The following is a 72089-nucleotide window of genomic DNA, read 5'->3' as shown; positions in this document are numbered from 1 at the left end:
GGTCTGGCCTACTGAGGCCAGCAAAGCTATGGGCCATTAACCCTATCTGGGAATCTGGTTCTTTCACTCCCTATGGAGCTATGGCCAATTCACACCAGCTGGAGGCTGGCTCATTCACTCCAGTGGAGCTACGGACGGTTCACACCAGCTAGAATCCAAACAAAGTGAAGCGGATAGAAAGGACCATAATAAGGATATGAAAAATGCAAGGAGAAAATTAGCAGGATGGCACAGGGTGGGCTGGTCTTTGAAGGGAGATGGTCTCTGCCCCCCACCTCTGCCTTGTCCTCTGAGCCCAGCCAATGAGTTTAGATTTGGGTGACACGATGGTAGCTCAGGGATGGGGCTTCCTAAAAGAGGGAGGCAGCCGAGCTCCCCTGCTCAGAGAGATGTGGGGAGCTGTCAGAGAGCTGGGCCTGACACCCAGGGAAAGAGGACAGGGCTGTAGGGGGACCCAGAGTCAGAGAGGAGTGGGAAAGGAACTCTCCCTAGCAGCAGTGAGGGGTAGGAGCAAACTCTCGAGAGGGAATGAGAGGACCAGGAGGGGTTTACTGGGAGATTCTCGCTCTGAGTGAAACTCTTATTTCAGGTTAAGAAAGAAGACCTCAGAACAGGGGGTGGGGGGTAATTCAATGTCACCAACAGTGGAAGTTGGTTTGACGGAGGGCTGGGGGAAAATGGAGGCAGTGTCAGTGTCTGATAAGAGAAAAGGTTCGACTACCAGAGGGAATTTGAAGTATATGTGCTCTGAGTTAAAAGCAAGCAGCAAACTCTTTCAGTTTATCTGAATAGGGAACTGCAAGACTCTGTTGATCCTCTGAACTCTCCGGGAATAAAGATAAGGACTAGAATTGGTCGTCAGAAAATGTCGATTTGGCAGGAAAATGTTAAATAGAATCATAGAAATGTAGGGTTGGAATTCATCAAGTCCAGCCCCCTGTGCTGAGTCAGGACCAAAGAAATCTAGACCATCCCTGACAGGGGTTTGTCCAACCTGTTCTTAAAAACCTCCAGTAACAGGGATTTCCTTGAAAGCCTATTCCAGATTTCAACTCCCCTTGTAGTTAAAAAGATTTTCCTAATAACGAACCCAAATCTCTCTTGCTGCAAATTAAGCCCGTAACCTCTTGTTATACCTTAAGTGGACATGGAGAACAGTTTATCCCCATCCTCTTTTGAACATCCCTTAAAACATGTGAAAACTGTTATCACATCCTATCTCAGTCTTCTGTTCTCAAGCTTATACATTCCCTATTTTTTTCATCTTTCTTCATAGGTCAGGTTTCCTAAACCCTTTATCATTTTTGTTGCTCTCCTCTGGACTCTCTCCTATTTATCCCCATCTTTCCTAATATGTGGTGCCCAGAACTGGACACCATACTCCACATGAGGCATCACCAGTGTTGCATATAGCAGGTCAGTTACCTCCCTTGTCTTACATATGACACTCCTGTTATACCCAAATTAGTATTAACCTTTTTGCAATGGAATCACATTGTATATTCAATTGCTGATGCACTCTAACCCCCAACCTTTACTGCAGTGCTACCACCTAGCCATAGCTTCCCATTAATTAGTTGTACATTTGATTTTTCCTTGCTAAGTGTAGTACTTTGCAATTATCTTCATAGAATTGCATCTTGTTGATTTCAGACCAGTTCTCCTATTTTTCAAGATTGTTTTGAATTCTTATCCTGTCCTCTGGCAATCCCTCCCAGCATGGTGTCATCTGAAATATTATACATATTCTCCACTCTATTATCCAAGTTTTTAATGAAAATATTGAATAGTACCAAACACACGACAGAATCCTGCAGGACCCCACTAGATACACTCTCCCAATTTAACAGCAAACTATCGATAACCACTTTTAAAATATGCTCTTTCAGCCAGTTGTGCACTCACCATGAAGTCATTTTGTCTTGACCACATTTCCCTAATTTGCTTATGGGATATATCCTGTCTACTGCTTTTCCTCTATCCACTATGTTGCTAATTTTATTAAAGAAGGAAATTAGATTGGCCTGCCTCCTTGCCTTCCTGCCAGAGATTTTTAACTGCCTCAGCTCCCACTGACTTCAGCTGTTAGGCTCAGCACTTCTGTAATCGGCTCCCTGTGTCTCAAGTTGGGCACCAAGAGAAAAAGGATCACACAGGTGACTACTTCAAAGTCTAGCATCTCATAGGCTGGGATAGAACCTATTTCTTCTGGCTGATGTTCACTTGCCATAAATACAAGATCATAATTTCTCACCCTGCGATCCCCTACCTCATTCTTCATGAAATTTCCAAGTTCTAGAATGAAGGAAGGAAAGGTCCTACAAGCAACAGTCTCATTCACTACACAGCCCTGATTCAGCAAGGAGGGGCAGGTGTGGTGTTTTGAGGACTTTATTGGAATTGCAAGCTAATGCTATCTCTTTAACAGTGGGAGGTGGTTTCCTGGTCCTGCTTGCAGGCTAGAGGGCTCTGTAGTAAAGCATGCAATCATTCATCAGAGTCAGTCTGAAAGGAGCCATCTTGCATTGTGCCTTTCTCTGTATTAGGAATCAGTCTGCTTTGTCTCGCTCTCTATTTTGGGGTTATTGTGTGTTATTCTGAATTCTAAAAAATAAAAACAAAGTACACCTCAAACTTTAAAGAACAATATTCTCTGTTTTAATCTAACACCTTTCTGTATTTGCCATGAATATAACAAGAGGCACAAACAGAGAATGTATCACCTCAGCAGAAGAGGTGAAATGAGTGCAGGTGAAGAGTCACTGAGCACAGTCTGCCAGTCCAAACAATAACCACAGTGTGGCTAGCGCAAGTGTCTTCCCTCCCAGTACAGTCCAGTGACCCAGACCTGGTACTGGCCTCCTACTGAGGACAAAACCAAACACAAGGAGTAAGGATCTTTCACCACAAACTAGTTTCGGCTTGGGAAGCTATACAGGAAAATTTGCCAGTGTAAATATACCACAATAGTTATTCCGGTAAAACTCTGTGTGAATGCATTCATTCTGGATGCAGTGCTATTTTATGGCACCATTTACATTGCTTTGAAAGTGACATAGTCTAAACTGGAAAAAGGCACTCTTAGTTGGGATAAAGGGGTTCTGATGGGGAGTTGCACTGGTATAATTCTACCTGGGTAAATCCCCCTGTAGAGAAGCCCTAGAGCATCCCCATGACTAGGAACAGGGCTGAGTTTAGGTTGGCTTAGCTAAGCCTGATCACTTTCCCCAACTCTGCTGAATGAGACCTGAGCAAGCAGGGCAGGGTGCTCATTAGTCATTGTTAGAAGCCCTTTGGCAGAGAAATCCTAAAGTTAGTACGTGAAGAGCACAATGCAGCATAAAAAACTGACCTACATGCTACAGCACAAATGATATCAAACAGTGACTACCTAAAAAGACTTAGGAGGTGAGGGTTTACACTGGCACAACCACATTCATAGAGCGTTGGTTTCCGCTGAGGACAAGGGAACCTTCTGAAGTCCAAACCAAGCCAATTCTCAGCCAGCAAAATTGTGGGGTGTTTTACCAGCCCAAACGAGGCTTGCTGAATTCAGGGAGTCCAGTGCCTACACTTCATTTGACAGACTCCTCGTGGGGAACTGGTTTACTCCCTGCAAACCACTAGTGCGAGCTCTGTGGAGTGGAATCAAGGGAGCAAAGTTTAGTCTGTTAGTCAGATAAATTAGGTTCTTTGCACAAATCCGAGCTTGCCTTAGCAGTGTGTTTGTGCGTCTGTCTTTCTCACTCACACTCCAATGTTGTCAGCCCCCATTGTATGACTCTCAGCCCATCAGCCTGTGTGTTCAGCCCAGTATTTGGGCTGGTGGCCTGAAGGAGAGGAAGCCTTCCGACATTAAAGCATTTACATTGATAATGTGATACTGATGTTTAATACATGCTGTTCTCGTTCTATTGCAGGGTTAGGTTCATTTCCCCCATGGCAGAAAAGAAACTTGGAAATCAAACCTTTCTCACAGAGTTCATCCTCCTGGGATTTGGGACTATCCCAAAGCTACAGATCCTTCTCTTCCTGCTGTTTCTAGTGATCTACCTTGTGACCTTGGCTGGGAACATCCTTATCATGTCCGTAGTTGTGGCTGATCAGCACCTTCACAGCCCCATGTACTTCTTCCTGGGGAACTTGTCCTGCTTGGAGACCTGCTACACCTCCACCATCCTGCCCAGCATGCTGGCCAGTCTCCTGACTGGGGACAGAACCATTTCTGTTGGAGGCTGCATCACACAATGTTACTTTCTTGGTTTCCTCGTAGCTGCTGAGTGTTATCTCCTAGCAGCGATGTCGTACGATCGGTATCTAGCGATATGCAAACCACTGCATTATACAACACTTATGAATGACAGGTTCTGCCTCCAGCTAGCAGCTGGGTCTTGGGTGAATGGGTTACTGGCTAGTTCCATAGCAATGGGAATTATGTTACAATTAACTTTCTGCGGCCCCAATGAAATTGACCATTTCTTCTGTGAATTTAAACAAATAATAAATCTCTACCGAAATGACATCTACCAGGTGGAGTTTTCAATTACCATTGTGGCTGGTTTATTGACACTGCCACCATTTGCTTTAACTGTGACATCCTATGTTTGTATCATCTCCACCATCCTGCTAATCCCTTCCACCACTGGGAGGCAAAAGGCCTTTTCCACCTGCTCCTCTCACCTCATTGTAGTGACGATTTTCTATGGGACCCTAAGCATTGTGTATCTGCTACCAAAAACCAAGACACTCAGAGACCTCAGCAAAGTTTTCTCTCTCTTCTACACAATTCTGACTCCTATGGCCAATCCCTTCATATACAGCCTGAGAAACAAAGAGGTGAAAGAGGCGCTGAGAAAAAAATGTCAGTAAATTTGTAGACTTGATAAGAATTCAGAAAGGCCACAGTATTTTTTGAAAGACAAATTAATGATGTGTGCAGCTGATTTACGGTTTAATGCTCAGATGCTGTGTAGCCTTTTATTTCATGCTAGGTCTTTGGTATTGTGAACTCATATCATTTGAGAATGTGCAAAACTTTGAAACTGTAAATTCCATCAGAACCAGGATCTCTGTGTTCAGAATAAAATTGAGTTGTATTTTCCTTGCTGAAGGTTGGTGGATAATAAGATTTTGGTGAATTCCGTAGGCTGAAACAAAGTCAGCATGTAAAATAGTGACTCAGGGCTGGATCTCCAAAGGGACCTGTCTGCTACCCTCTGATAGCCTCACAGAAATCCAATACATAAGCCACATTTTGGGATACGAATTAAATCTTATACAGAGCACCCCACACTCATCACAGGCTGACATTTTTAAAGGAGTCCAGGGTACATCTACACTGCACACAGAAAAACAAACAAAACAAAACAAACAAAAAACACCACCACCCAACAACAACAGACACGGGTTTGCACTATGATACTAAAAATAGCCACGTAAAGACATTCCTGCTTGGGCTGGAGCCCAACTTCCTAACTTCTCTCCTCCAAATATGTTGGATAGGTAACTGTGAGGCAGATCTTCATCTGACATCAGGGTTGCCTACTCTGGATGGAGGTTTTCTGGAAGGTTTCCTCACATAACATATTGGCTTTAAGGACCAATATAAATGAGTTTCAGGAGCCTGAAACTGAAATATTTCAGTTTCCATCTGAAATATTTTCTTCAAGAATGCGTGGAATTAAAAAGAAGCTGATAACAAGATGGTCAGAGATCCACAGAATCAGTGCTATGACCCAATTTATGAACAGTCTTTTGGAGAAAGCCATTTAGTGTGCCTGACCCCCATATTTGTCAAACAAACCAACCAAACAAAAAAGCATTTTTCATTGAAAAACCACTTTGATGGAAAATGTTTGTCGAGTCACAGAAATAATAGTGGAAAGTTGTACTTCCTGCCACAGCAGGATGGAAATATTTTGGGAATCCAGTGCTGACCTTGTCTATAGTTCAGGGAACTTGCCAAAACAGACGGCTGCAGGAAATGGAGGTCCCCAGAAGCCACAATCACTGATTTGCTTTTGGTCAGCCTCAGGATACAATCCTTTGGGCTAGAAATAGGTCGAAGTTCCCCAAGCCAGCGGCTCATCAGGCTGATGCAGTTCAGGCTAGGGAGGCCATTTGTCTAGTTTTATACTGGGCAGTTCTCTTTTTGGCTGGTTTCTCCCCCACCCAGTACAGGAATAAAACTCAGAGGTAGTTTTGTCTGGAATCGGACAGGGGATACCATTTTGAAGAATGCAACAGTCCACCAGCATGATGTCATGCTCTGCAAAATGGCATCCCCCATGCAGCATGACCTGGCACGCTCCATGCGTATGAACTCACACTGGCCGGGGCAGGCCCATGTCTTTGTGGAAGTGTCACTAATCTGGGAATGGGAGAGTGGCTGCCTCAAGGGATAGAAGTGAGGCGCACTGACTTGGTGGACCCAGCAGCTAAAGAACAGATCACATTTCAGAGAAGAGGGAGCTGAAAAAATTTGGTTTAATTTTTTAGAACCCTTTGATGAATTCCTAGTGGATGCAAACTGAGATGTCGCTCTCCTTTCCCATCCTGAATGCTTCTTTCCTCTCCCTCCTTTCCATGCTTTTACTTTTTTCTTCTTTTTTTGGTCAGATCTTGCCTTATTTTTTTGAAAATAAATCAGTATAATACTGTTTAAAAGAAGGATTATGATTTAGGTGACAACACAACCCTCTCCTCTCCAAATCTACCTGCCTATATTTTCTCCTCCTAAGTGAGAGATTTCTTCCCCAAATCCTCTCTCAGTTCTGCAGGGCAAATGGCAATGACAATTGCATAGGGTCACTTGAGGCAGCAGAGATGACTTTAGAATGAATACAGGGGAGGTGTTGAGTAAGATGCTGGATTTATTATAGGCACCATTCAGGGGGAAACCACATTTCAAACCCTGTTGTCGTGTGAGTAAACAGTTTACAACCGCTTCACATGAAATTGGCACATCAGAGAATTTATCAGAAAAACCTCATCTCAGGGGGGAAATTTAAAAAATGCACAAAAGCACTCACGTACTTTGTCTGTCTAGAATATTTAACTTTGTCAATGAACATGTCTGTAAAGAACTTGCAAAACTGAGGTGCTATCTATCTATCTATTCATCCATCCATCTATCTATCGTGGGAATTCCAAAGTATTTAAGAGATATAGGAGATATACAAGTCACTTTCTACAGAATATACTCTTCTTACTCCCTTAACACATTTTAAGCACCCCATCCCTTAGGGTTTTATTTATGACCGACTGATAGAGTAGCTAATTGGCCTTAGTTGCTGGTGCTCATTATTTTAGTGCCAGTCTCATATCTGGTGTTTCTTTTAAAGGCCCAGCTTCAAGAGTCCTGAGATTCCCTGAGAACCTCCTCTTTCAAAGAAGTAGGATTCTAGCTCTCGGGGGTGGAGAGGAAAGCATGTGACCCCTACTTGCTCAGGAGTGAGAAGATGAATAAACATCCCCCCAACAAAGTATCTTTTTTTTTTTAATATCTCATGATTTTTAAACCATTCACATCATTTTTTTCAGATCTGTTCCACTACATTGGCATCCTGGGGTTGAGTTTCTCGGCTTGTCTTTGGTCAGTTTCCCTTGCAATCACGGGGTGTGATTGCAACTGGTGTGGCCAGTCCCCAGTGCACTTTACTCTAGCTACCAAGTGCTGGAGCATTAAAGTAACATCAGCGGCAGACTTACTGTGAAAGGAAGGTCATAGGGCTCCAGGTGAGCTCCTACAGCGCAGGCTGAAGCATACACTGCTGCAGCTCCATTGCTCCTGTACTTGTGCCAGCTAGATTAAAGCTGACTAGGGTATGTCTACATGAGCTGCAGACATACCTTTCACTGCGGTGTTAGCTCGAGGCTTGACTTGACTTTCACTCCAGCTGTGGCTTTTGGCTCTTGAAAAAAATTAGCTTTTTATTGTAAAACCCCTCAATTGTGGAGTTTTTAATTGTAGCCTGTGTTGTTAAACTTTCTTAACAATTTCAGGAAGAGCAGTTTCGCTGGGTTATCTTTTTGTATTCTGGGCAATTTCTTTAGGCAAAACTTTAAAAAAACAAAAGAACCCTATTTTTTAAAGAGCTCCTTTAACCAGTTTGAAAGCTCTAAAAGCACTTTTTTTCCATTTTATTATTGTAAAACCCCTTCTTTGTCTAATATTGCTATTCCCCTGGAACTTATTTCTTCACAATTCACATTCCCGTAGGCTATTTTAACGTGTGTGTGTGTGTGTGTGTGTGTCCTTACTCTGCAAGACATGTAGATAAAAAATTACTAAAGTCTTCCTATAAGTTGTATCACAGAGATGATAGTTATTTAGTGATGGAAATTAAGTAAACAGCATTTTTTAAAATGTAAAAACTTGCTTAAATTAGCTTTAAAGGTTTGTGATAGGAAAGACTGGGAACTTGTGGGGTTCTACCCCAGAGAGGTGAAGAACAGGAGCTCAGGAGATTGAGGGCTCCATAGGGTAGCGTGGAAGCCAGTAAATAATTAACAAGGTTTTGAAGAGATCTTAATGAATGTTAGTTAGCATGAGTTAGGTTAACTGTGACCCTGGTGACGTGAGGAAGCAAGATAATGTAAGACAGAGTGAATTGTGTGAAAGTTATTACGACCTTGCAATGTGCAGTCTTGCAGTCTTGTTTTTCTAGTGAGATAGCAGAAAAGCTTATGTATAAACAAAATGTATTTGTTGCTTTTTACTGTCTGTATTATTGCTAGAAATTGTCTGTAAAAGGTATAAAGGCTTGATGTAATTGTTTACCAGTTGAGAGACCTGTCCAGGACCCTGTGTCCTATGGCACTCTCTCCCTCCATGGTAATTACTGGAGAAATAATAAAGTATTTGATTTTGCTGCATCCAAACAAAAAGTGAGAACTGAGTTTTTCTTCGACAATTTGGGGGCTCGTCCGGGATGGCAACGCCCACGGACCCACAGACAACTACTACGGATCATTCCCCTTCGAACCCCATGGCGCCACATGAGAGGTATGAGACCTTTTGAAATCTCTATTGGGGTATCGGAGGAGGATTTTCCCTGAGGACATCTGTCTCTCTGTTGGGCTCACGCCATCTGAACTTATTGACTGTGCAGCAGGATCAGATGCAAAGTGGTATTGGGGAGAGGCCCCAATAAGGTTAGTTTATTGCAGTACTGGGAACTGCTGAGTTGGCCAAGGAAATGCATAAGGTAATGCATAAGGTAATGCATAGGTAAATGCATTAGAATGCACCAGTGCTGAGGGGTTTTTACCGCCTCAAGAGGGGTTGTCATACCGCCTCATGGTATTGGTCCGGACCAGGTAAAGATGCATCATGGTTTAAAAAAAAAAAAAAAAGATAAAAAGGTTGAAAAAGGGTTAAAAAAAAAGAAAGAAAAAGCAAAAGGAAGAAAAAGAGGCCTTGGTGTGTGTGTGTGTACACCAGTGTGAGTGGCTGTTACCGGGCTAGCCCGGTAACTAATGGATCTTTAGGAGATCCGACCCACGGTGGGCTGACTCAGCCTGGCATAGTCCGGCGAGGACGCTGCCTGGGTCTAGGAGTGTGTAAACCCATCTTCCCTCCCCTTTCCTTGTGAGTCTCTCCTGTGTGAGTGGAAAATGGGTAAGGGACAGTCTAAATATTCCACCTCACCCCCTAAGGGTGCCCCAGCATATTACATGTACGTACATTATGGTCCTAAAACCTGCAGGTATTTAAATGATTGGAATCTGTATACGCAGCCCCAGCTGGTTGTGGAAAATAAAAAAGGCAAACCAAAAAGCAGTATAAGTTACGAAACTGAGATTGCATTTGCAAAGCTTAACGGTTCAGTGAGATCCAACAGTTTTTGCAACCCTGAAGCCGGACAGGCAGCTGACCTGAACTGGAATCTCTGAAAGAGATGCCGCAGGAGATTCCAGGGTGTAAAAGAACAGCCATCCCAAGAGTGGCAGCATGTTGGAAATGCTGGACAAGCTGTATACAGGATAATCTCCCGTCCACCTATTTCCCTTCTCTGAACATTATACACAGACATGCCAGTCTGGATATGTGTAAGTATTAAAGTGGCTTAAGGCTTGGGGCATTCATATTTTTCCCGAGTGATGTGGGAGCATTCCCAACACTCTCCATTGTTGTTTTATTATTTTTAATGAAGCTTTAAAATTTGGATATATGGTGTGATTTCTCTATCTACCCCCCCAGTCCTGCAATGTCAGTTTGATCACCTGACATAAGGGATAATTGGTAACAGAAATTTGTCACAGTTTGGTGAGCAATAGAGAATTGGAAAGCTCTGTAGAATTGACACCATCTATCTGTTTTACCCTTGTTAGTTTATGTTTGCTTTGTTTGGTACTGTTGGTGTTTTGTGTTAAGAATAGCATGATTATAGGTGAGCTCTAATAGAATAAGGAAACACTATTTGGTTTTGGTGCACTATTTAGCTTTGGCTCTGTTTTGTTTAACCGGTTACTGATGTTTTTCTGCTCTGTTCATTTGGGCGTTAGGTGTGTGAGCGGAACTGAACTTCTCGTTCGTAATTCCTCAGGGTGGAAGCCATGTGTGCGATGAAGCTCTGAGGTTGTCCTGAAATTTTACAGTCCCGCCCCCCCTGTAGCGGACAATATAATAGAAGTAGAAAAATTTGGCTTAGACTGTAATTTTCTTTGTTTTTTGTGTAATTTTCTTTTCTGTTTAAGTGTCAGCAGACAAATGGGTGGGTCTCTGGGTATGCCCCCAAAGGGGTTTGGATTATGTGTTAAGTGAATGGCCATGTATTTTTGCCCAGGTGGCAAGCCTTACTAGGAAGGACTCAGGTAGTCTTGTGAGTAGAAATGTTTTGGGGACAAGACCAGAAGGATGGGGGCTAGTTGAGTAGCCCACCCTCCTAGCTAAGAACTGGTTGTGGAACAAGCTCGTGTCCATGGACGGGACGATTCAGTGAGGAAAAAAGGATCGGGCCCAGGCAGGCGGGCAACAGACAGAGAGATTTGGAAACTTTTGAGGGTGTAGTGGAAAGAAGGAGTAAGTGAATATAAGCATGAGGATTTCAAATACTCAGAAGGATATTTGGAATGGTGATTTGCATTGGTAAAGTGGCTGTTGGAAGGAGAAAGCAATTGATTTTTAAGGGAAAATGAAAAATTGACTCTGTGTTTGCTGGGGGGAACAGCACTTGAACTTTGTGAAAAAGCTGAAGAGAACAGTTTTTGGTGTGTTTGACATGTTTGTGAATGAATTCAGGCAAAGAAATTATTAGATTGCACTCATTTGGCTATGAACAATTTTGTTAAATCAGTTGAAGAATGTATACAGTGCTATGTAATGACATTGTATTAGGCCCTACAGGCACTATAAGTGGTGATGTTTTCTTTCAGTGTTTAAAAGCAGGAGTTAAAAGAAATAAAAAGCAAGCCGGAGAGCATCTGTGTTAATGCAAATTAACTAACTGATAAGGTAGAGGCCGCTGAACCAGGGCTGTCTAAGAAGCACATACGAGAAAATATGGGGTAATTCCTCTGTTTTGCCTAGAATCAACAAGAGTATTTGTATATTTTAAGTATTTAACTGCCCCGAAGGGGTGGACCTCTGTTTTGTCTTTCAGATAATCAAAGAACATTAATGCCAGCTACACAGCATTCAACATACTATGATTTACTGGCAGTCACAATTATGTTGTGTGTTCTATGTTCTGTTTTGTGGTGTTTTGCCAAAAATTGTTGTGTTTAATATTTTCATGAGATGGTCTGATTTGACATCAAGCGAAAATGTTGCATTGCAATGCAGATACTTGTTTTGTTCAACTTAGAGTACAAAGTGTTTAGTTATATCAGAAAAATGTGATATACTAAAGTCTAATACATTTTCTTAAGTAAGAGAAAGAAACTACATTGGCCAAATCTTTTAATTGAGAATTGTTCTTAAAATTTGCATACTGACAGTCTTTGGAAGCAAGGACATGAAAAGTTAACCCACTCCCCATATTGTACGAGGGATCCTTCTGGCTACCTCAGACTTTTAGCCAGAGGGCTGGGGATGGTGGATAGCTATTGGACTAGAAGTTATATTAAGTGAACTTCTCAAAGTGGGTGTGCTTGTCCTGGCTTGTTCTTCCAAAGTTCTGTAATAAGGTTATTTTAGTGAAAGGGTATATGTGGCATACATTGAATGATAATACTTCTGTACTGTATAACAGTACTGTTTATGTGTTCATGGTATGAAAAAGGTGTATAATTGAAGAGTAAAAGTTTCCTTTGTAGGTTAAATGAAGAAAAAAAAAAAGCCAAGTAGAGAATGGCTAACATGCGCTGGCCCCAGTCAAGGACACCGCTTGGCTGCCTACCAAGGGACGGGGGGGGGGGAAATGTTTGCTGCAGTTACACGAGATTGGTGTGCAGCGGCCAGCCCACTCTCCTCCTTGGGGACCTTTTGTAAATATTCAGATTGATTTTATTTCGATGTCTACATGTTGTGGTTATGGATATGTATTTGTTTTAGTTGATGTATTTACCAATTGGGTTAAAGCTTTTCCCTGCAGGAAAGCAGGTGTCAGGACTGTTGTGACATTTTGCTTAAAGATTTTGTGCCACGTTTTGCCATCCCTGTGGGTATCAACAGTGATCGTGGAATTCATTTTTACTGGACCGATTGTGAAGGAGTTATGTGCAACTCACTGCCCTCACCACCCACAGTTGGGACAGTGGAACGCCAGAACGGGATTTTACAGAATAAACTGGCTCAGAGTTGTGCTGAAATGAACTTAAGGTGGCCGGATGCCCTTCTTTTGGCACTGAGGTGTATGAGAGCCATTCCCAATCGAACGACTGGACTCAGCCCTCATGAAATTTGACAGGACACCCAATGCTGACTACCAACTGCACCCCTGCTAACCCCAGCTCAGATGGAAATTCATTTGCTGGATAACATAATGCTTAAATATTGTCAGGCACTAATGAAATGTGTTAAGTCTTTTTATACACAGGTGATGGAAGCACTACCAAAGGATCCTGTGCAACCTTGCCACTCGTTGGAACCAGGAGCCTGGGTCTACATAAAGATCCATCAGCGAAAGACTGCCTTGGCTCCATGCTGGAAAGGCCCTTTCCCAGTCCTGCTGACTACCGACACCGCTGTGAAGTGCCACAAACTGACTGCTTGGACCCAGGATTCTCACTGCAAAAAGACCCCTCCACATCAGAAGAATTTTCCTATTGATGATTAGCCTATTCTTTCTTCTAGTTCTACTGTGCTTCTGGACAGCAGGGAAAAAGCTCCCTTGACCACTGACAGACCAACTGTGCCTTTAGACTTTTCTAGAAAAGAGCACAGCTATTACAGGGTGATATGTGCTGGAAACCTCTCCCCTGTAGGATGCTAAACCTCGATTGTTTTGGGAAAGAAGAAGACACACTCACTCCACTGACATTGCCAAAGTCCAGGAATTCCTGACTGAAAAGGACACTGAGAACTGACCCTGGTGAAGAAACAAAGAATTACATACTGGCAGGAAGAAATTTGTGGGACCCATGCTTGGGACTGTGGTATTAATTGGATTTTGGGGTTTATTCTACAGGCTGCGCCCTGTGTTCTGGATAAATCCTTCAGTATGTATTGCCCTCCCTAATTGGATTTTACCTGACATTGCCCTTATCCAGTTTTCTACATACCCAGATTGCTCACAAGGGGCTACCATTAGATTAGCACAACAAAAAGGCCTGGGTTATTTACTCTTGACAAATAGGGTATTGACAAGATCCCTGTGGGCTGGGTTATTTCATCTGGCCAATAGTGTAGTAGCCATTTGGACTATTCTTCCAGGCCAAGAACATGATAAGAAATTGGGGCAACTAGAAAAGGCCACTAGTCTTATTTTTGAAGCTCAGCTATCTTCAGTACAGGCTGGAGTTGCTGAGTTACATGTAATTTCCACCCTTAGTTCTATGACCCAGAAGTTACTGACAGAGATGGTATTGAATATCACTGAGGCTGGGAAGGCATTGCAGTGGGATCTGGACTAGACTTGGCCCACTGCCCTTACAGACGTCAGGAGTACCATTTGATCTGTGGTCATGAAGACATACTTGGACACTTTCTGGATGGAAGTGTGGACATTCACAGTGCTCTTTCCAAGCATATGGACCGGTTAGGGTGGGTGTGGGCTCCCACATACCGAATCCTGCTGGGTCCATGGGGAAGATGCCTGTGGGACTGTAATTGTTTACCGAGACATCTGGGGAAATTAGACCACCTGGTATCTCCAACTGATTTCTAGACAGTACCCCTGGAATGACACCTGACATTTTGGATAAGAATAGAGAGTCAATGGACATTTTGGCCGTTAGAACCACCACAGCTCAGTGTATCTATAAACTGAAGCTAGGGGAAGTTGTCACTGTTTATGACAATATTTGTTGAGAGGGTGGAGGTCAAGGAACTACCCTGACGGGACACCCACTTTTTCAAGCTAATGATAGCTGTGTGTGCGTTAATGACACCACTTTACAAGATATACATATTGATCTTACCACTGCTGCAGGCAATCCTATCATTTCCTGGCCTGCAGATAGAATGTTGCATGTAGCTCTTAGATTTCAGGTATATTTTAATTGGACTAGAATAGTACCTGATTGGTTTCAAAATTTGCTTTCATTGTTACCAAAGGTTCAAAGAATCTCTGAATTGCAAGGGCAAATTCTCATGTTTTAGAATGTATATCAAGCTGGAAGGAATGCCTTTCATACAGCTTATAGAGTGTTTACTTTATGTACTAGGTATGATGTTTTGTGCTTTGTGTTCACGATTGTACAACAGCCCCATTATATTATTCCTATAGGATTGTTATTATTTGTACTGTTGTTAGTTAATTTAGGATTATATTGTTGTTGTTGTTGTTGTAAATAACGTAAGAATAGCAATACCTTTCATGTTCATGCTAATCATGCATTGTCATTACGTCCCATGACGGTTGACATGTTTGCTGTAGTATCTGAAGTCCATGGTTTCATGCGAATTGAGATTTGAAATTGTTTGTTGTACTAGAAGTACAAAAGGGGGAAGTGTGGAAGCCAGTAAATAATTAACAAGGTTTTGAAGAGATCTTAATGAATGTTAGTTAGCATGAGTTAGGTTAACTGTGACCCTGGTGACATGAGGAAGCAAGATAATGTAAGACAGAGTGAATTGTGTGAAAATTATTACGACCTTGCAATGTGCAGTCTTGCAGTCTTGTTTTTCTAGTGAGATAGCAGAAAAGCTTATGTATAAACAAAATGTATTTGTTGCTTTTTACTGTCTGTATTATTGCTAGAAATTGTCTGTAAAAGGTATAAAGGCTTGATGTAATTGTTTACCAGTTGAGAGACCTGTCCAGGACCCTGTGTCCTATGGCACTCTCTCCCTCCATGGTAATTACTGGAGAAATAATAAAGTATTTGATTTTGCTGCATCCAAACAAAAAGTGAGAACTGAGTTTTTATTCGACAGTAGTTAGCCTTGAACCATGGCAATGTACATCAGTAAATAATCCCCAGAAAAAAAGGCTGGGTTATTTCAATGGTGCCTGTGTCACGGTTGCCCCTGGGCTTGTGACAACCCAGTGCTGGGTCCTTGATCATGTGCAAAAGACAGAAGGGTTTTTATTTAGCGTCGCCTGCTGCACACACACACACACACACACACACACACACACACTGTCTCTTACACACACTCTCACATATACTCTCTTTCTCACACACACTCGCCCAACACATTCTGTCTCACACACACAGTCTCTCGCACACACAAACACATTCCAACACACTCTCTCTCACACTCACTCCCCAACACACACTCACCCAGACACTCTCTCTCACACACACAATCCTCCAAGACACACACTCTCTCTCGCACACACACAGTCTTCCTGTCATACTTCTCCAATACATAATTTCTTGCACAGAGTCACACTCTCCTAACACACTTTCTCTCACATAGACACTCTAATTCACACACACATTCCCCCAACAAACACACTCTCTCTCACACACACTCCCCTCATACATATACACCCACACCCACACAACACAAGCTCTCTCTCACACACACTCCCCCAATAAGCACTCTCTCACACACACACAACACACTTTCTTTTACACAAACTCCCCCAACACAAACTCTCTCTCGCATACTCTCTGTATCTTATACAAACACTCCCCCAATACACTCTCTCTCTCACTTCCTCTCTCTCTCTCTCTCTCTCTCTCTCTCTCTCTCTCACACACACACACACACACACACACACTTGTATTGTTATTGTTGTTGCTGTTGTTACTTCAACGTACTTCCTGTCAAAAATGAGGGAAATAGCTTGTTCTGAAAGGACAGGTATGGGGGGAAAGGAAGAGGTTTTGCACTGTACATAAAAATGTCTACACTTGCTCTGAAGTCCAAGGGAAAGTGAGCGACAGACCCACTGAGAGTGTCTGGGTGAGGATAACAAGGAAAAAGAACGGTAGCACCGTTATGGCGGGGGGTCTATTACAGACCACCAAATCAGGAAGAGGAAGTGGATGAGTCATTCCACAAGTAGGCAATAAGATTAGTTGACACACATGAGCTAGTATTAATGGGGGATTTTAACTTTCCTGAGATCTGTTGGAAGACTATTGTAACAAAACATAATACATACTGCAAATTCTTAGTGTGTGGAGGGGACAGCTTTCTGATTCAGAGAGCTGAGGAAACAACTAAGGTGTCATCCATTTTGGATCTGGTGTTGACCAACAGGGATGAATCAGTTGCGAACGTGAAGGTGGTTGGGAACTTGGGAGGAACGGATCATGATCTGATAGAATTCAAGATCCTATGGAAAGGAGGGCATGAGAAGAGCAAAACAATTACACTGGAATTCAGAAAGGCAGATTTCAACCAACTCAGAGAAATTGTAGGCAAAGTCCCATGGAAGAGCAATTCTGAAGAAAAGGAATCAAGGGGGGCTGGCAGTTCCTAAAAGATGTAATACTAGAGGCTCAGCATCAAGCTATTCTGACAGAGAGGAAAGATAAGAAGAGCCACAGGAGGTCAATGTGGCTGAATAAGAGCTTTTCAGCTATCTAAACCCCCAGAGGGATACATAACAGAAATGGAAGAAGAGGCATGTCACCAAGGAAGTATACATGGGAATAGCACGAGTGTGTAGGACAAAATCAGGAAAGCCAAGGCAAAGAATAAGTTACAGCTGGCAAGGAATGTTGGAGATAAGAGGAAGGGGTTCTTCAAATATGTCAGACAAAAATGAAAGATCAAGGACGCTGTTGGTCCTCTGCTCAATGGAGGTGGTGAGCTGGTAATAGGAGATAAGAGGAAGGCAGAGTTGCTCAATGCCTACTTTGCTTCAGTTTTCTCACAAAAATAACATGTGACCAGATGACTAGCGAAGTTCCCATAGACAATAAAGGGGAAGTGATACAGATTGAGGTAAGTAAAGATCACATCACAGATTTTGTGACCAATCTGAATGAATTCAAATCAGCAGGGCTGGATGCTATTCTAAAGGAATTAGCTGAAGAAATCTCAGAGCCACTGGCAAAAATATTTACAAACTCATGGATGACAGGGACGGTCCTGGAAGACTGGAGAAGGGCTAATGTAGTGCCCGGCTTTAATAAAGGAGGAGTTGGGGAACTATAGACCAGTCACACTGACGTCAGCACCTGGGATGTTCCTAGAGCAATGTATAAAACATTCAATTTATGGATACCTGGAGGATGAAGGGGTGAGCGCTAGCAGCCAGCATGGAGTTACGAAGAACAAGTCATGCCAAACCAGCTTGATTTCCTTCTTTGACAGGGTAACTAATTTGGTGAATAGGGGGAATGCAGTGGACATAATACACCTGGACTTCAGCAAGGCTTTTGAAACAGTCCCACATGACATTTAGATAAGTAAGCTGGAGATATGTGGGCTCAGTGGACCTTCCATTAAGTAGATACAACCACAAACACAGAGTAACTATTAATGGAATGATGTCAGATTGGAGGGAAGTCTCAAGTGGGGTTCCACAGTGATCTGTTCTGGGTGTTGTTTAATATCTTTATTAATGTCCTGGATGTAAGTGTAGAGAGCCCACTGATCAAGTTTGCAGATAACACAAAGCTGCGGGGGTTGCAATACTTTGGCGGATAGAGCTAAAATTCAAAGGGATCTTGATAAATTGGAGAACTGGGCTATAGACAACAACATGAAATTCAACAAAGACAGATTTAAGATGCTACACTTATGGAAGAGAAACCAAATACAAAATAGGGGATCACTGACTTGGCAGCAGCACTATTGAGAAGGATGTGGGAGTTGTGGTGGATCACAACCTCAACATGAGTCAGCAATGCAATGCTATTGCAAAAATAGCAAATGCAGTTTTAGGTTGGATTAACAGAGGCATAGCGTGCAAGTCACAGTAGGTGAGAGTAATGCTCTAGACTTTTATTCATTGTCTTCGATGGGTCCTGCTCACCTGGGAAAGCACTACTCGGGAAAGGATGGATGGGTTTGCAGAAAAGGGGTCCTAAGTAACGGCATCAGACCTGGATGCTAACGGTGTGATTCAACAAAGTGTTGGAGTCTTACTGGCCATTGTCCCTCAGCTCCTTGCTTCAAAAACAAGCATTACATAGTAGCTGCCCTGGGTAGACTCTGAGGCCAATGTTGCAATGAAACCACTAATTTGGGGTTCCTCCATTTAATTTCAGCCTATCTGGACCTTTTTCTCCAAAAGTTCTGAGCAGTGACAACCCCAGCCACGCCTACTAAAGGTACTCAGCAAAAACAAAACAAAATAAACCAGTCAAAAGTTCACAAATGGTGCATAAAAAAGAAGAGGGGCTCAAATTTAGTGGACACTTTGGTAAAATTGGCTTTTGGGCTTGATTTGTTTTTTCAGATATTCTGAGAATTTGCCAGTTCCATTGGCTTCTTGTGGAGCTGGGTGTGATCACCAATCTGGAACTCAAGCCCAATGTATCTCAGAACCAGAGGACACATTTGAAGATGATGGCCTAAGATATTCATTGTTCTTACTTTTCATAGATTCATAGGGTTTATGGCCAGAAGGGACCATTAGATGAGGTAGTGTGACTTCCTGTATAGCCCAAGCCAGAGAACCTTGCCCAGTTACTACTGGATTAATCCCAATAACTTGGTTTGAGTAAAGCATCTTCAAGAAAAGTATCCATGCGATGAAACTAGAACGCTCTGTAATAATTTCTGCACACTGTGTTTTGACATGGTCATTGCGCCGTTTAATGTACAAATATTCTGATTTAGCTTAATTAAGAGGCAATAAGGGTAATCAAGCAGGAAAGGAAAAAGAACAGCTCCCGATACGCCACTTCTCAGCAAACACCTGAAATCTGATATTGACAATGTCAGGATAGGTAAAGGCCTGGGAACCAGATAACCAAACGAATGCTGGCAGAGTTATAAAGCAAGTTGTTTGGGGGAACCAGGGAAAGGAAACAGAGAGACAGGCTCCCGCTGGGATGTCTGAAGAAGCTAGTCCAATAGTTAAGCTAGATTTTGTGTTGTTTTAAAATTCATATTTTCCTTCTAAATGCCTTGTACCTAGTGTTAAAAGAAACCAAAGTTTGGTTTCAGAAGGCTGTCTGAACATTCTATTCACCATTGGTCACAATGACAAGTTGATACACAGTAAAGCATCACATAACATGAATCTCCAGGGCAGTTTATGTTTAGAATCCACACTCATTTTCTGCTGACATCACAAGCAGTGCTGAGGGAGAGGAAAGAAGCATTCAGGATGGGAAAGGAGAGCGACATCTCAGTTTGCATCCACTAGGAATTCATCAAAGGGTTCTAAAAAATTAAACCAAATCTTTTCAGCTCCCTCTTCTCTGAAATGTGATCTGTTCTTTAGCTGCTGGGTCCACCAAGTCAGTGCGCCTCGCTTCTATCCCTTGAGGCAGCCACTCTCCCATTCCCAGATTAGTTTATGTTTAGAATCCAGGGCAGTTTATGTTTAGAATCCACACTCATTTTCTGCTGACATCACAAGCAGTGCTGAGCTCTGAGTTAATTCAGTTTAATTAATTAATCCTGAATTCTGTGGGCTTGATTCTGCCATCCTTACTCACGGAAGTAACTAGCACTCACTCAAGTGACCACATCGGTTTTGAGATGGCAACTTGGATGAGTAGCTGATACTTATATGAGCGAGGGCTTCAGGAGGAGACCACATTTGCAACAAAACTCTGTGGAAGACCTACTGAGGTTGGTATTCAAGGCAGACAATGCCATGGGGATTCTGTAGTAGTTTTCTGACTTCTGTGAGATCATTCATATGGGCTCATATCTCTAGATATGTTCTTTGGTTCATACTTTCAGAAGCCTGATGAGCTACCAAAGAAACAACCCTTTGTTCTCAAGGCAGGAAAGACTCTCTTGAATTTATCAGAGGGGTAGCCGTGTTAGTCTGGTTCTGTAGAAGCAGCAAAGAATCCTGTGGCACCTTATAGACTAACAGATGTTTTGCAGCATGAGCTTTCGTGGGTGAATACCCACTTCTTCGGATGCAAGCAGTGGAAATTTCCAGGGGCAGGTGTGTATATATAAGCAAGCAAGAAGCAGGCTAGAGATAACGAGGTTAGATCAATCAGGGAGGATGGGGCCCTGTTCCAGCAGCTGAGGTGTGAAAACCAAGGGAGGAGAAACTGGTTCTGTAATTAGCAAGCCATTCACAGTCTTTGTTTAGTCCTAAACTGATGGTGTTAAATTTGCAAATGAATTGGAGCTCAGCAGTTTCTCTCTGGAGTCTGGTCCTAAAGTTTTTTTGCTGGAGGATGGCCACCTTAAAATCTGCTATTGTGTGGCCAGGGAGGTTGAAGTGTTCTCCTACAGGTTTTTGTATATTGCCATTCCTAATGTCTGATTTGTGTCCATTTATCCTTTTCCTTAGAGACTGTCCAGTTTGGCCGATGTACATAGCAGAGGGGCATTGCTGGCATATGATGGCATATATTACATTGGTGGACGTGCAGGTGAATGAACCGGTGATGGTGTGGCTGATCTGGTTAGGTCCTGTGATGGTGTTGCTGGTGTAGATATGTGGGCAGAGTTGGCATCGAGGTTTGTTGCATGGGTTGGTTCCTGAGCTAGAGTTACTATGGTGCGGTGTGCAGTTGCTGGTGAGAATATGCTTCAGGTTGGCAGGTTGTCTGTGGGCGGGGACTGGCCTGCCACCCAAGGCCTGTGAAAGTGTGGGATCATTGTCCAGGATGGGTTGTAGATCCCTGATGATGCGGTGGAGGGGTTTGAGCTGGGGACTGTATGTGATGGCCAGTGGAGTCCTGTTGGTTTCTTTCTTGGGCTTGTCTTGCAGTAGGAGGCTTCTGGGTACACATCTGGCTCTGTTGATCTGTTTCCTTATTTCCTCATGTGGGTACTGTAGTCTTGAGAATGCTTGGTGGAGATTTTCTAAGTGTTGGTCTCTGTCTGCGGGTTAGAGCAGATACGGTTGTACCTCAGTGCTTGGCTGTAGACAATGGATCTTGTGGTGTGCCCGGGATGGAAGCTGGAGGCATGAAGGTAGGCATAGCGGTCTGTAGGTTTTCGGTATAGGGTGGTGTTAATGTGACCACCACTTATTTGCACCGTGGTGTCTAGGAAGTGGACCTCCCGTGTAGATAGGTCCAGGCTGAGGTTGATGGAGGGGTGGAAGCTGTTGAAATCATGGTGGAATTTTTCTAGAGTCTCCTTCCCATGGGTCTAGATGATGAAGATGTCATCAATGTAGCGTAGGTAGAGAAGGGGTGTGAGTGGACAGGAGCTGAGGAAGCGTTGTTCCAGGTCAGCCATAAAAATATTGGCATATTGTGGGGCCATGCGGGTGCCCATAGCGGTGCCACTGAGGCCCCATCCTCCCTGATTGATCTAACCTCGTTATCTCTAGCCTGCTTCTTGCTTGCTTATATATACACACCTGCCCCTGGAAATTTCCACTGCTTGCATCCGAAGAAGTGGGTATTCACCCACGAAAGCTCATGCTGCAAAACATCTGTTAGTCTATAAGGTGCCACAGGATTCTTTGCTGCTTCTCTTGAATTTATTAGAGAACTGAGGCTGGTCAAAATGTAAAACTTAGGCTGACCTAGCTATGTTACTTAGGTATGTGAAAAATTCACATCGCTGAGAGACATAGGTAAGCTGACCTAAACCCCAGTATAGACACTGCTAGGTAAATGGGAGAATTCTTCCATCAACCCCTTGAGGGGTAGAATTACCTAAAGCGATGGAAATACCCCTTCCATCACCGCAGCAAATATCCACACTGCAGTACTACAGTGGCACAGCTGCAATGCTGTAGCATCTGTAGAGTAGACAAGCCCTGCTAATGCTAATGGCATTTTGGGTTGTATAAGTAGGGGCATTTCCAGCAGATCAAGGGATGTGATCATTCCCCTCTACTCAGCACTGGTGAGGCCTCATTTGGAGTACTGTGTCCAGTTTTGGGCCCCACACTACAAGAAGGATGTGGATAAATTGGAGAGAGTCCAGCGGAGGGCAACAAAAATGATTAGGGGGCTGGAGCACATGACTTATGAGGAGAGGCTGAGGGAACTGGGATTGTTTAGTCTGCAGAAGAGAAGAATGAGGGGGGATTTGATAGCTGCTTTCAACTACCTGAAAGGGGGTTCCAAAGAGGATGGATCTAGACTGTTCTCAGTGGTAGAAGATGACAGAACAAGGAGTAATGGTCTCAAGTTGCAGAGGGGGAGGTTTAGGTTGGATATTAGGAAAAAAATTTCACTAGTAGGGTGGTGAAGAACTGGAATGGGTTACCTAGGGAGGTAGTGGAATCTCCTTCCTTAGAGGTTTTTAAGGTCAGGCTTGACAAAGCCCTGGCTGGGATGATTTAGTTGGGTTTGGTCCTGCTTTGAGCAGGGGTTGGACTAGATGACCTCCTGAGGTCCCTTCCAACCCTGAGATTCTATGATTCTATGATTCTATGGGTACATGATGATATTGTCCCTTCTTACAAAGATCTTAATGATTCAGCTAATGATGACAAGGCAGGATGCTATGGGAGAAAATAACAGGCAATGGGTGTAGATGGACTTGAACAGAATGCACAGAATTAGGCTATCATGGTTGCTTGTTCAATAAGCAATAGTTTTCTTTCTTTCTTTCTTTCTTTCTTTCTTTCTTTCTTTCTTTCTTTCTTTCTTTCTTTCTTCTGGGAACATCCTCACCCTGGTGCAAGTTGTGGCTGATCAGCACCTTCACACCTCCATGTACTTCTTCCTGGGGAACTTGTCCTGCTTGGAGACCTGCTACAGCTCCACCATCCTGACAAGGGTACTGACTGTGGGAGAACCATTTGTTTCTATGCCTGCATCACACAATATTATACCTTTGGCTGCTTAGCAGCTACAGAATGTTATCTCCTAACAGTGATGTCTTATGGTCATTATTTAGCAATATGCAAACCCCTGCATTATACAATAATTATGCATGGCAGGTTCTACCTTCAGCTAGCAGCTGGGTCTTAGATAAGTGGGTTACTGGCTAGTTCCATAGTAACGGGAATGATGTTACAATTAACTTTCTGCGGCCCCAATTTCAACCCATTGCTGTATATTTCCTGCAGTGACACCCGCCTTGTGGAACTTTTGGCTTCCACTCTGTCCTTTATATTCATCCTGCCCCCATTTCTATGGACGATGACATCCTACGTGTGTATCAAGTTTGCCATCTTGCAAATTCCTTCCACTGCTGGGAGGCAAAGGGTCTTTTCCACCTGCTCCTCTCACCTCACCGTGGTGACAATTTTCTATTGGACCATCACTATTGTGTACATGTTACCAAACACCAATACACTGAGAGACCTGAATAAAATGTTCTCTCTCCTGTACATGGTCCTGACTCCCCAGGTCAATCTGCTCATCTACAGCCTGAGAAACAAAGAGATTCAGGTGGCCCTGTGGAATGTTCTCAGTATATTTATGGCTTTCAAGAGAATTCAGGCCATTCAAGCTAATTTGTGTAAGATAAATCAAAATAGAAGAATCTGGATCCAAGCATAGCAGACTGGGTTGCCCCTCTTGATGAGCTATTAACTCATGCCATGGGAAAGGGAAGTGGCTCCACAAAATGCTTTAATCAATAAACATAATGTCTTTGTTTGTAAATTCTCCATCGGCGAATATTGGTCAGAAATGGAGAAAAACAAACAACCCCCCCCCCCCCAAAGAACCAGTTTAATGAAAAGTTTCCTTATTTTGAGGTCGTTACCATTTAGCGGGATTAAAAACAGGGCCACTTTTTCATATTTTTTAAATTCCAAGAGACTACTCTACACAGTAATGTACCCTGTGCAGAATCACAGTATTACAGTTGCCCGACAAACAAATGTGTCTGCAAGATTAATCTGTGGGTTTTTTTCTAGTGTGCAAAGGGAAGGAAGTAAGAAAGGAAATTTGTGTCCAGCTGAGAGCAAGAGACATTGGGCCTTATTCTAATCTTATTTACACCAGTGGTAAACATAGAGTAATGTTGCTGAAGCTGATATTACTCCAGATTTGCACAAGTTCAACTTCAATTAGAATCTGGCCTGTTATTACTACTGGTGATTTTTTATTGCCTGTTAATTTCCAAATCCATTTTCTAGTGCCGTGTGAGATGATAACACTTGGCAGTGATGCTTCCTTCTGCACACTGATTAATAAATAAATTAGCTATAATGTCTCATCATTTTCACTTCAGTGCTAGAATAGCCCGAAAATGTTCCACTATAATCCAGTTGTTCATAGTAAATTAAAGCAAAAAATGGTTAACAAAATTGATACAAACTTCATATCAAGGTCAAACAAGGCTAACATCTATAGAGATGGCTGAATAATTTAGAGCAAATGATGCATACAGTGACTTTTTCCAAATTTTCCATGAAAAACCACACAATGTTCCCAAATGCACTCATTATTCCAAATTATTGCCCAAAAAATTTCAATAAATATTTTTCCACAGATGGCCAACAAGCAAACTGGGTTTATTACATTTCTATTCATTGTGTGCAATTTTTTTCTAAAGTGCTTAAGTGGCTTAGGAGCCTAACCTTGGAATAACATGATTCAAGAGCAAGAAACTCAAACATCATAAATTCAAATTAAAAATAAGCCACATTTGTTAACAGTGATGGTGATTAACTATCAGAACAAACTACCAAGGGAAGAGTGGATTCACTTTCTCTTGATGTCTTCAGATTCAGACTGGATGCCTTCCTGGAGGATAGGGTATAGTTAAATGTAAGTTATTAGATTCAAGACAGGGAAATTGGGTGAAATTTAATGGTCCCTGATATACAGGAGGTCAGATTTGATGATCTAATGATCCCTTCTGGGCTTAAAAATCTATGAATCTAGGCCACATAGACATTCAATATGAGTTAAGCTTCCAAGTCATGTGGGCACTTTTGACATCCACCTCTCTCTCTCTCTCTCTCTCTCTCTCTCTTTACCTGTAGGATTCAGGAAAGATTTACCCATTGACTTCTGATTACTAAATTTAAACACATGAATACTTCTCCATGAGTGCTTCAATTATTATTCTGATCATTTTCCCTCAATATTATATTCTGGGGATGTTTGTTTGTTTGTTTGTTTGTTTGTTTGTTTGTTTGTTTGTTTGTTTGTTTAAAAATAGCCTTCATAACATAAACAATCTTTAAGAATAAAGAAGAGAAAGCTACTCTCTGCAATGTACCTCCATAAGTCACCAATAAATCCAGACCATAGGTTTGGATAGTCAGGAATTCTTGCATTTTACATGCTTAAATGCACTTGTTCCCCATTAAATTTCCTTACAAATCTCACAGTGCCTAAAAGCGCTGTCTGCCGGAGGTAGTGGATCATGAGATCTTGCACTCCTAATGTTTTCCTGAGCTGCTCATTCACACCGACAGGGATTAATTATAATTATCATTATTAAAAAGCACCGTGAGGTCAGGAAGTGTTTTTTATCCCCATCCCCTCTGGGTCAGTCCCCATTGCACTAACGGGGAATGATGCACATATGGCCAGATTTTTGTAGGAATTTAGGCACTTAATAATCCAGATCGGAAATCAAAGAGAGTTAGGGGTTAGGTTTTAAAGGGCATTCATGTGCCTAAAAATGTAGATTGGTGCCTAAATCCCATTGGTTTAAAAAGATGTTAGGTTCCCTGGTGCTTTTAAAAATCCCACTAGGTGCCTAATCATCTTTAAAAATCTAGACATGGTTGCTTAACCTGCTTCGGCATTTGTGAAAATCTTACTAGGAAACTGTCTGCCTCTGAAGAAGTGTTTTTTTTTACCCATGAAAGCTTAGGCCCAATTAATCTGTTAGTCTTTAAAGTGCCACTGGACTCCCCCTTGTTTTTGTCTGCATTTTTAGATACCTAAATGCTTTTGAAAATCTGGCCCTACACGAGTTTACTAAAAAGGATTTATACTCCTAAATTAGTTGGATTCATTTGAAATTCTTGCCATAAACGACTCACCCTGGTAGTTTTTAGTGGAGCAAGGAGTTGAATCTTTTTTTTAAGTCTCAGGATTGGGTGAGAGCCATTGCATTATAGTTCCTCCAAACCACCAGATTATCCTTCTTCCCTGTCTTAGATTGGACATGTGAAATGCATTTCAAGACAAGGGCAGCTCTGTGATTGACTTCAGTGGCTTCAGGATGGGGTCATACATCAGCCTGAGGCAAAACCTTTATTGTAATGGGGACAACTTCTTCCCAGCCACCCTCCTCCTCAGTGCCCCCTTCACCTCCTCATTCCTCAGGCTGTAGATGACGGGGTTCAGCATGGGAGTGATCACGGTATAGAGGAGGGACAGCAGCTTGTCATTCTCTGGCATGTAGCTGGATCTGGGACGCAGATACATGACCATTCCAGAACCGTAAAAGAGTGTCACAACCAGCAGGTGTGAAGAGCAGGTGGAGAAGGCTTTATGTCTGCTCCCTGGGGAGGACATTTTCAGGACTGTGACAATGATGCGGGCATAGGAGGTGAGGATGAGGGTGAAGGGGGTGGCGAGGAAGACCACGGTGACCGTGATGTTGGACATCTTGTTGCGGGATGTGTCAGCGCAGACCAGCCGCAGCATCGGTGCCACATCGCAGAAGAAATGGTCAATTTTGTTGGGGCCACAGAATGGGGACGTGAAGACCAAGGTGGTTTGGATGAAGGAGACGGGAATCCCACTCAGCCAGGAGCCAGCCACAAGCCAGACACAAGACCTCCTCTCCATGATGGACAGGTAGCGCAGAGGGTGGCATATGGCCACATAGCGGTCATAGGCCATGGTAGCCAGGAGATAGCACTCAGCAGAGCCCAGGAGAAGGAAAAAATACATCTGAGCTGCACAACCTGTGAAGGAGATGGTGTTATCCCCAGTGAGGGAGATGGCCATCATCTTGGGCAGGGTGACTGAGCTGTAGCAAATCTCCAGGAAGGACAAGTTCCCCATGAAGAAATACATGGGGATGTGGAGGGCTTGGTCAGCCAGTGTGATGAGAACAATTAGGCTGTTTCCCAGCAGGGTGAGAGTGTAGATAGCAAAACACACCAGGAAAATCAACACTTGCCCTAACAGGCTACTAGAAAATCCCAAGATAATGAACTCACTCACGGCAGTGCTGTTTCCCTGTGCCAGCTCCTCACAACGTGTGCTAGAGTTCATCTGTAAATTAACAAATACAGCATGGGATAAGAGACTTAGAAATGACACAGAATAGCAGAGAGAGAGATAGAGAGAGATGAAGTTGCATGGAGATAGATTAGATGTTAGAAGCATGGGTTAGAAATGGGTAAATCAACATACTAAGATCTAGAGAGATAAAGAAGTGGGTGTGTATGAAAACAGAAAGAAAAACAAGGGTTAAGATAGATAGAGGAGCATAGTAAGATCTAAATATAGAACAACAGAGCATATGTCTATGTCTATATAAGTAATTTTTTCTCCCTTCCTTTCCAATTCACTGACATTTTAACTTTATTTATTTATTTATTTATCAAATGTAATTGCTGTGGAAAAGCTAATGCTATTAAATGAAGTTTGTAATTTCCCCCCAAGGCTGGAGGTAAAACTAGGGAAATACAGAATCAGGCAAGCTAAGAATGATCATCTGCTGAAAATTTAACCAGGATACAGCAGGTATTTTTAATATCATTGAGAATAATCAGGCAAAAGAGTATCTAACATACCTTCCAAATCAAGAGCTCCCTTCTTACCATATTCCAGAGATCTATTCTATTCTATTCTATTCTATTCGGGTTTTTAGACCGTGCTCATCACCGCGGTAGTACTAATCTATGAATGTGTATGTCTTTAAATGCTTCTGTTTTTAAAGCATCTTTTAAAGCCTCATGGGATGGGCTCCCCAGAGGTGTAACTCAGTTAATTAATGAATGAAAAGAACTAAACAGTAATACTGCTTTCAGAGTCATTGAAATCCGTCAGAGAAATACACTGTCTCTTTAAACATTCTGTAGGCTAATGGTTTAGTACCTCTGCTGGAATTTCTCTCAGTAAATAAGCAACGCTTTAATTTCCATACCTGATGCTGTGTGTCTCTTTGTAGTTATATATCATAGTTGCAGCAATGTCTCCATATGAAATTCTCTACCTCTCTTTCAAACAGGGCATACACAATAGATCATAAACAAGTTGTCTTTGTCTACTAATCTGGCTCTCCTTGCCGTTTTGTCCAATCTAAAAATGACTTCTCATGTAAATGGGAATTTCCACAAATACATTTTATGTTGTCATGGGAGGTGGGGATTAGGGGTGGAGTCACCTAGTGGGTAGGTCAGTGACCACCTTGATTTCCACCTCCTGGTCTCTGCTGCCTCCCATTGGCAACACCTCCAGTAGGTAGACAGACCACCTTTCAGTGGGTGGCTACTTGGCCCCCAGGTTGGGTCACCATTTTAGCTCAACTTCTCTTTCAGGGCAGCAATGTCCAATGAAGGTTAGAGGGCTCTGCGTCCTTACAACAGGGAAGGACGCTCAGTCGATCTCATGGCTCCTGTAGGTGGCTCGTCATGATCACGAAGCTTTCAGCATTTCTAACTTCTCTTTACTCCTGCGAGGGGTGGTGTGAGATTTATGTCTCTATAAGCCAAAGTGTTTAGTAGGGGAGCTTGGGCATTCACACTCCACCAGGATCCGATCCCACGCCCTGTGTCAGGCACCAGCATGTGCCTCAAAATGGCTTCCCAGGGCCATTCCCTACCATCTGTTACCCTCCACAGTCTCAGGGTCCAACCTGAGATAGCAAAGGGGGAAAAACTGGGAACAACTGAACCTTCAGCACAGATGGGCTCCGCTCATAGTTCCTTCCTCTCCAGCGGAGGCTTCTGTGGCAGCTTTGGTCAGGAGCTCCCAGGGCAGAGCTGTCCCGTTCCCCCCTCTGCCCCACTGGAGTTGTCTGACTCTTCTTGAGCCTAGTGGGATTGTCAACAGCAGCCTGTGCTGGTCTAATTCTGCTCCCACTAATTGGTGGTTTATTCATTGATTCTAGTGGGGCCAGGCCCCAATTGATCCAGGTTAAAATCCCGTCCCGTGTGTTCCTTTTTGCTGGGTCATGTTCTAGGTCCCCTTCTTGCTCCCTTTGAACTCAGTGGAAAATACCCTTTGCAATTAACAGGTCAGGACTGGGTCCTAAGGCCATTCAGGGTGATGGCAGGAAGAACAGAGAGGGGGAGCTGAAGGAGAGGACAAGAAGAGAGAAGGAGACAGGAAGTTCAAGAGAATAAAATGGATCACTAGAGACATGTGGACCAGATTTAGTATCACTGTGCATCTTGTAGAGTCCTTTCCAACAGTGCAAAATATGCTCAAGATAGCTTGAAAGGCCAAGTACTATTTACACTCTCCTTGCACAGTTGCCAAATGACCAACGTGAAGGAAGAAATAGACTAGACTAGATTAGACTAGACCCGTGTGTTCCTGTTTAGACTAGACTTGACTAGAATCAAAATGAATAAAATTGAATAGACCCATATGTTCTCATTTAGAACAGAATAGAATCTGTTTTAGAATAGAATAGAATAGACCCATGTGTTCTAGAATACAATAGACCCTTCTGTTCTAGTTAATAGAATAGAATGTACCACCTATTCTAATTAGAATAGAATAAATAGAAAATAATAGATCCATCTGTACCGGTTAGTAGAATAGAAGAATAGAATACTGCACAAGGTGCAAGGCAATAGATTATCAATCTCAATGTTCCTATGAATCCTCTTCCTTGGATGTCCAGCCATTGAAGCTATGGTGTTATGCCTGGAATGTGACATTTACAGCCTAGAGCAGCAGTTCCCACACTTTTTTTCCCTGAGGCCCACTGGTGCAGCTGCAATAGGCATTGCAGCCAACTGTTAACACTTTTTGAGGAAAATTATAGATTTTAATTATTACATACATATAACTATAACACTGTAAGTAACCGATGTACATATTTCCTCTGCATTTTAATCAGGGGCGGCTCCAGGTCCCAGCACGCCAAGCGCGTGCTTGGGGTGGCAAGCCATTTGGGGTGCTCTGCCCATCGCTGCAAGGGCGGCAGGCAGGCTGCCTTCAGCAGCTTGCCTGCAGAGGGTCTGCTGTCCCACGGCTTTGGTGGACCCTCCACAGGCTGCCGCCGAAGGCAGCCTGCCTGCCGTGCTTGGGGCGGCAAAATGCCTACAGCCGTCCCTGGCCCTGTGGCAGCTCTCCGCCCCTCCCCGCAAAGCGCCTCCCCCTGCAGCAGCTCCCCCCAGCCTGGGGAGCCGTGCGGTAGGTGTGGGGAGCCCCCCAGCTCACCTCTGCTCCACCTCCTCCCCCTAGCACACCATCGCCGCTCCACTTCTCCCATCTCCCAGGCTTGTGGCGCCAATCAGCTGTTTGGTGCCGCAGGCCTGGGAGGGAGAGACGCAGAGGGGGGTGGCGTGCTCAGGGGAGGAGGCAGAGCAGAGGTGAGCTGGGGCGGGGAGCGGTTCCCCTGCGTGCAGCCCCCCCTTACTTGCTGCAGGGGGCCCTCCCCGCGCCCCCTACCCCAGGTCCCTCCGCCAAAATGCTGACGATGACCGGGTAGCCGAAGAGCCGGCCGCCGTGGTCGCCACCGCCGAAGGACCCGAAATGCCACCCCCCCAAATGCCAGCATTGGCACTGGCCCTGCCCATGGAACAAGATGTCCTGGTGTGATTTCCCAATTTGGGAGCCTGGAGACACAAAGAGCCTGGTCCCCAGGGGTGACACCTGCCTGCAGCGCCAGCTGAGGCCAATGAGAGATACAGGCCCTGAGCATCTTCTGGTGATTAGGGTCAAGGTGTGTCGGGATAAATGCCCAAAATATGAGGTAGCCCAAACCATCACTCCTGGCTCGGTGAGTCTCAGGGTGCACTTTTCAGTGTGCAGCACAAGGAAGCGGAGTGTTTAAAATCCCTTGGTGGAACGGGCTGGGAGAAGGTGGGATGTAGGAGAGAAAGGGGATCGGCTCCTGAGACCCCACTGTGGGCAATGCCCCATCTGTCTCATCACCTAGAGCACAGACTGTGTGTTGCAGTCGGCTGGTGCCTTAGAAATTCGTTTCCCCTTTTTGTGCCAGTCCCGGCTTTGCTCTGTGTCACTGTGTCTCTGGCGCAGTAACAGGTGCCAGTGTCTGCAGCTGTCAGCGAGTAGAGCTGGAGATAAACTTCATCCTTCCAAGTATCCCTAGTGATGGTGACACGAGGTATGAGAGCCGAGTTATACTCTGTGGCTCCCCCGTTAACTGTATGTTGGATAAATCCCATCCATTCCAGCCCTTTCCCAGGGGGCAGGCAGGGGCGGCTCTAGCTTTTTTTTGCCGCCCCAAGCATGGCAGGCAGGCTGCCTTCGCAGTGCACCTGCAGGAGGTCACCGGTCCTGCGGCTTCAGCATACCCCCTGCCAAATTGCCGCCAAAGCCAAGGGACTGGTGGACCTCCCGTAAGCAGGCCGCCGAAGGCTGCCTGACTGCCTCCCTCACAGGGACCGGCAGGGCGCCCCCAGCAGCTTGGAGTGCTGGTGCCTGGAGCTGCTGCTGACTGTAATTAAGAACATAAGAGCGGCCAGACTGGGTCAGACCAAAGGTCCATCTAGCCCAGTGTCCCTTCTGCTGACAGTGGCCAGTGCCAGGTGCCTCAGAAGGAATGAACAGAACAGGGAATCATCAAGTGATCCATCCCGTTGCCCATTCCCGGCTTCTGGAGATCCTAGGGGCTAGGACCACAATCAGCACCAAATCTGTCACCACTGAGCATCATCATCAAGATCATTTACTTAGTTAATTATTAATAAGCAATTAATTGTAGACAGAAGCTTTCTCCTGGTTGTGTTTAAAGAACTTGTGTGATATGAACTCTACGTGTTTTTAAACCATCCCCAGGATGCAATATTGAGGGATAACAACAAAATAAAAACAACAAAATATTTCCATTCCCACTGATTTTCAGACAAGTATCAGCATTCACGCTGAAACACAGATCTCCATTCCCATGACCACTCGTGTTCCCTTTCATATCCCCACACTCATTCACACACACTGGAGAGAGAGAAAGAGAGAGAGAGAGAGAGAATGTTCTCAGGGAATGTTCCATAGACAGTTACACTGAACGATGTTCAGACGATGAGGGTGAGTGGGTGGCTGGCTCCATAATGCGCCATTGTCCTAGGCTCTCAGACTGGCTGGAGACCAGTTCATTGATGAGGCTAATAGAAGTGAGACAATGCACAGGGCAGGGAATCAAATAAATCTATAAACAGACACAACCCAACTCTATGGCATTGACCAGCAGGGATTTGGAGAACAGCCTTGTTCCCTTTTATAGCTGCCAGGGTTTGTGTTTTCACTTCTTCTGCTTTCTATCCACACACAGGAACTGAGAGGTGAACATGGGACTATTTGGGCTTCTGTTTGACAGATAATAATTCCTTTTAACCCATATCAGTGTGTGTAATAGAATATTTTGTGTGACATTATCTGATTAGAATATGACCATATAGATCACTGTTGCAACCACTGTTCTATATTTGCAACAAATCTTGTAGATGGGCGTCTCCCATGGTCCATGGTCAACCAAATGTTTCTTAATGGACCACTTAATTTGAACAGCCCCTCCAAGATGTGCTGGCTAGTTACCTTGTGGCCAGTACCCCAGGAGCCCACATTTGAAATCCAAGTATAGAACCAATATTTATATCTTCATATACAAAAATGATACATGCACACAGATAGCACAATCCTAACCACCAAATCAAAGCTTTTCATAGACACCCCACTCCACAACCTTTGTACAACATTTGCTGCAAATATAGAACAGTGGTTGCAACAATGATCTATATGGTCACATTTTAATCAGATAACATCACACACTGCTATTTGCATATCCCCCTCCTGGTGACACATCAAACCTCCTCACTTAGTGAGCCCAATTTACCTGCTTGGGGATTCAGGAAGTGGCACAGGGAAGTGAGGAAGGATCATTCAGGGGGAAGGGCACCCACATGGGACCCTGCATGGCCAGGCTCTGGTCCTTGCCCTGTCCGAGACTTCCTGTGCCACTTGGGGCAAGTCACGTGGGGCCGGATTTTTCTAAGTATTGATGCATCAAGCGGGATTTTCTAAAGCACTGCAGCGCCCAACTCCCCTAGGTGCACCTCAATTCTCAGTCTGTGAAATGGGGTTAACGGGACTTTCCTGCCTCACCGGGGTGAAGTGAGGATAGATGCAATAAAAAGTATGAGGTGCTTAGATATGATGGTGACTGGGAGAGGTGGGGGAGACATGTGCGTATCTAAGACAAACAAATCTATTACTCTGGGTGTGTTGCAAAGATCACTGACATGAATGGAATGAGTGTGGCCTCCCTTGCCTTCATTTGACCTTGGGCCATTCCCTGATGCAGCAACTGATGGATATTCCTTCCCATGAGAAAACTGCTGGTCGGGTGACATGATTAACCTGGGCAAAAATGTCTAGTATAAGGAAAGCATCTCACATTCGTTTAGAGCCTGATGCAAAACCCTTCCCAACCCCAGGGAAACCCTCCCGTTGAGAGCAATGTGAGTTGTGTCAGGCCCTGTGTTCGTAACCCTGAGGCAGCAAAATTGTTACTTGTTTCTTGAAATGTCAATTGTAAATGTCTTCACCAGAGGCAATGGACTCATCACTAGAACAGAGCTAATTATGGTGAAGCGGATGCTTCCTTCAGAGGATGAGCAGCTGTGATTGAAGCAGAAAACTGTTGGAGCTATCGGATTAGTAGAAGAGTCCTGGGCAGATTCACTGTTGTGGGTAAAATATCAAACCTCACTGATTATAACGAGACTACTGATGGGATTGAGGAATGAAGGATTTTGCCCAATATTAGTGAAGTCCTGGGCCTCAGACTGTCAAAGACTCAATATAATTTCTGCAGAAGCTGGGTGAGATAATCACAGTAGAGATGATGGTGATAGTAAAATCTATTTCCTATTCAGTGGTTTTCATCCACACATTTCAGAGCATTTTATAGAGTCAAGCGACATTATCCTCAATTTTTGCCCAAGGGGAAACTGAGGCACGTGGCAGTGAAGTCACTTGCCCAAGATCATCGAGGAAATAAGTGGCATAACCGGAAGTAAATTCTGTGTCTCTGTTTGGTGCTGAGCACTATGCGGAAACGATCTATGTACAGCCGCCATGCACCGCACAGTAACGGGTAGATAAAGGCAGCCAACCAGCTTTCTAAACTGGTTGAACTGCTCACTCCATGTTAGGTCAGACTCTGTTCTCAGTTAGGCACTAGAAATCTTGAATAATTCAGTTTTGTTCAGGGGATGGGTTCCGGATTTAGGACAGGGTAACTAAGAGCAGAATTTGACTAAGTCATTTCAAATCCAGTGTCTGCACCTGAAAGCTTTCTCGTGTATTTTTACACGTTTTCATGTGTACATAGTTGTGTGAGTGCTTGAAGTTACAGATGTGGGTGTTCAGGGGGCTTGTGTGATTGTGTGTTTGTGTGTAGGTGTTGGTATGGGCAGAGCCGACTCTACAATTTTTGCTGCCCCAAGAAAAAAAAAAGAAAAAGAAAAAAGCCACCCGGACAGTGCTGCCCCAAGAATAGACAGAGTGCCGCCACTTAACATATGCCGCCCCAGGCACGTACTTCCTCCGCTGGTGCCTGGAGCCGGCCCTGCCAGTGAGTAGCTGTTGCTGGACGACGTATAATAGTAGATCAGCAACTCCAGTCCCTTTCCTGGAGCCTGTCGGATCCAGTGCCTGGGGTAGCTGCTGAGATTGAAGCTGCTCACGGCACAGGTCACTTTAGTGGATTCCTTGGGTTTCTTAATCTTCGGGCTGGACTGAGTGAGAACAATCTGTGCTTGGGCCCTTGGAGACAAACAAAGCGGGTAGTTAAAAGTAATGTTTAAAAACAGATTAGAAAGACAGACAGATACACTAGAGAGAGGGAGACGACAGATACACTAGAGAGAAGGAGACAGACCAGTATGTAGACCAGGGTTTCTCAAACAAGGGTCACCTCTTGTGTAGGGAAAGCCTCTGGCGGGCTGGGCCGGTTTGTTTACCTGCCCTATCCGCAGGTCCAGCCGATAGTGGCTCCCACTAGCCGCGGATCGCTGCTCTGGGCCAGTGGGAGCTGCTAGAAGTGGCGCAGGCCGAGGGACTTACTGTCTTTCTTGCTGACCCAATAACTCTTCCATTAGTTATCCAGCATGAAACAGCTTCAACTGGAGAGACAGAGGAAGTCCCATATACCATAATATCCTATTTCTCAGTGCTGAGGACACTCACCTGAGAAGTAGCAGAGCCTTGTTCAAATCCTCCCTTTTCCTCTTCAACAGAGGGAGAACTTGAAACAGGGATCTCTGATATTCCAGATCAGTACCCTAAGTACTGGGCTAAAAGTAACAAAGAAGTCCCTACTTCCACCCCAACTTTTTGTGTGAGCTCACCGACCAGATTGGGCCCCTTAGGTGAGTTGGGGGGGTGGAACTCTGGGATGTATGTGTCCAGATGCCTGGTTTGAGGCCACAGTGCGCATGTCCAGAGACAGAAACCTGGGCACCCTAATGAATTTCACTGCAAAAACTAGGCTGCAAGTTGAGTTAGATGCCTGCAGAGTTTGGGAGAAGCTAAGTGGAGGTTTAGAGAATCCTATTGGGGCCTGATTTTGGGATTTTAGCACCTATAGTGGATAGGAGCCATTTTTATTTATAGCTGAGATTTTCAAAGAAAACAAAGGGAATTGAGTGCCCATTTGCCATAAAAATCATTCAGAATTGGGCTTCTAATGTGAACTTTTCATAGAATCAAACATTTTAAGGTCAGTAGAGGCCTTTAGGGCAATCCCATGTGTAGAATCTCAGCTGATGTTTCCTGAATGAAACCCAGCAAGTTCAGATAACCATGAGGATACTTTTCAGAGAGATACCCCATCTCTCTGGAAGGTGTTCCCAGAGATAATTCACAGATTCCAGGGCCAGAAGGACCATTGTGATCATCTGGTCGTATCTTGTGTAGAGTACAGTCCAGAGAATTTCCCCCAAATAATTTCTTTTGAACTAGAGCAGAACTTTAAAAAAAAAAACAACAACAACAACAAACAATTTAGGTCAACAATTTTCCTCTCTTTGTTATTTTCCCTTTGGAATCAGTTGTTTTCATGACTTCGCCTTTGAGGTTAGTGTAGAAGGGTTCGGCCGGAGCTCGTCTCTCCCTGGGGCGGCGAGGAACCACACCACCTCACTACATCCATCTGGTTACTTCGGGGAACTAGTCTGAAGTGGTAGAGGCAAAACAATGGTTACTCACGCCCAGTTGGCGGGCAGTAGCGAGTCCTATGCTCCAGTCCTTGGACAGGGATGGAGCAAACCATCAGGCAATAAGCCCAGGCTCTGGGTTAGGGAGGGCAGCAAAGAGTCCATGGCTCAGGCCCGCAGGTAGGGCTGAGCAAACAATTAAGTTCAACAGGCCAAGTCCCTGGATCAGGATGAGGCAGTGCAGAGTCTATGACTTGGGCCCTCAGGCAGGGCTGAGGAAACAAGTAAGTTCAGGGGGCCCAGGCCCTCGATCAAGGCAGGGCAATGCAGAGGGTATGTCTACACTCTGAAATTAGGTCAATTTCATAGAAGTCGATTTTTTAGAAATCGATTTGATACAGTCGATTGTGTGTGTCCCCACTAAGCACATTAAGTCGGTGGTGTGCATCTACAGTACCGTGGCTAGCATCGACTTTTGGAGCATTGCACTGTGGGTACCACAGTTCCAGCAGTCTCTGCCACCCATTGGAATTCTGGATTGAGTTCCCAATGCCTGATGGGGCAAAAACCTGTCATACCTACCCCAGCCTACCCCTTGCTCCCATGGCTCATGAAGCCTGGAAAGTAGTAAGGAGCAGTTCAACTATAGGCTGAACAAGTGCAGAATGGTGGTAGAATGTGCCTTTGGACGTTTAAAAGCTCGCCGGCACCGTTTGCTGACTGGGCTGTTTGCGATTAGAAGAGCACAGCAAGGCACGTTGCACAGCACAGAGGCTTTGAAAACCAGTTTCATGACTGGCCAGGCTTCGGTGTGACAGTTGTGTGTGTTTCTCCTTGATGAAAACCCACCCGCTTTGTTGATTTTAATTCCTTGTAAGCCAACCCTGTAAGCCAGGTCGTCAGTCGCCCCTCCCTCCGTGACAGCAACGGCAGACAATCGTTTTGTGCCTTTTTTCCATGCAGACGCCATACCACAGCAGGCATGGAGCCCGCTCAGATCACCGTGGCAGATGAGCACTGTAAACACCACGTGCATTATCCTGCAGTATATGCAACACCAGAAACTTCAAAAGTAGGGGAGGAAGTGACGGCAACGTGGTGACGAGAGTGATGAGGACATGGACACGGACTTCTCTCAAAGTACGAGCCCTGGCAATTTGGACATCATGGTACTAATGGGGCAGGTTCATGCCATGGAATGCCAATTCTGGGCCCGGGAAACAAGCACAGACTGGTGGGACCGCATAGTGTTGTAGGTCTTGGATGATTCCCAGTGGCTGCGATTAAACTTTCGCATGCATCAGGGCACTTTCATGGAACTTTGTGACTTGCTTTCCCCTGCTCTGAAGTGCCAGAATACCAAGATGAGAGCAGCCCTCACAGTTGAGAAGCGAGTGGCAATAGCCCTCTGGAAGCTTGCAATGCCAGACAGCTACCGGTCAGTCGGGAATCAATTTGGAGTGGGCAAATCTACTGTGGGGGCTGCTGTGATCCAAGTAGCCAACGCGATCACTGAGCTGCTGCTACGAAAGGTTGTGACTCTGGGATATGTGTAGGTCATAGTGGATGGCTTTGCTGCAATGGGATTCCCCAACTCTGGTGGGGCGATAGATGGAACCTATAGCCCTATCTTGGCACCAGAGCACCAAGGCAGCCAGTATGTAAACCGCAAGGGGTACTTTTCCATGGTGCTGCAAGCACTGGTGGATCACAAGGGACATTTCACCAACCTCAACGTAGGATGGCCGGGAAAGGTAGATGACTCTCACGTCTTCAGGAACTCTGATCTCTGTGAATGGCTGCAGCAAGGGACTTACTTTCCAGAACAGAAAATAACTGTTGGGGATGTTGAAATGCCTGTAGTTATCCTTGGGGACCCAGCCTACCTCTTGGCTCATGGCTCATGAAGCCATACACAGGTACCCTGGACAGTAGTCAGGAGCTGTTCAACTATAGACTAAGCAAGTGCAGAATGGTGGTAGAATGTGCATTTAGATGTTTAAAAGCTCGCTGGTGCAGTTTACTGACTCAGTTAGACCTCAGCAAAACCAATATTCCCATCGTTATTGCTGCTCGCTGTGCACTCCACAATAACTGTGAGAGAAAGGGGGAGACATTTATGGTGGGGTGGGAGGTTGAGGCAAATCACCTGGCCACTGATTATGTGCAGCCAGACACCAGGGCAGTTAGAAGAGTGAAGCAGGGCGCGTTGCACATCAGAGGAGCTTTGAAAACTAGTTTAATGACTGGCCAGGCTATGGTGTGACAGTTCTGTTTGTTTCTCCTTGATGAAAACCTGCCCTCTTGGTTCACTCTACCACCACCCTCCCCTCCCCCCTTTGATCTCCACTTGAAGAGGCAATAAAGTCATTGTTGTTTCAATTCATGCATTCTTTATTAATTTGTCACACAAGTGGGGGGATAACTGTCAAGGAAGCCCGGGAGGAATGGGGGAAGAGGGAAGCACCAGATGGGGTGGTGGAGGAAGGGAGGAGGGAAGGACAAGGCCACACTGCACTTCAAAACTTATTGAATGCCAGCTTTCTGTTGCTTGGGCAGTCCTCTGGGGTGGAGTGGTTGGGTGGCCGGAGGCCCCCCCACCGCATTATTGGGCGTCTGGGTGAGGAGGCTATGGAACTTGGGGAGGAGGATGGTTGGTTACATAGGGGCTGCAGAGGTGGCCTGTGCTCCTGCTGCCTTTTCTGCACCTCACCAAGGTGCCGGATAATATCATTTTGATCCTCCAATAGCCTAAGCATTGCTTCCTGCCTCCTCTCATCACACTGATGCCACCAATCATCTTGATCTCACCATCTCTCCACTTGCTCCTGCCACCTGTCCTTGTGTTTGTTTTGTGCTTTCCTGCACTCTGACAGTGTCTGCCTCCAGGCATTCTGCTGGGCTCTTTCAGTGCGGGAGGACTGCATGAGCTCAGAGAACATTTCATAGGGAGTGCTTTTTTTTTTTTTGCCTTCTTATCTTCACTAGCCTCTGGGACAGAGAAGATATGGGGAGTGTTGAAACATTTGCAGCTTTGGGAGGAAAAAAAGGGAGAGTACTATTTTAAAAGACACATTTTAGAGAACAATGAGTAGACTCATTCATGGAGAACCAAGCTGTTACCATTACATAGCACATGTGCTTTCTTTACAAGGTTGCATTTTGCCTCTTATATTGAGGGCCTCTGGTTCGGTGTGAGAGATCACACATACAGGACCGGCGGGCAACAGAATTTCGCTTGCAAGCAGACATAATAAGCCACAGTCTTTTGGCTTCTTTAACCTTCATAACATGTGGGGATGGTTTCAAACAGCAGCGTATTCATTTCCCATACCAAGTACCCGTTGGGTTGGCCATTTAAAAGGAGGGGCTGCGGTTTTTGGGTTAATGTGCAGCACAAACCCAACTAACCCCTCCTCACACATACACACACACAATTCTCTGGGATGATCGCTTCACCCCTCCCCACAGCACATGGCTAACAGCGGGGATGATTTCTGTTCAGCCACAGGCAAGCAGCCCAGCAGAAATGGACACCTCTGAATGTCCCCTTAATAAAATTCCCTTATTTGAACCTGGTGACCCTGGGAGTACATCCAGCAAAGCTTCACTGAGATGTCCCTGGAGGATTTCCACTCCATCCCCTTACACGTTAACAGACTTTTCCAGTAGCTGTACTGGCTGCCAATGCATCCCAAGTCTTCAGGGTAAATAAATAATTAAACATGCTTACTTTTAAACCATGTACAATATTTACAAATATTTACTCTCACCAGAGGTGCCTTCTCTGCCTTCAAGGTCCAGGAGCCCACCTTGGGTGGGTTGGGAGAGCATTGGCTCCAGGGTAATAAACAGTTCCTGGCTGTCAGGGAAAATGGTTTCTTCGCTTGCTTGCTGTGCGCTATCTTCAACCTCCTCCTCCTCATCATCTTCCTCATCCCCCAAATCCGTATTCCTATTGCGTGAGAATCCATTGATGGAGTCCACGCACAGTGGTGGGGTAGTTGTAGGGGCACCTCCTAGAACGGCATGCAGCTCATCATAGAAGCGGCATGTCTGGCCAGCGCCGGCTCTACAGTTTTCGCCACCCCAAGCAGTGCACCGAATGGCCGCCGCGGGTGGCAGGGGCAGTCCCTTTGCCCTTAGGGGCTGCTGCGGCAATTTGGCGGCAGCTTCTATGTTTAGCCTCTGTCCTTCATGCCCTTGGATATTTTTTCAAATATTCCGGCATTTCATCTTTGGAACAGAGTTTGGATAGCACAGATTTGTCTCCCCATACAGCGATTCGATCCCGTACCTCCTGTTTGGTCCATCCTGGAGCTTTTTTGCAATTCTGGGACTCCATGGTCACCTGTGCTGATGAGTTCTGCATGGTTACCTGTGCTGATCAGCTCTCCACACTGGGCAAACAGGAAATGAAATTCAAAAGTTTGCGGGGCTTTTCCTGTCTACTTGGCCAGTGCATTGGAGTTCAGAGTGCTGTCCAGAGCGGTCACAATGGAATACTCTGGGTTAGCTCCGGGAGGCCAATATTGTTGAATTGCATCCACACTACCCCAAATTTGACCCAGCAGGGTCGATTTAAGCGCTAATCCCCTCGTCAGGGAGGAGTACAGAAATCGATTTTAAGTCGACAAAAATGGCTTTGTCGTGTGGATGGGTGCAGGGTTAAATCGAACTAATGCTGCTAAATTCGACCTAAACTTGTAGTGTAGACCAGGGCTTCAGAGTCTGTTGCTCAGGCCCTCAGGCAGGGCTGAGCAAACAAGTAAATTCAGGGAAGCCCAGGCCCTGGGTCAGGGTGGGGCAGTACAGAATTTGTGGCTGAGGCCCTGAGGCAGGGGCTGAGCAAACAGTGAGGCACTAGGTCAGGCCCTGGTTCCATAGGGCCTGGGGAGATGGGAAGATGCGACCCGCATGTTGGGTGGCAGGGGGGACGCAGGACCACCCGTTCCACTGCATCCCAGCCCAGGACCCTGACAGCGGCAGAAGACCCGTTGCTGTGTCAGTGGGGATCCTGGCCGCAACATGCTGACATGGGCTCTGGGTGTGCTGCAGCCAGACTAGGGTCGGCTGCCCCCGAGCTACTTCCTACCTCCCCCTCTAGAGGTGCCTGCGTCTGGACAGTGTCTTCCAAGGAATCAAGCAGCTTGGCAGCTCCTCAGGGGACTCGGCGAGCGGTAGGCTTGGCAGCTCCTCCAGGTAGCTTGCCACAGGAAGGCTTAACAACTTCCCCGGGGCCTGGTCAGCATCAGGCCTCAGCTGGTCTGGCTAGTCCGCGAGTCAATCGCAGACTACAGGAGTCTCCCCACCGGGAGCTCAGCCACAGGCATCTGGCCTCTCCAGTGGCCGTGGCTCTAGTGAGCTCTGGGTTGGGCTTTTGTACTTCTGTCCTGCACCCTGATCTCTGGGGAGCGGGCGCAAGCTCCACTGAATCTGCCCACTATGGCGTCCGGAGAGGCTCGTCCCTCTCTGGGGCAGTGGGGAACCACACCACCTTGCTACAGTTAGGAGTAAAACTACCCTTGTACCATTGTTTTTCCTTTATAAAAATAAATATTCACTTCCCTTATACAATAATTTCAAATTTCCCGCCAGCAGAATATCAAAGGAGATTACATCATTTCATATGAAGAAAAAATTATCAAGCAGGAGAGATGCTAATTTCTGTGAAAGGGAATAACAACAAAATACAGCAAGAAGTGCAGCACGATTGAGACATCCAGGAAGGAACCCAAAGCTCAGTTTACTGAGATAATTGAAGACTATCAATAGTAGAAGAGAATGGAAAGTGCAGTGCAAAGACTGTAATCTGGTCTCAGAAAAGGTGATGGAAGGGTTAGGGTTAGGGTACGGCTGGCAATAGATCATCTGTGTGAAAGGGAAAGCAGAGCAGTTACAATGAAATAATCTGATTTAGAAATGAAAAATTCCTGCTCAGACATCCACCATGTCAGGAAGAATAGGATTCCTTGTTCAATCCAGTGGGAAAGTCAATGGTGTGACACTGTTCCCCATATTCTTCATAGGGATATGATTATGACATGATTATAGAATAATTATGATGTATTTTGTGCAAGATAGGTCATTTCAGGTGTCACTGGAAAAGCTATGATTTGCTGAATATGATTATTCTATTTGTATTCATGTATCATTTTTATATCTGAAGTTATGAATGTTGACTGTGCATCTCTATTTCAAATGTAGTTACATCTGGGTAACATCCACTGGTGAAGATGCTTTCAGTCTAGAGAGCTGGTTGGGAAGGGCATACTCAGGGTAATGAGCCATTAGGGAAAACAATTGGCCTTAGGAGAAGCTTATCTCCCACCTGGTGAGCCTTCCTGAGAACACTCCAGAGAGCCTGTACGTAATGGTAGCCATGACTCTACCAGGGTAGGTGACCAGACCACGTGACTCTAGACTCCATCCTGGGCCATCTGTATTTTTCCACAAACTGGTCTGGGAACGAAGTTTTGAAACAAAGGGTTCTCACCCTATGCTAAAGCTATATAAGGCAGGGAGTGATATCATGCCACACAAGAGGATTCCTGGAGAGACCTGAGGAACAAAGACTGAACTGAGGGAAGTGCTGGACTCAGGTTAAAGAGATTTCTAGCCTGCGTATGGAAACCTGAGAAACCTAAGCTGCAAAGCAAATGCAGCTTGTGCCTTGAGAATCTGCCAGACTGCTGGTATCATCAGTCAGGGTGAGAAACTGCTCATTCATAGTCAATCTAACTAGTGTGTTAAACTGAGTTTGATTTTTTAATTGCTGGTAATCTGCTTTGATCTGTTTCCTATCCCTAATGGTCACTTTTGTAGTTAATAAACTTGTTAACTTAAACCAGTGTGCCTTTAACTGAAGTGCCTGGGGGAAATCTCAGCTTGGTTAGCACAAGTGTGCATATTCCCCTCCACAGTCAGGGAGAGGGAACAGGGTAACAAATTCATACTGGTTGGTGTTTTGACCAGGGCAGGGTGGTACAGCTCTGGGGTCCTAGGCTGGGAAGCTGGTGGTTATCTTTTCTGTAGCTTCTCTACTGTTGGTTCATGCAGTTGCTGATCAGAGAGCCTGCATGTAACTGCAGCTGGGTGGGTCCCTACCTGTGTGAATGCTGGAGGAGGTGTGAGAAAGAGCCCAGACTGGTGGGTCAGAGGGCTCAGTGGAATCCTAGCTCCAGGTAGCACACCGGGGGGAACCAATCACAGATGAGTTATAGCAAAACATGCCTAAGACCAGGGTTTTCTCAAACTGGGGGTCGGGACCCCTCAGGGGGTTGTGAGGTTATTACATGGGGGTCGTGAGCTGCCAGCCTCCATCCAAAACCCCATTTTGCCTCCAGCATTTATAATGGTGTTAAATATATTAAAAAGAGTTTTTAACGTATAAGGGGGGTCGCACTCAAAGGCTTGCTGTGTGAAAGGGGTCAGCCATACAAAAGTCTGAGAACCCCGCCTAAGACAGCGCAATGAATGGTTCTCAGATTTAGAACATAAGAACAGCCAAAGTGGGTCAGACCAAAAGTCCATCTAGCCCAGTATCTTGTCTTCTGACAGTTGCCAATGCCAGGTGCCCCAGAGGTAATGAACAGAACAGGGAATCATCAAGTGATCCAGCCCCTATCACCCATCACCTTCTTAATGTACTATATTATTACTGGCTTATAGAAATAAACTTGACTGGCATTGGTTATCTGGGCTCTTGAATATATTTGATAATGAACCAAAGTGGGTGAAGGGGTTTACTATACTATTCATCAACACTAAGTAAAATTGTATTGGTTGCAATGTAATTAAAGAGAGAATGGGATCTGTTGGACTGTGTTTGTGCACATCATCAGATCCATACTTCCCCACCAGTCAACTTCCCATCACCAGCCAGCCCCTACTGGGTCAGTTGTCACTCTGTTAGGAGATGCAAAATCATTCTTTATCTCCCCATGCTTCATACGCTCCAGCATCTTGTATCTTATAATCATGAGCCAGACCCAAAGTCCTTTGTCGTTAAGGAAAAGATTCTCAGTCCTTGACTACAAGGGGGATCGTTTCAGGCCCCAGACGGGCAAAGGCATCAGTTATTTTCTTCACATCTGCTATGGGTAGGATCTCTCCCCTGCCCACTCTCACAATACACAATCATAGACTACATTCGCGTGTTACAATACAGCAATACAGATACACATTCCCTGTCACCCATTCCCAGCTTCTGGCAAACAGAGGCTATGGACACCATCCCTGCCCAGCCTGGTTAACAGCCTAAATGGACCTGTCCTCCGTGCATTTATCTAGTGTATTGACTAGTTGAGTGTGTATTTTATTTTTTTACCACGTGAGTTTTATTGCTTTTAAAAATTTTGAAACAAAATAGTCTCTCTTCTCTCTCTCTCTCTCTCTCTCTGTGCGCACACTTTTCTGGATTTCCATTTTTCTTTCAATGTACCATTGCCACACTCAGTATAGACATAGATTATGTAAGCGGGTGAATGGTCCCGTTATTGTGGGGAACTTTCCTGGCTTCTGCACTACCCCGGTGAAGTGGGCTAGCGAAAGGATCTGAGTCCTCGCTCCCACTTCCTTTATGCAGAGGCCTCCCTGCCCTTGAGGACTTCCCTTCCACTCTCCTGTCTGGCAGAGTCCTCGTAACCCCAACAAGGCTGGGCCCAGGATTCCTGGGGGGCTCAACCCCCAACCCTGCTGGGGTGGTCACCCAGGACAGGGGCTAGGGTGTCCCCATTCCGGGGGGCTATCTCTGCACTGGGCACCTTCCTGATCCCATGATCATTTCATACAATTTAAAGCAAATACAAGTTGTTTAATCAACAATTAATTTAAAAAAGAATAAGGAAAAATGGGAAAGGTTAAAGTAAAACACATCACCCTGCTCTGTGGCAGGGAACGTCACAAACAGTATCTCTGGAACGTCAGGGCAGTTCACAGTCTGTTCCTTGTAGGTCCCAGGTCACTTTCTCAGACCCTGGCTGTGCTGCAGGGACGCTGCGGGTTGGACACTTGCTCTGGCGGTGGACACACACTCTCAGGCTCTGGGTGGCAGGACCCTTCTTCTCAGTGTCACCCCCGCCCTGTCAGGGTTACGATCCCCCCCAAGTCTGGCCTGAAGTGTCTCTTGGCTGAGGCGTCTCCCTGTGCTGGGCCCACTGCCCAGAGTCCCCCTCGCTCTCCCCAGCTGCTCACCATACCCGGCTCCGGACTGCTCTAGCCCCAGCTCCAGCTCCACACTGCCTCAGCGCTGCTGCTGCTGCTCTGCCTTCAGCTCCCTGGGCTGCTTCTCTGGCCTCTCTGGCTCTGGTTGCTACAGCTCTGCTCCCAGGGCAGGTCTGCTCTGCAGGCTGCTTCTGTGACTCTGCTCCCAGCTCTGACCTGCTCTCTGGGCTGCTTGTATGGCCCCTCTGGCCGACCTGGCTCTGCTCCCCAGCTCAGCTTGGGCCCCTGCTCTCTCTTTAGCTCGGCACCACTCTGTCTGACCCAGGCAATTCCAGCTCACACGGAGGACGGGATGCCCTGGCCTCCTGACTCCCTGATTAGCCTGCCCTCCCTGTCCATCAGGCTGATCTGGAGCATTGGCCTCTCCCCATTGTTCCTGGGGACTGTCAGTTTCAGGGTCCTGATTTCCCATCCACCCTCCCCTTTTAGTGCTGGGAGCTAGCAACCAAAACACCCCCACTGAGTGTTAGTAAGGGGGCAACAGTCTCCTTACATTTATACGGGTGCAACCGAAGGCAGTGGCTGAAGAGATCAGAAGGGACGATCATCGATAAATCAAGAAATGTGTAGGGGAAAAGCAAGGAAGAGATTTCCAACTTATTCGCTCTGATATCTTTGCTTTAACAGCAAGGATCTGCTACTTCTCTTTAAACATACACCTCTACCCCGATATAACGCTGTCCTCGTGAGCCAAAAAAATCTTACTGCGTTATAGGTGAAACCGTGTTATATCAAACTTGCTTTGATCCACCGGAGTGCTCAGCCCCACCCCCCTGTAGCGCTGCTTTACCACTTTATATCTGAATTCGTGTTATATTGGAGTAGAAGTGTATCTATATTTTATTGCTCATAACATTTGGAGAAATAAACAATCTCTCTCTCTCTCTCACTCTCTGTATTTTAACTCATTCTGTATATATATCTCTTTCTTTTTGGTCCTGCTTTGAGCAGGGGGTTGGACTAGATGACCTCCTGAGGTCCCTTCCAACCCTGAGATTCTATGATTCTATGATTCTTTTTCTCCAGTTTTTCATTTTTCTCCAAGCACATTCTCCCTTCTGGATAAAAATGACTCTCTTCTTTCTCTCTTCATGAGTTTTCATTTTTATTTCACTTACATTTCTTTATATGCAGATGGATTCCAATCTCAGTTGCACTTGTGTAAATCCACATGAAGCTGATGCAATTGAACCTGGTGTAATTGTGTACAGGAAACTCCCCATAGTGTGTGTTTAGGAGTGGTTGTGGTGGGGTTTTGTATGTCTGTGTCTGTTTCTCAGCCGCATCTATCAAATGGGGCAAATTTGTCTTTGAATCTGCTCTGATAGAGGATAGCTGGAAGACCTTCGTGCAAACCTCAGCCTCTTTGCTGTTTCGGTTTGTGCCTTATGGGGTGTGTTTATACTGCATGTGGCAAGTGTAATTCCCTGCTCCGGTAAACCTACACACTCTATCTTTGACTGAGCTACTGAGCTTTGTGCTAAAAATTGCCTCCACAGCACAGACTAGCTGCCCGAGCCCAGTCTCATCTGAGATCCTAGGTACATATACAGGTGGCCATCTCAAAGGGCTGTGTGTGCTGCCGTGTTCTCACCGCTAATTTTATCCTACTAGCTTGATGACCAAAGCTAGTGTATGTACATCTATCCAAGCTGGGAATTACACCTCCCAGCTGCAGGGGACATGTATCCATGGTTGAACTCTCAATATTTTTAATTTACAATCTATTGATTTTTTGTTATGTCTTCTAGATTTCTTGCTATGACTCCGATAAGATAAAGATATTTCAAAATCCCAGCCTAAAAGTTTTTCTTTAAAGTTCAAGAGAGATTCAGGGAAGTAGAAGGGACATTTCTTCAATTCAGTAGGCTCTTAGTTCACCTATATTGGAAGCTCAACCTCTTAATTATATGAGTCTACCTCTGTTTAATGACAGCTTCATTTTTCTGGTAGAGAGATGCCATGGTACGAGGTTACTCGCTCTTGGTTTCACCTAGTGTAATCGACAGCACAACCTGACTGTGTGCACTCCATCAATACTTAATGATTTTCTTTTTCTAGATACATATTATGGGAAAAGGAGAAGGAAGAAACCAAACACTCATCATGGAATTCATCCTCTTAGGGTTTGGGAATGTCCCTGAACTGCAGCCCCTTCTCTTTCTCGTGTTTCTAGTGATCTATGTTGTGACTGTGGCAGGGAACATCCTCATTGTTGCACTAATTGTGACTGATCAGCACCTTCACACCCCCATGTACTTCTTCCTGGGGAACTTGTCCTTCCTGGAGATCTGCTACAGCTCCACCTTCCTACCCAGGCTGCTGGCCAGTCTCCTGACTGGGGATAGAACCATTTCTATTAAGGGCTGCATTCTGCAAACATATTTCTTTGGTATCCTGACAGCTACAGAATCTCTGCTGCTCGCGGCAATGTCTTATGATCGATATTTAGCGATATGCAATCCACTCCGCTATGCTGCTCTGATGAATGGCAGAAATTGTTGCCAGCTAGTGGCAGGGTCCTGGATAAGTAGCTTTCTAGGCTGCACCACAATAAATATTTTCTTGCTCAAATCAAAGTTTTGTGATTCCAAAGAAATTGACCATTTTTTTTGTGATTTTTCACCGGTGATAAAGCTGTCCTGTGATGACACCCAGACTGTGCAACTGCTGACATTTATTGTCTCTGCTCTAGGGACACTTGTGCCCTGTCTACTGGTCCTGACATCTTACATTCGTATCATCACCACCATCCTGAGAATCCCGTCCACCACAGGGAGGCAAAAGGCCTTTTCCACCTGCTCCTCTCACCTCATTGTGGTTATAGTTTACTATGGGACGCTGATTACTGTCTATGTGGTTCCAACAGCCAACAATCACAAGGTCCTACACAAACTATTCTCTGTCTTCTACACAGTCCTGACTCCCATGATCAACCCTGTAATCTACAGCCTGAGAAACAAGGAGGTCAATGAGGCCCTGAGAAAAACTGTTCTTAAACTAGTTGCATTCAGAAACAGGCATGGAAGCTTAAAGGACAAATTTTAGCATACAGTAACTCCTCGCTAAATGTTGTAATTATGTTCCTGAAAAATGCGACTTTAAGTGAAATAATGATAAGCATATCCAATTTCCCCATAAGAATTAATGTAAATAGGTGGTCTTAGGTTCCAGGGAATTTTTTTTATTTTATATATATTATATAAATTTATATTATACTGTGTGTGTGTGTGTGTATATATATATATATATATATATATATATATATATATATATATATATATATATATATCTTTTAAACAAACAATTGAATACTGTACACAGCAATGATGATTGTGAAGTTTGGTTGAGGTGGTGGAATCAGAGGGAGGGATATTTCCCAGGAAATGCCTTACTGCTAAATGATGAACTAGCACTTGGCTGAGCCCTCAAGGGTTGACACATTGCTGTTAATGTAGCATCACACCCTACAAGGCAGCAGGAATGGAGGGAGAGGAGACAGCATTGCAGTCTCTGGATTAAATTTAGAAGTATGAACAACAAGGGTAATGTCGTGGTGGGAGTCTGCTACAGACCACCAGACCAGGGGGAGGAGGTGGACGAGGCTTTCTTCCAGCAACTAACAGAAGTTGCTAGATCACAGGCCCTGGTTCTCATGGGTGACTTTAATCACCCCGATATCTGCTGGGAGAGCAGTACAGCAGTGCACAGACAATCCAGGAAGTTTTTGGATAGTGTAGGGGACAATTTCCTGGTCCAAGTGCTGGAGGAACCAACTAGGGGAAAAGCTCTTCTTGACCTGCTGCTCACAAACAGGGAAGAAATAGTAGAGGAAGCAATAGTGGATGGGAACCTGGGAGGCAGTGACCATGAGATGGTCGAGTTCAGGATCCTGACACAAGGAAAGAAGGAAAGCAGTAGAACAGAGACCCTGGACTTCAGAAAAGCAGACTTCGACTCCCTCAGGGAACTGATGGGCAAGGTCCCCTGGGAGAATAACATGACGGGGAAAGGAGTCGAGGAAAGCTGGCTGTATTTTAAAGAAACCTTATTGAGGTTGCAGGAACAAACCATCCCGATGTGTAGGAAGAAAAGTAAATATGGCAGGCGACCAGCTTGGCTCAACAGTGAAATCCTTGTTCGTCTTAAACACAAAAAAAACGCTTATAAGAAGTGGAAGATTGGACAAATGACCAGGGAGGAGTATAAAAATATTACTCAGGCATGCAGGAGTGAAATTAGGAAGGCCAAATCACACTTGGAGTTGCAGCTACCCAGAGATGTTAGGAGTAACAAGAAGGGTTTCTTCAGGTATGTTAGCAACAAGAAGAAAGTCAAGGAAAGTGTGGGCCCCTTGCTGAATGAGGGAGGGAACCTAGTGACAGAGGATGTGGAGAAAGCAAGTGTACTCAATGCTTTTTTTGCCTCTGTCTTCACAGACAGCTGCACTCTACAGCACAGTATGGGGAGGAGGTGACAAGCTCTCTGTGGGGAAAGTAGTAGTTTGGGACTATTTAGAAAAGCTGGACGAGCACAAGTCCATGGGGCCAGATGCACCGCATCCAAGGGTGCTAAAGGAGTTGGCCGATGAGATTGCAGAGCCATTGGCCATTATCTTTGAAAAATCATGGCGATCGGGGGAGGACCCGGATGACTGGAAAAAGGCTAATGTAGTGCCCATCTTTAAAAAAGGGAAGAAGGAAGATCCAGGGAACTACAGGCCAGTCAGTCTCACCTCAGTCCCTGGAAAAATCATGGAACAGGTCCTCAAGGAATCAATTCTGAACCACTTAAAGGAGGGGAAAGTGATCAGAAACAGTCAGCATGGATTCACCAAGGGCAAGTCATGCCTGACTAATCTAATTGCCTTCTATGATGAGATAACTGGCTCTGTGGATGAGGGGAAAGCAGTGGATGTGCTATTTCTGGACTTTAGTAAAGCTTTTGATACAGTTTCCCACAGTATTCTTGCCAGCAAGTTAAATAAGTATGGGCTGGATGAATGGACGGTAAGGTGGATAGAAAACTGGCTAGACGGTCGGGCTCAACAGGTAGTGATCAATGGTTCCATGTCTAGTTGGCAGCCGGTATCAAGTGGAGTGCCCCAAGGGTCGGTGCTGGGGCCAGTTTTATTCAATATCTTCATTAACGATCTGGAGGATGGTGTGGACTGCACCCTTAGCAAGTTTGCAGATGACACTAAACTGGGAGTAGTGGTTGATACGCTAGAGGGTAGGGATAGGATACAGAGGGACCTAGACAAATTAGACTATTGGGCCAAAAGAAATATGACGAGGTTCAACAAGGACAAGTGCAGAGTCCTGCACTTAGGACGGAAGAATCCCATGCACTGCTACAGACTAGGGACCGAATGGCTGGGCAGCAGTTCTGCAGAAAAGGACCTAGGGGTTATGGTGGACGAAAAGCTGAATATGAGTCAACAGTGTGCCCTTGTTGCCAAGAAGGCTAATGGCATTTTGGGTTGTATAAGTAGGGGCATTTCCAGCAGATCGAGGGATGTGATCATTCCCCTCTACTCAGCACTGGTGAGGCCTCATTTGGAGTACTGTGTCCAGTTTTGGGCCCCACACTACAAGAAGGATGTGGATAAATTGGAGAAAGTCCAGCGGAGGGCAACAAAAATGATTAGGGGGCTGGAGCACATGACTTATGAGGAGAGGCTGAGGGAACTGGGATTGTTTAGCCTGCAGAAGAGAAGAATGAGGGGGGATTTGATAGCTGCTTTCAACTACCTGAAAGGGGGTTCCAAAGAGGATGGATCTAGACTGTTCTCAGTGGTAGAAGATGACAGAACAAAGAGTAATGGTCTCAAGTTGCAGAGGAGGAGGTTTAGATTGGATATTAGGAAAAACTTTTTCACTAGTAGGGTGGTGAAGAACTTGAATGGGTTACCTAGGGAGGTGGTGGAATCTCCTTCCTTAGAGGTTTTTAAGGTCAGGCTTGACAAAGCCCTGGCTGGTCAGGCTTGACAAAGCCCTGGCTGGGATGATTTAGTTGGGTTTGGTCCTGCTTTGAGCAGGGGGTTGGACTAGATGACCTCCTGAGGTCCCTTCCAACCCTGAGATTCTATGATTCTATGACAGATACACACACCCTGTGGGTGGGTGGGAGAGAGAGAGAGATGGTCATTGCCTCATTAAGTACGCTGACCCCACTCTAAGTACATTGCCTTTAAAAAGATCCAGAAGTTGAGATAGTAGCAGCAGCCAGCAAACTCTCTCCATCCTGAGCCCTGTACTGTCCCCACCCTGCTCTATGTGGAGAAGGGGTAAGCGGGGGGCAGGAACATGGGGGAGGGGGACACCCTAACATTAGATACCTTCATCCCCCCTCCCCTGCACAGCAAGCAGGAGGCTCCCGGGAGCAGCTTCAAGGCAGAAGGCAGGAGCAGCACATGGCAGTGGCGGGAGAAACAGCAGGACAGCTGGCAATTGCTTGCCTGCTGGGCAGCTGCTGCACAGTAAACTTAGGAGAGTGGGGAGCTGATGGGGGCTGCCAGTCCACCCGGGTTCCAAGCCCCCTCCAGCTAGCTCCAAGAGGCTGCTCTTCCTGCAAGCAGTGGACAAAGCAGGCAGCTGCCAAACAACACTATAAGGGAGCATAGCACAACTTTAAATGAGCATGTTCTCTAATTGATCAGCAGCGTAACATCGAAACAACGTTAACTGGGATGACTTTAAGTCAGGAGTTACTGTATAGTAAAATAGAGATGAACTGATATAGTTTCTTAGTCATGGCCCATTTGAGTCCTTGAGAACAGGATTACCCCTCATTGACCTTACTTCATCTTTCTTTCTTTCTTTTACTCTGATACTTTTTCAGCATTAATCTTTCACGCATTTAATACACATTTCTTTATACAAAACTTGATACTGTAAGAGATATTCTTTATGAAAAATGTTTTTTTTCTAGAAATACATTTCAATAAAGCACTCTGCTTCATGCATCCAGACATTCATCTGTACATAAACACTAGTGCCCAAATTCTGCAAGGAGCTTAACATCATTTGAGTGGTTCCGGGTCTCTTCCACTCCCACTGAAGTGAATGACATTCATTCTCCACTGATTAGGATCCTCTGTTGTCAATTTTGAGAGTGGTAGCTGTGTTAGTCTGTATCAGCAAAAACAACGAGGAGTCCTTGTGGCACCTTAGACACTAACACATTTATTTGGGCATAAGCTTTCATGAGCTAAAACCCACTTCATCAGATGCATGGAGTGGAAAATACAATAGGCCATATATACACAGTACATGAAAAGATGGGAGTTGCCTTACCAAGTGGGTGGTAAGTGCTAACAAAGCCAATTCAATTAAGGTGAAAGTGGCCTGTTCTCAACAAAAAGAACAGGAGTACTTGTGGCACCTTAGAGACTAACAAATGTATTTGAGCATAAGCTTTCGTGGGCTACAGACCACTTCATCGGATGCATGGAATGGAACATATATTGAGGAGATATATATACACATACAGAGAGCATGTAAAGGTGGGAGTTGTCTTATCAACTCTGAGAGGCCAATTAAGTAAGGGGAAAAAAAACCTTTTGAAGTGATAATCAAGAGAGCCCAGTACAGGCAGTTTGATAAGAAGTGTGAGAATACTTACAAGGGGAGATAGATTCAATGTTTGCAATGGCTCAGCCATTCCCAGTCCCTATTCAAACCTAAGGTGATTGTATCTAGTTTGCATATCAAATCCAGCTCAGCAGTTTCTCATTGGAGTCTGGTTTTGAAGCTTTTCTGTTGCAAAATTGCCACCCACAGGTCTGTCATTGAATGACCAGACAGACTCCAAGGAGAAACTGCTGAGCCCTTTTTAGCTTTTGCCATGTGGAGGGCATCCCATTGTTCTTACTGAGGAAAACTACAGCAACAAGATGGAGTTTGGTGTCATGTGGGGAAGTCCCATGTCCATGCATTTTGCCTAGTCACACCAGGAAATTCCATTAAGTGTAGATGGGTGTCTCCAATGGCCCATTGTCAGTTAAATGTTCTTTCAATGGATCACTCAATTTGAATAGGCCCTCTAAGATGTGCTGGCTAATTACTTCGTGGGCGTTACCCCAGGAACAAACATTTGAAAACCAAGTATAGAGCCAATATGTATACCTTCACATACAATAATGACACATGCACACAGAGAGCATAAACATAGCCAGCAAATCAGAACCTTTTCAGAGACACCCCACTCCACAGCCTTTGTACAACATTTGCCACAAATATAGAACAGTGGTTGCAACAGTGATCTATATGGTCACATTTTAATCAGATAACGTCACACTGGAGTGCTAAGAATGGATACCGTTAGGACTAAGCTCACCCAGGGATGCCCAGAGGATTCAAGGGGCCTGGGGCAAAGAAATTTCAGGGGCCCCTTCCATAAAAAAAATTGCAATACTATATTCTCGTGAGGGCCTCTGTGGGGCCCAGCGCAAATTGCCCCACTTTCTCCCCCGCCCCCATGGGCGGCCCTGGGAAAAATAAACCTTCTGCATCTCAGCACAATCCCAGTTTTGAGAAAACTTCTTTACAAGGCATCACTGGTTCTCAGCATTAGCTAGTGCTAAAAGGCACTAAAGCTCATTAAAAGGGTTGGACAAATATTTTCCGTCAAAACTTTTTTTGGATCGAAAACTACGGGTTTTTAAAAAGCAGAAAAAAAATCACTGACAATGTCTGCTTTCCTTCAAAATTTGTTGTGGTTTTTTTAATTGAAAAGCTGAAATTAGTCTGCCAAAACCTGAATATGGTTTGGGGTTTCAGAAGTGTGTAGCCAAATATTTGCTGCTTGCTGTGTTTGATTGTTTAAAGAAACAATAAAAAAATTCTGCTTAAAAAAAATCCAAAACTTTTGAACCATCTCAGCTTGTGACCAAATGCCTGAGCCCATCCAGTCAGAGATTTTTCCAGGTTTCTGATACTCTGCTGGCTTCCTTGACTCGTATCTGTCTCCATAACTTTGGGTTCATTTAGGTTAGAACATAAGAACAGCCATACTGGGTCAAACCAAAGGTCCATCCAGCCCAGTATCCTGTCTACCGACAGTGGCCAATGCCAAGTGCCCCAGAGGGAGTGAACCCTAACAGGTAATCATCAAGTGATTTCTCTCCTGCCATCTATCTCCACCCTCTGACAAACAGAGGCTAGGGACACCATTCCTTACCCATCCTGGCTAACAGCCATTAATGGACTTAACCTCCATGAATTTATCTGTTTCCTAGAGACTGGCTTCATGGAGTCCCTCACAAACTGGAGACAGTTACCGTGGGTTTGTCTTTAGTATAGCTTATGTACATATGCCACAAACTGAGCATTTAAGCTTGTTCCAGAACCTGGGATAAGCCTAGGTTGTGAAAACTGAAATGCTCAAAATAGCACATGCATGTGAATGGACACAGGGTGCTCAAATTAAATTAAGCCAGGGGTTCTCAAACTTGGGATCAGGACCCCTCAGGGGGTCACGAGGTTATTACTGCGGATTGCAAGCTGTCAGCCTCCTCCTCAAACCCCGCTTTGCCTCCAGCATTTATAATAGTGTTAAATAGATAAAAAAAGTGTTTTCAGTTTATAAGGGGGGGGGGGTCGCACTCAGAAGTTTGCTATGTAAAAGGGGTCACCACGACAAAAGTTTGAGAACCACTGAATTAACCCCTCTGAAGCCTAAGGGGATGCAGGAAAGGGCGGGGGTCTCCCTTGTTAGGGTTGGTAAGGAGGTAGGTGGTGTAGGATATTGCTCTTCTCAAGTGATCCCTCCTCCAGTGGCTAATTTTAATGAAGCTACTCTCCCCTAACATGAATCTCCCTATGGCACTGAAATTAAATATAGACTATAATTTGGCATTTGAGAAGTGAAAGGAATGGGAGCCCTAATGGAAAAGCTAACAGCTTGGCTCTTCTGCAAGCCTCAAACTGCTGAATGAGCTTTAGGGTAGGGAAGGCTGTGCCTCCCAAACAGCCTGGCCCTGCCCCCTATCCGACCCCCATCCACTTCCTGCCCCCCGACTGCCTGCCCCCCCTCAGAATCCCTGACCCATCCTGCTCCTTGTCCCCCATACCATCCTCCAGAGATCCCACCACCACCACCCCAGGACCCCACCCCTGCTCCCTGTCCCCTGACTGCCCTGACCCCTATCCACCTCTCCCCCTGCTGAGTCCTGACAGATCCCCGGAATGCCCACAATCCAACCGTCACATTCCCTGATCACCCCCCCAACTTCTGCCCCCTCCCTGTGCCCTGAATGTCCCTGGGACTCCCTGCCTCTTAGCCACCCCCCTCCCCCGGCCCTGGCCCCTTACCGCCGGATCCCCCCTCACCCGGAGCCTCAGCGCATAGAGGAGCGTCCCTCGACAGCTGCAGCATGGCTCCGGCGGGGCCTGAGCTCCTCCCTGCTCAGAGCCGTGTGGTCAGGGGGCGGGGCTGCGAGCTCCAGGCTGAGCTCAGCTCCCTCCACTCGGCGTGGAGCTCACAGCCCCGCTCCCTGACCACGCGGCTCTGAGCGGGGCGGAGCTCAGGCCCTGCCGGAGCCACGCTGCAGCGCTGTCCAAGGACGCTGCTGGATGCGCAGAGGCTCTGGGTGAGGAGTGGAGGTGGGGTCGGGCCGGGGTGGGAACCTCAGCCATTCTCTTGGGGGCCCCTGCGGAACATGGGGCAAATTGCCTCACTTGCCCCCCGCCCCCGGGCGGCCCTGAGCTCAGCAGGGGACATGGCTGTTGCAAGGCTATTTCACTTGCTATAAGTAATTAAGGACTCATTAAAGCAGGGACTTGAGTCACCTCCTGAGTCCCAGAAAGTGTCCTTGCCCCTGGGCTGTAGAGTGACTCGCTTTCCTGCTCTCTCTGCCCAGGACATATCCCCAGCCAGGTGCTTAGGGGATTTCAGTGCCTACAGGGTGCCGGCTTTGACGATCTCGGTGTCACGTCCAATTTAGGCACATAAGGTGGCAGGTAGCTGCTGAATTCACTTTGTGGATCTAGCCCTAAAACACACATTGAATGAAAGCCCCTGGCAGGTGGCTGTCTGGCACTCCTAGGCTCCGTCCAGAATTCAAACCTGTCTGCCCAGGCTGAGATTTTCTAGAGCTCCTGAGGGGTTATAATAGGCATGAGGTGCCAATATCTGCGGGGTAGCTCGGAAACCCTGCTGTTAGAGGGGGGTTAAAAACCATGTTTTCATTCATTCACTTTAATGTTGGTTCTCTCAGCCTGGGATACTGGTAGGTGTGTGTGGGGCGGGGGGAGGCGGGGAGTGGTGGAGTGAGGGGCACAGAGTGTACTGGGGGATAAGGGGAAGTTGCGGGCTGGTCTCTGCTAACAGTGCGGTTAGTGTGTGTCTCTGTGTGTGGGAGTCACAGACAGGCAGCTGCGGACAGGAGTTTTCTCGCTCACTGTCTCTCCGCTGCGAACTGTAGAACTGCAGCGCCCCCCAGCAGAGAGTTTGTCCTGAGCCAGCGAGGGCAGGTTTCTGTCTGAGCTCAGCCCGGCTTCCCCTCACTGTGTGTCCTGCCAGGGGCGGCTCCAGGCCCCAGCACGCCAAGCATGTGCTTGGGGCGGCAAGCCGCGGGGGGTACTGTGCTGGTCGCCGCGGGGGGTACTGTGCGGCTGCCTTCAGTGGCTTGCCTGCGGAGGGTCTGCCGAAGCCGCGGGACCAGCGGACCCTCCGTGCTTGGGGCGGCAAAATGCCTAGAGCCGCCCCTGATTTTAATGTAAACAACTGCAATGTTAGAAATCCCTAGAAATTTGTGCTTAAAAAACAAAATAAACAAACAAACAAACAAAAAACAGTTTCCAGGGCTTTGAAACCAAACTCTTCTACTAAAACTACACTTTAAAAAAATGTTGAGATTAAAATGTGCTGGTCAAACAGGGAGAACACGATTTTGTATAAAACTGAACAATAAGCAACACAACACTGTTAACAAAATTATTAAAAAGCACATTGAGTTATTTTTTGTTGTTTTTAAAACAAAATAGATGTCCAAATTTGAACACTATGTCGTGTTTTCAATTTTTTGTTAGTGTAAAATCTGAATTTCTGTGCTCTCTACTATTTCTGTACCCAGTCCTGCTCTCTACTAATTAGAAAATAATTAAATATTGTAAATACAAATATGAAATAACAGTTATATTATAACACACTGAGGCAATGGGTACATGTCCAATCTGGCAAAGGAGAATCCAAACTTCCAGTATGTGTCATCATATTTTCTTACCACTTTCTTTATTTTTTTGGCTGGTTCATTTTGTGTAGCTGTAGATGGTCCGGGACTTTCATTATCTTCTTCACCAGTGCACCCTTCTCGTTTTCAAAAAATTAATTGATACACATCAGATTGAAATACTGAAAAACATAGTCCACCTTTTTTACAGTTGTAAGTGGCAGACTGTGTGTATGTTGCTAAGGTTACCTTGCAGTGAATGCACCGTTGTACTCACAAGACTTAAACTTGACCTATTGCAGCTTGTTTTTTGTCTATACTCTATCCAACATATACAGCTCAAAACATTACACTTCTATAGCTTTTACTTAAATTACTTAAATTATATGAGTCATGTGGAATTAAAGATTTACCAAGAGTTTGACTGAAGAATGCAGTTTCGCCAGCTGACCACCTTTTGGCTGAGGCCCACATTCCAGGAACCCTTGGTCTATAGTATATATTGTAGAAGAACCTACGGCAAAAATCAATCAACAATCATGAGAGAAGAACAAACAAAAGCAAGAGCACAGTGTATGTGTGTCTCATTAAATGTCTGCATCATAAGTGAATGCAACAGGGTAGCTGTCCCAAGCAGACTTGATACCAGTCAGTTCTGTGTTCTTGGGGAAACAGGGTGCAGTATCCAGCCTGACTCATAAAAGACACCCCCCATGCCCCAGCCTCTGTTTAAACCAAAACCCATCAGAGGAAAAAACTTGCAGAGAGCAGTGAAGGACATTGGGAGACACACCTAGACCCCTCCTGACAAGGGTGACAAGATTAAGACATCTCCATTAGCATACACAATAGAGAACAGACACAACTCCCCTAGCCTCATCTGAATGAAAGATGGGACAGGGAGACATCTCAATTTACATACAGAATGAAAAACAGAGAACCGCACTGTACTCTGGGACTGGAAAAAGCAGGGAAACACTGCATCATGGGAATCTCTGCTCCAGATGCTAATGAACCTATGCCTGCACACACCCAGCTCAGCAGTTATCAGACTAATTCTAGTAATGAATCCTTGATTGATATCCAAATAGTCAAGCAGCCTAGTTGCATTGAGAGCTCCCTGGAAGAAAACATCACCCATAGCCAAGAGTGATCAGCTCCTATTGTCTAGCCTAAAGAAAACCCTTGAGTCATCAGCTTACCTATAAACAAGTCTAGTGTTCTCCCTTGAACCATTGTATTTTCTCTACAAAAATCCCTACTCACCTTCTAATCAGGGTTCTGATGCTTAGATCCGAACTATGCATCAGTTCCCCTGGGACACCATCTTCTCCTGACCGATAGTGCTGGGGGCTCTGCCTGTCTCCTACCCTCAGGATCCTGAGCTACCACCATCACCGGGGAATCCCGACCAGTTCAAGCCTCATGGAGTGAGTGAGATCCCCCCTTTTTGTCTCTCTCTATCTGTTTTCCTTTCTACCTTAGGTATTAACCTTTAATAATGTGTGTTATGTTGGTTTAGCCCTCCTTGTGTAGTTATCATTATTATTCAATAAATAACTTTTATATTTAACTTGGTTGCTTCTCTCTCTCTTGCTGATAGGCAGCTTGAAAGTGCTGCTTCATCCAGCCCAGTGAGTCCAGAGACATATAAGGGGACAGCTTGACAGTGCTGATTGACCCGGTCCACTCAGACTTGCTTTGCTAATGTATGTGTGGGTGTGTGTGTTCATCTGGTTCTGGGGCTGGAGGAACCCAGCCCTAGGGAACCTAGGTCCTGCAGGGTAGCTCCATTGGGAAGGGACTTGCAGAAGGGAGAAGTAGAGCTCCATATGAAAACACAAATGACACAAGCAGTACATTGATAGAATTAAGGAACCCCCACGCCCATCCCCCGAAGAGTAACCCTAATAAATGAGCATACCCCAAGGTAATAGGGAAATCTGGTAACAGACTCCAAGCACTGTAGACCCCAATTCAGCACTATGCTTGAACATGTGTTTAATATTAAGCATGTGAGAATTCCCACTGAGTTCCATGGCACTAAGAATATGCTTAAAAACTAGACATATACTAACGGTACCTTGCTGAATTGGGGGCTTAAAGAACAACACACAGACAAGGTCAGTAGTGGGGTGAGGGGGATTAGGACCTGGATTCCATCCAGCCATAGGTCCATCAACAAAGCAAAGAACTCATGACATTTCTGGCTCAACAGGCTGCCAGTGCTGCCCCCTTAGCAGATTCCAATAGTCTCTGGCAGTAGGCAACCTCTGTATGTTCTCGGGCATTCGCTCAGCGTAGGCACTGGATCCATGGATCCTGTCTTAATCCAGTCCTGGTTACAGAACCATATACACCAGAGCTACTATGGGACTTTTTCCAGTAAAGGAGCAAGGGCCTTATCCTCAGCATGACAAGTGATGCGATACATTCTCCATCTCTTTGAATCTTAGAATCCTGTGGCACCTTATAGACTAACAGACGTTTTTCAGCATGAGCTTTCGTGGGTGAATACCCACTTCTTCAGATGCAAGTAGTGGAAATTTCCAGGGGCAGGTATATATAAGCAAGCAAGAAGCAAGCTAGAGATAACGAGGTTAGATCAATCAGGGAGGATGAGGCCCTGTTCTAGCAGTTGAGGTGTGAAAACCAAGGGAGGAGAAACTGGTTCTGTAATTGGCAAGCCATTCACAGTCTTTGTTTAATCCTGAGCTGATGGTGTCAAATTTGCAGATGAACTGGAGCTCAGCAGTTTCTCTTTGAAGTCTGGTCCTAACGTTTTTTTGCTGCAGGATGGCCACCTTAAGATCTGCTATTGTGTGGCCAGGGAGGTTGAAGTGTTCTCCTACAGGTTTTTTTATATTGCCATTCCTAATGTCTGATTTGTGTCCATTTATCCTTTTCCTTAGAGACTGTCCAGTTTGGCCGATGTACATAGCAGAGGGGCATTGCTGGCATATGATGGCATATATTACATTGGTGGACGTGCAGGTGAATGAACCGGTGATGGTGTGGCTGATCTGGTTAGGTCCTGTGATGGTGTCGCTGGTGAGAGGTTGTGCAAGTGGTTTGTTGAGTTTTTGTTGGATGTTGTGTTGTTCCTGTAGTACTATGAGCAGTGTGGTGTGGTGGTATGTTGCTGGTGAGGTTTTGGTTGTCAGGTTGCTGACTGGTGGGGGCCCACCTGCCTGCCAAGTGTGTGAGATCTGTGTCAGGATGGGTTGTAGATCCCTGATGATGCGTTAGGGGCTGATGATGGGGACTGTATGCTTGGGACTGGTCCTGATGATGTCTGGAGTGGGTTTGGTTTTTTCTTGGGTAGGAGGCTTCTGGGTACTGGTCTGGCTCTGGACCTAACCAGACTGGCCACACCACCAATTCACCTGCACACACACCAATGTCAATCACCAATATAATATATGCCAATATATATGCCTATGTGCTGCAGTGCTCTGGACAGTCTCACAGTCAAGGAAAAGGATAGGATAAAAGGAAGGAAAATGGACAAAAAAAATGAAAAAAAAAAAAAAATAAAAACCTAAGGAGAACACCTCCACAGATTAGCAGGTGGCCATCCTGCATAAAAAAAAAAAAAAAAAAAACAAAAAGACAAGAGAAAGAAGAGAAACTGCTGAGCTCAGTTCATCACCAAATGAAACCATCAGCTCAGGATTAAAAAAGTGAGAACTGTGAATGGCTACAGACACAGTCCTCCCTCTCCTCCTGGTTTTCACACCTCAACTACTAGGCCTCCTCCTCCTCCTCCTCCTGATGATCTAACCTCTCTATCTTTGCTGCTGCTTGCTTATATATATACCCCCTGGAAATTTCCACTACTTGCATCCGAAAGTGTGTATATTCCCACACAGCTCATGCTGCAAAACGTCTGTTAGTCTATTTCTTGCTGCTTCTACAGAAGACTACTAACATGGCTACCTCTCTCTCTGATCTAGTAGATATATTATTAGTGGGGTGACCCACCCAATCACTGGAATTCAGTCATAATCAGGCAGTAATTCCCTCCAGGTCTCTTGAAAATACCATCTTAAACCAAGATCCGATGCCTTTCTGAACAAAGCATTCAAGTTCAAATCACAAGATGATGAATCACATGAATTGTCAGATGAAATGGATGCCGAAAAGATCAGATAAAAATATATTAAATTTATTATTTATTTTTTTTTTGTTTTATTCACCTCATTGATGAGTCCTGCTCACACCTGAAAAGGAATGGATGGAAGGGATGAAAAGTTCTAAAGGTCTTAGCATAAACAACAACATCTGTGATGGAACATGTGACACAAGATGAACTTACATTTCTTACATTACTATTGCCTTGCTTCAAAAATTGCAAAAATGCAGTAGCATGAGACTACTACTACTAATTTGGGGTTTTTTTTTTTTTTTTCCTTCTATCTTTTCTTTTTTTTTTTCTGAAGTGCAAAACCCCCCCCCCCCCCCCACCAGGGTAGGTACTCAAAAAAAAAAAAAAAAAAGGTCAAAAAAAACAAAATGGGGGCAAAAAAAAAAGAAGAGGCACTGTGTAGTGGACACACGTAAAAAAATGGCTTTCGAGCTTGATTTGGAAAAATTGTGAAATTTCACCCCAAGAAAAATAAGGACAAGAGACCTATCATCTGTGTGGGTGCTCTCAAAGAGACTCGAAAGTGGACAGCTGTGCAGCAAGCCATATAATCGTGATTCTTAGTTTTAGCTCAAAGTCGCTTTGGAGAAAACTCTTTGTGTTAAATATTCAAACACCTTCAAATAAGGAGTGAGAAAGCTCATAGTGTACATCTCTGGATCCAGAAAGGGAGGCCTTCAGGAAAAAGGTTTGGCAGAACTATGACATCTTGACATAATCAAATTTCTAAAGTAGACATTACTAAAATAAAATAAAACTTTTCTAAAGGGAAATCAACAACCATAAATCATTCAAGGTTTCTGTATATAACAACTCCCCATCTTTCCTGTCTTTACCAACACACGCACACACACACACACACACACACACACACACACACGCACAAGATTTTGGGTAACCCTTAATACTAATAATTCATATGAGCTGTGAGGAAGGAACAAATGTGGATGAAATCAAATGTGTTCACAAGTGATGCAAGTGGAAAACTTGCAATTGAACATTTTATTTTATTCTAATTCATTTTATTTTATTGCACATCCCTGGATCCCCACCAAAGAAAGGACGAGCTTCCCGAAATTGAGACCATAAAATATTTACGAAAATATTGGGTGAAAGAACAGTGCATCAGGCAAAAGCTTGAGCCGTGGTTCTGTGGCACCAAGAATATGCATCCCCTTTCCTCATCCCCATTAACAAAGTTCCATTACAGTAGGCCATCAGGCAAGCTCTGATTGGGCCAGTGCCCAACATTTTCACAGGGGTATTTCACTGAGTCAATCATTGTCCTCTGCCCAGGACACAAGAGACAAAAAGGAAGAGTAACTCACCATGGGAACAATTTCCCAAGGGGTGTGGTGGATTTTCCATCAATTGGAGTCTTTAAGTCAAGACTGGACGTTTCTTCCTAGAAGATACAACTAGAAGTGATGCGCTTAATGCAGGAATCATGGGGTGAGAATCTCTGTCTTATGTTGTGCAAAGGTTTGGCAGAACTCATTTTTCTAAATAATTCTGATGGATGATATCAATGCTTTTTAAAGCATTTTTTAGACTTTTTTTATTTAAATTTTCACAGTTGTGTGAAATTGGGGGCGGGGGAGGAGAGTATTTAATGACATTAGACATTGAGGTTCAAAAATCTGAAGCTTTATAAACTATTAAAACACATTTTGTCAACATCCCATATCAAAATGTACAATAAATATTTCAATCAACAAATCATACCTGTTTTTACTACTAATTTGCTTGTAACAAGCTTAATTCAAAAGTCTTAATCACTGGATTTTGTCAATAAAAAAATTAAGCACCATTTTTTTCCTTTGCATATCCATAAATTTCAGTTATTACCAATGGAAATATTTTTCTCAATTTATGTATGTGCAGTGAAATTGATGTTTACAGTTCTGTCTTCTGAATACAGCACTGGATGGTGCAGCATTTTCTCTCTCTCTGAGGTGCTGGGCTGGCTGATTCTTGCTCACGTGACCAAGGTCTAACTGATCAGATATGTGGGGTCAGGGAGTATTTCCCCCCTGATCTGACTGGCAGTGACCTTGAATGTATCAGTAATGTTGGTGTGTCTGAGGTGTGTATATAATATGATCTGTTGGAATATAATATGGAGAAGCCTATATAATATGATTCATTGTGAATATGCTATGAATCATATTGCATATATAAACAACAATAAAATTATCCGGCCGCATAATCATAGAACAGATGGTGTGCCCTGATGATTCGTGTCGATGAAGCTGGTGCGGTGGGGAGCCCAGACGAATGAGCCCTGAGGTGAGAGGCGGGTGATGGAAGTGTCCTGAGCCCGAGTGGTGGGCGGGAGGCCCAGCCGCAGGAGCCCAGAGAGAGATGGAGCGGTCAGGCAGGAGTGAGGCAGACCTGAGCTCAGGAAAGGAGCCAGAGGCAGCAGGGCGCGGGAGGGGGGGCAGACAGGGGTCTCGTGTGGGACGAGCAGCAGGGGCCCAGGAGCAAGGGAGGTGGGAGCCTGAGCCCAGAGCGCCCCAGGGCAAGCGGCAGAGGGAGCGGAGAGGGAGCTGCGAGAGAGGAGAGAGCGATGAGCCCCGAGGGGAGAGGCGAGAGGAGGAGGGAGAGAAGGAGAGCGCAGAGGAGGAGAGGAAAAGAAGGGCAGAGCAGCTAACGTGAGAAGAGGCAGAGCAGCTATAAGAGAGACCATAAGGAGCTCCAGAGAGGCAGAGCAGCTAAAAGAAAGAAAACGAAAGCCACCTTGCAAAAGATGATTTACCCTGGGGAAATTGGATTATTAAGAAGAGAGGGGTTGGGAGGCTCCTCGCGGGAGTTGGGTACCTGGGGGAGGAGGTGGGCCGGGGGGGAGGACTGGGCCTCGGCAAGGGCGGAGTGCGTGGGGGAAAACAGAGGCGTGCATGCGAGCAGCAGGGGAGTCGGAGCAGGCAGAGGCTCTCCGGAGGGTGGGCCTGGAAGGTGCAGGAGGCTGTGGAGGCACGTGGAGTGGCCCTGAGGCTCGAGCAGTTGTTGTGCAGGCAAGGCAGGGGAGAAGCAAGGCTGCCGAAGGCGAGTGGCTAGTCTGGGAAGTGGCCCGTTTTGGCAGAAGAGCCGCGTCGCAGCTGGGGGTGAGTATGAGCTGGGCTGGAGCTTCGCACAAGCACAAACAGTTTTAAAAAAAAGCAAGCACAGGAAAGAAAGGAACAGGATGATTTACAGGAGAAAAAAAGATAAGGCTTCTCAGCAAGGACAGCAAGGACATACATTGCTAACAGCTAAGACTTAACTTGCGCCCAACTAAAGAGATACGACAGCTTGGCCCAAAAGGAGCTAAAAGCAAATCCTGCCTGGCACTAACGGAATGTGTTAGCTGTGAGACCTCCACAGTCCACAGGTATGGAAGAGAGCTGCAAATCCTGCACAGCCCTGCCATTTTTGCAACCAGAGACTGATTGCCTGGAATTTTGATACAGCCATTTTCTCCCTTCATTTCAGGAGAGATATTATTTTTAATGATTTTTTTTAGTTTTTTTTTGCTTATTTTTTTTAGGAAATTTTTAGTTCCATTGTGCTTTTCCGTGCTGGCTTCCCTTTCTGCCTGCCGCTGCTGGATTATCCCTTGTCTTTATTTCGAACCAAGAATTGGTGGAAAGAAAGAAGAAACAAAAAGAAGAAAAAAAAGAAAAAGTCCAGAAATTCCTGACTAAAAAGACATTGAGAACTAAAGAAATGAAGAACAAAAGAGACATAAGAAACAAGAAGAAATTTGGGACTCCTGCTGAAAAAATGTGATGTTAATTGGATTTTGGGGTTGTTATTACAGGCTGCGCCCTGTGTTTTGGATAAAATTTTTAGCATATATTGCCCTCCTATATTGGTAATGATATTACCCCCCCCCCCCCGTAACTAACCCCAATTTTTTAGAGCCTTTTTTTTTTTGTTTTAGTTTTTTGAAAAATTCAAAAAATTTTTGTTTTAAAAATTCTCAAAAAGTTTGTGGTGTTATTATTAGGGAATTTATTAATGAATTTAGGAGAAAAGCTTTGAATTTATATGACCCTTTATGTTTTTTATGTGACTTTTTATGTTTAATTTATTAGTTTTTGTTAATTTTAGTTTTAATTTTTTGTATATTTGTTGATTGCTTGATACTAGATGTAGCCTATATTTATTATAGATATAGCATTAAGATGTTAAAATAATTTATTTGTGTATGCATAATTATAGCCCACAAAGTATAGATAATAGATTGGCTTTGGTAGTAGAACTAGAAGGGCTAGTTAAGAGAAATACAAACTCTCCTAGAATAATTGATAGTGATATAAGTTTTGTTCATGTAAAGAGGTTTAGGTTAAGCAAGAGGAACAGAAGGAGAGGGCCAGAAAGAGGCAAACAGAGAGAGAAATGGAGAAGAATTAAGGAGAGGAGGATATGAGCAGACAGAGCAACAGACAAACAAAACTGGTTGATAACCTTGACCTTTAGTTGATAGAAGGTAATTAACTACAAGAGTAAAGTGTTTAACTTTTACAAAAGAAAGTTAACTGATTGCTAGAGGAACAAGGAACAGGAGTTGCATTGTTGCTGTGTTAAAGTTTAAATGTTTTGAAAATGTTTGAAAAAAAATTAAAGCAAAGAAATTAGTTTGTAATTGTTTTAATTTAAATTTTTTGTTGCATGTATATTTATTTGTATATTGTTTATTGTAATTGTTTGTAATTGTTATATTATAAGCTATTATATAAGGTGATTTATTGGGTTTTAAAAGTAAGTTAGTAAGTAAGAACCTGAATTTAGAAGAATGAATATTTAAGAAGAAGTTAGTATTAAAATTGTTATATTAAATGATGATTTAATGTTTGCCTGAATTTGTTAGGGTTTGCCTGTAAAATTTTTAATGATTGATTGCCCAGTAGATTATATTTGATTTTTGATTTTTTTTTTTTTGTTTTTTTTTTTTTGTTTTTTTTACCCTTTTTGTTTTTTCTTTGCAATGAAGTTTTTTTTTTGTTTTTTTTTTTGTTTTTTTTGAGAAAGAGGAGGGGATGTATCCTATGCTGCCCATCTGGCCCTGGTTGGCAGCAGCAGGACAAGAATAGAATAGAGGAGTTAGATAAGTTTGAGAAAGTTATAGATGGAACTGAGAGAGAGGCAAGGCAAATGGCAGGACTGAACTGGGATAATGGGAGTAAAATGAAACCAAACCAGGAAGGCCATGCATGTGATGCCAAAAGTGTAGTGTGTATCAAGAACAAACCAAACAGCAGCAATGTAATGGTGGTGTGTCTGTGCTGTCTGACGTTTGCTAATATATAATATGATGCATTGTAAATAATAAATGATTCAGCCTGCAATCATATTGGTTGTTGTGCTTTATCCGGCCCGCATGCAACGCAACAACCTTGGTATGTGTGGAGGGGTCACCTGCCAGGATTATCTGGGTGTCTCTCACTTAACCATTTCCCTGCCAGTGTGGGGGCCTCAGGCACCAGAGCACCTTGGTCCCTCCTGCTCACTGCCTGTGGCACATCACAGCCCCGTCTCCTGAGGGCTGTGATACTTTTGTCTCCTTTGGGTTGCGGGGTTCGGTGTCAAGGTGCTGGTGGTGGTGGGTGGTGGCCTGTGCTGTTCAGGGAGTTGGACAAGGTGATCTGGAGATCCCGTCTGGCCTGACACTGTATTGGTTCATCTGCACTGCAGTAAAAATCCCATGGGGCCAAGTCTCAGCGCCTGGGTCAATTGACTGAGGGTGGCAGGGCTCGTGCTGAGAGGCTCAGCATAGCCATGCAGCTGTCTGGGCTTGGACTGCAGCTTGGGCTCTGAGACCCTCCCCCACTGCAGGGTTTCAGAGCCTGGGCTCCAGCCGAAACATCTACACTGCCATTTTCAGCCCTGTGGCCCAAATCCCCACTAGCCAAAGTCAGCTGACCTGGGCCAGCTCCAGCCTTGCCGTGGGTCTTTTGTTTCCATGTAGATGTGCCCCCTGGCTGCCCAAGTCTGGTTGTGGGTGTCACTGGCTGGCACGGCGCTAGAAGTGAGACGTTGCAATGCCTAGGTCCCCTTGGGGTTCCAGCCCCGAGTCGCTATTTTACATGCTGACTTTGTTTCAGCCTGTGGAATCCACCAAAATCTTATTATCCACCAACCTTCAACAAGTTAAATACAGCTCAATTTTATTCTGAACACAGAAATCCTGGTTTTGATGGAACTTACAGTTTCAAAGTTTTGCACATTCTCAAATGTTATGAACTCACAATACCAAAGACCTAGCATGAAATAAGGGGCTACACGACATCTGAGCATTAAACTGTAAATCAGATGCACTCATCATTCATTTGTCTTTCAAAAAATACTGTGGCCTTTCTGAATTCTTGTCAAGTCTACACATTTACTGACATTTTTTTCTCAGAGCCTCTTTCACCTCTTTGTTTCTCAGGCTATATATGAAGGGATTGGCCATAGGAGTCAGAATTGTGTAGAAGAGAGAGAAAACTTTGCTGAGGTCTCTGAGTGTCTTGGTTTTCGGTAGCAGATACACAATGCTCAGGGTCCCATAGAAAATCGTCACTACAATGAGGTGAGAGGAGCAGGTGGAAAAGGCCTTTTGCCTCCCAGTGGTGGAAGGGATTAGCAGGATAGCGGAGATGATACAAATATAGGATGTCACAGTTAAAGCAAATGGTGGCAGTGTCAATAAACCAGCCACAATGGTAATTAAAAACTCCACTTGGTAGATATCATTGCGGTAGAGATTTATTATTTGTTTAAATTCACAGAAGAAATGGTCAATTTCATTGGGGCCAGAGAAAGGTAATTGTAACACCATACCCATTACTATGGAACTAGCCAGTAACCCACTCGCCCAAGACCCAGCTGCTAGCTGGAGGCCGAACCTGCCATTCATAAGTGTTGTATAATGCAGTGGTTTGCATATTGCTAGATACCGATCGTAAGACATCGCTGCTAGGAGATAACACTCAGTAGCTGCAAGAAAACCAACAAAGTAACATTGTGTGATGCAGCCACCAACAGAAATGGTTCTCTCCCCAGTCAGGAGACTGGCCAGCATGCTGGGCAGGACGGTGGAGGTGTAGCAGGTCTCCAAGCAGGACAAGTTCCCCAGGAAGAAGTACATGGGGCTGTGAAGGTGCTGGTCAGCCAAAACTAGAGCAACAATGAGAAGGTTCCCAACCATGGTCACAAGGTACATCACTAGAAACAGCAGTAAGAGAAGGATCTGTAGCTTTGGGATAGTCCCAAATCCCAGGAGGATGAACTCTGTGAGAAAGGTTTGATTTCCAAGTTTCTTTTCTGCCATGGGGGAAATGAACCTAACCCTGCAATAGATCGAGAACAGCATGTATTAAACGTCAGTATCACATTATCAATGTAAATGCTTTAATGTTGGAAGGCTTCCTCTCCTTCAGGCCACCAGCCCAAATACTGGGCTGAACACACAGGCTGATGGGCTGAGAGTCATACAATGTGGGCTGACAACACTGGAGTGTGAGTGAGAAAGACAGACACACAAACACACTGCTAAGGCAAGCTCGGATTTGTGCAAAGAACCTAATTTATCTGACTAACAGACTAAACTTTGCTTCCTTGATTCCACTCCACAGAGCTCACAGAGCTAGTGGTTTGCAGGGAGTGAACCAGTTCCCCACGAGGAGTCTGTCAAATGAAGTGTAGGCACTGGACTCCCTGAATTCAGCAAGCCTCGTTTGGGCTGGTAAAACACCCCACAATGTTGCTGGCTGAGAATTGGCTTGGTTTGGACTTCAGAAGGTTCCCTTGTCCTCAGCGGAAACCAATGCTCTATGAATGTGGTTGTGCCAGTGTAAACCCTCACCTCCTAAGTCTTTTTAGGTAGTCACTGTTAGATATCATTTGTGATGTACCATGTAGGTCAGTTTTTTATGCTGCATTGTGCTCTTCACATACTAACTTTAGGATTTCTCTGCCAAAGGGCTTCTAACAATGACTAATGAGCACCCTTTCCTGCTTGCTCAGGTCTCATTCAGCAGAGTTGGGGAAAGTGATCAGGCTTAGCTAAGCCAACCTAAACTCAGCCCTGTTCCTAGTCATGGGGATGCTCTAGGGCTTCTCTACAGGGGGATTTACCCAGGTAGAATTATACCAGTGCAACTCCCCATCAGAACCCCTTTATCCCAACTAAGAGTGCCTTTTTCCAGTTTAGACTATGTCACTTTCAAAGCAATGTAAATGGAGCAATAAAATAGCACTGCATCCAGAATTAATGCATCCACACAGAGTTTTACTGGTATAACTATTGTGGTATATTTACATTGGCATATTTTCCTGTACAGCTTCCCAAGCTGAAACTAGTTTGTGGTGAAAGATCCTTACTCCTTGTGTTTGGTTTTGTCCTCAGTAGGAGGCCAGTACCAGGTCTGGGTCACTGGACTGTACTGGGAGAGAAGACACTTGCGCTAGCCACTCTGTGGTTCTTGTTTGGACTGGCAGACTGTGATCAGTGACTCTTCACCTGCACTCATTTCACCTCTTCTGCTGAGGTGATACATTCTCTGTTTGTGCCTCTTGTTATATTCATGGCAAATACAGAAAGGTGTTAGATTAAAACAAAGAATATTGTTCTTGAAAGTTTGAACTGTGCTTTGTTTTTATTTTTTTAGAATTCAGAATAACACACAATAACTCCAAAACGGAGAGAGAGACAAAGCAGACTGATTCCTAATACAGAGAGAGGCACAATGCACCATCTTTCCTGCAAGATGGCTCCTTTCGGACTGACTCTGATGAATGATTGTATGCTTTACTACAGAGCCCTCTAGCCTGCAAGCAGGACCAGGAAACCACCTCCACCTGTTAAAGAGATAGCATTAGCTTGCAATTCCAATACAGTCCTCAAAACACCACACCTGCCCCTCCTTGCTGAATCAGGGCTGTGTAGTGAATGAGACTGTTGCTTGTAGGACCCTTCCTTCCTTCATTCTAGAACTTGGAAATTCCATGATGAATGAGGTAGGGGACCGCAGGGAAAGAAATTATGACCTTGTATTGAAGGCAAGTGAACATCAGCCAGAAGAAATAGGTTCTATCCCAGCCTATGAGATGCTAGACTTTGGGAAGTAGTCACTACCTGTGTGATCCTTTTTCTCTTGGTGCCCAACTTGAGACACAGGGAGCCGATTACAGAAGTGCTGAGCCTAACAGCTGAAGTCCGTGGGAGCTGGGGCAGTTAAAAATCTCTGGCAGGAAGGCAAGGAGGCAGGCCAATCTAATTACCTTCTTTAATAAAATTAGCAACATAGTGGATAGAGGAAAAGCAGTAGACAGGATATATCCCATAAGCTAATTAGGGAAATATGGTCAAGACAAAATGACTTTATGGTGAGTGCACAACTGGCTGAATGAGCATATTTTAAAAGTAGTTATCGATAGTTCACTGTCAAATTGGGAGAGTGTATCTAGTGGGGTCCTGCAGGATTCTGTCATGTGTCTGGTACTATTCAATATTTTCATTAATGACTTGGATAATGGAGTGGGGAATATGTATAATATTTGTAGATGACACCATGCTGGGAGGGATTGCCAGAGGACAGGATAAGAATTCAAAACAATCTTGACAAATAGGATAACTGGTCTGAAATCAACAAGATGCAATTCTATGAAGATAATTGCAAAGTACTACACACAGGAAGGAGAAATCAAATGTGCAACTAATAAATGGGAAGCTATGGCTAGGTGGTAGCACTGCAGTAAAGGTTTTGGGGTTAGGGTGCAT

At 44.9% G+C, this 72089-nt stretch overlaps 2 protein-coding genes across 2 annotated transcripts; one reads left to right on the top strand and one right to left on the bottom strand.

Annotated features, from left to right (window-relative positions):
• Nucleotides 1–26739: 26739 nt before the first annotated feature.
• Nucleotides 26740–27711, bottom strand: LOC120380099 (olfactory receptor 10A7-like). The gene has a single exon (XM_039497595.1). It carries the CDS (start codon nt 27709–27711, stop codon nt 26740–26742), a length of 972 nt encoding a protein of 323 aa, XP_039353529.1.
• Nucleotides 27712–48092: 20381 nt separating this feature from the next.
• LOC120380098 (olfactory receptor 1009-like) lies at nt 48093–49070 on the top strand. The gene has a single exon (XM_039497594.1). It carries the CDS (start codon nt 48093–48095, stop codon nt 49068–49070), a length of 978 nt encoding a protein of 325 aa, XP_039353528.1.
• The last annotated feature ends 23019 nt before the right edge of the window (nt 49071–72089 follow it).

Source organism: Mauremys reevesii, linkage group 13 (assembly GCF_016161935.1).
Source record: "Mauremys reevesii isolate NIE-2019 linkage group 13, ASM1616193v1, whole genome shotgun sequence".
Taxonomy (NCBI): Eukaryota; Metazoa; Chordata; order Testudines; family Geoemydidae; genus Mauremys; species Mauremys reevesii.
The sequence above is the reverse complement of the archived record's forward strand: the minus strand, read 5'-3'. Positions and strand labels throughout refer to the sequence as shown.

Coding starts and splice junctions, on each gene's coding strand:
- LOC120380099 (XM_039497595.1), bottom strand. CDS start 27,711: ATGAACTCTAGCACACGTTGTGAGGAGCTGGCACAGGGAAACAGCACT.
- LOC120380098 (XM_039497594.1), top strand. CDS start 48,093: ATGGGAAAAGGAGAAGGAAGAAACCAAACACTCATCATGGAATTCATC.